The 72,089-nt window shown below is 41.1% G+C and overlaps 3 protein-coding genes across 7 annotated transcripts; 2 read left to right on the top strand and 1 right to left on the bottom strand.

Moving 5' to 3' along the window:
• Window positions 1-40,174: 40,174 nt before the first annotated feature.
• On the top strand, window positions 40,175-42,834 carry LOC104211008 (nucleoside diphosphate kinase 1-like). The gene is made up of 4 exons (XM_009759996.2): window positions 40,175-40,437; window positions 40,793-40,841; window positions 41,810-42,041; window positions 42,465-42,834. Exons 1-4 carry the CDS (start codon window positions 40,387-40,389, stop codon window positions 42,577-42,579), a joined length of 447 nt encoding a protein of 148 aa, XP_009758298.1. The 5' UTR covers window positions 40,175-40,386; the 3' UTR covers window positions 42,580-42,834.
• A 957-nt stretch (window positions 42,835-43,791) lies between these two features.
• On the bottom strand, window positions 43,792-53,215 carry LOC104211009 (uncharacterized). Of its 5 annotated transcripts, none has more exons than XM_009759998.2 (9): window positions 52,810-53,215; window positions 50,973-51,079; window positions 49,767-49,835; window positions 49,519-49,634; window positions 49,374-49,428; window positions 45,203-45,323; window positions 45,040-45,087; window positions 44,821-44,915; window positions 43,792-44,136 (listed from the first exon to the last, which is right to left on the bottom strand). In XM_009759998.2, exons 1-9 carry the CDS (start codon window positions 52,901-52,903, stop codon window positions 44,035-44,037), a joined length of 807 nt encoding a protein of 268 aa, XP_009758300.1. In that variant the 5' UTR covers window positions 52,904-53,215; the 3' UTR covers window positions 43,792-44,034. The 5 variants fall into 5 exon arrangements, with proteins under 5 accessions (XP_009758300.1, XP_070009253.1, XP_070009255.1 ...); XM_070153152.1 differs by having other exon boundaries at window positions 43,792-44,153; window positions 52,810-53,200; XM_070153154.1 differs by lacking the exon at window positions 52,810-53,215 and adding an exon at window positions 52,655-52,773 and having other exon boundaries at window positions 43,792-44,153.
• Window positions 53,216-56,994: 3,779 nt separating this feature from the next.
• LOC138875126 (uncharacterized) lies at window positions 56,995-57,619 on the top strand. The gene is made up of 2 exons (XM_070153948.1): window positions 56,995-57,344; window positions 57,397-57,619. The coding sequence occupies exons 1-2, from the start codon at window positions 56,995-56,997 to the stop codon at window positions 57,617-57,619; spliced, it is 573 nt and encodes a 190-aa protein (XP_070010049.1).
• The last annotated feature ends 14,470 nt before the right edge of the window (window positions 57,620-72,089 follow it).

The raw sequence follows: 72,089 nt of genomic DNA, 5'->3' as shown, positions 1-72,089 counted from the left end.
TCCTGCTCTATGCACCGAGCATTCGTTACCAACCACAACTCAAGTCATTCCCCAATTCTCGTACACCCATAAAGCATAACATAGCCTTTATTGAAATTTCCTTTACTCGAGCCACAACTGATTGACAAATACGCCTCGAACTGGAACCATTAGAGCACATAACCGTGCAATCAAATATTCAATAGCGGACTCCCCCACTTGGCTAGAAGCCATAGATCAACACACGCTCAATAACTCATAACGATTATACTCTATTGATGCCATGATACTATAATGAGATTAAACTCAAATCTTTTATAAGCTTGTGAAAACACAGATCATCTAGAATTTTAACTCTTCTGCAAATGCCGCATTCCACTCTCGCAACAGTTACACCCACTCACTAAGCGACCCAATTTAAGTTGCAACACATATCCTTCACTCGCAAATCTAACAGACACATAAGGATCGTACAACCTCAGAACACTTCACAGGAGATAACCCACCTTCTTTTCCTTAAACTAACATTTATGTATACCTTTCACTGTCATAACCATTATGCAGCCACTTAGTCTTCTTAAGTCTGAACTCATACCGCAACATGAAATTTACTTCACTCCCAACTAGGACACCTGAAAAGACTCTTTGCACACCCATAACTCGGGGCTTACCTCAAATCAAGATGGATACATATCGTAGTACTAACATACTCATCACATAGTTATCCAGCCATCACTTCCACTAATAGGGACACTACCGAACATATAAGTTCAAAAATAATTACTCACACAATCAGCACCTCGGTGCTCAAGCTATAGGCAAAAATCCAGCCTCAAGTCCTCCAGACTGGCCCAATATCAACACACAGAGATCACATCTCGCCCCTCGATCAGGGAATCAAAAGCCATCGATGTACATCTGATACTGAGCGCTCATGCGCGCATACGAACGCGTGGAAGGAATTTCAAGAGTTATTTTTCCAGCTGAATCAAGGACGCACGATAAGAATTCAAGAATGTGAAGTTTTCCTAAAGGTTATACAGCCTCTCGAGGATAAATACAGACGTCTCTGTACCGATCCGCGAGACTCTACTAAACCTGCTCATGACTCGTGAGACCTATGTAACCTAGGCTCTGATACCAACTTGTCACGACCCAAATCTCGACCCTGGTCGTAATGGTGACTCTCGTGAAGACAAGACCAGCCAGTCTAACCTAACTCGTCCTTTAAAACAGTAAATTAATACAAATATAGTATAAACATGGTTTAATAGTACCCAATAGCGGAAAGTATGAATAAGAAATGCGGGAATCCAGCCCGACACAGCCCTAACCGGGGTGTTACAAGTCACGATCATCTACTAGGGTATAAATACAACTGAAAGCCTGGAGTGTACAAATATAGACTAATTAAATAAGGAGAGAGAAAAGCAGTGTTGCGAACACCGACGACTACCTTGCTAAACTCCGATGACTCTACCTCCGATCAGCCAAAACATACTTGAATCTACATACAAGGTGCAGGGAGTAATGTAAGTACTCCGACTCAGTGAGTAATAATAATAAATAAAGACTGAAGGCAAAAAATCACGCAAAAACACAAGACATTCCATACTGAAGCAGTAAAATCACTTTAAATAGTAAAGCAATGAGAAATCAAGTGAAAATCTCTTTTTCCAACAAGTAAAGCAAGCAGTTTACAAGTGAGTAACAAAAATGATAGAAATGTAAACAGCCCCTCGGGCAAAACATGTACAACAAACTGCCCTTCGGGCATAATATCAACAGAACCATCCCCTCGGGCATAATATCAACAGAACCAGCCCCTCGGGCTCAATATCAGAACAGTGCCAGCCCCTCGGGCTCAATATCAGAACAGTAACAGCACCTCAGGCTCAATATCAGAACAGTAACAGTCCTTCGGGCTCAATATCAGATTAGTAACAGCCCCTCAGGCTCACTCTCAGAATAGTATCAGCCCATAGGGCTACCTCACAATCACTCATATCAGCCCCTGGGGCAGAGTATCAATCACTCAGAACAATGGGTACTCGCGCTCACTGTGGGTGTGCAGACTCCTAAGGGGCCTCTTACGGCCCAAAAGCTATATCAAGCCACCTCGTGGCATCATCACTCGGCACTCAGCCTCACATCACTCTGCACTTGGCCTCACATCACTCAAGCCACCTCGTGGCATATAAAGTGTCTCAGGCCCTCGGCCTCATATCACTCAGCATATCCTCACATATGGCCCTCGGCCTCACTCAGTCCAAAAATCATCACAAGCCCCTTGGGCATTAGTAAAACAGTAGTTCTCAGCCCAAAACATGATGTAGAAATATCATTTAAGTTTCAAATCTGAGTAAAAGTGGCTGAGTTTGTAAAACAGTAAATATCAATAGGACTGAGTTCAAATAATAAGTCAAGTAGTGAGGAAACAGTGATAAAAATCCTCGAAGGGTTCAAATAGTTGGCACGAAGCCCAAATATGGCAATCAACCCAAATCATGATGATAACAAATGAATTTCAGTCAAATACGTGGTAAAATCATCAATCGGGACGGACCAAGTCATAATCCCCAGTAGTAAAAGACCCCACGCTCATCGTCCAGCGCGTGTCTCACCTCAATATAGCACTACGATGTGCAAATCTGGGGTTTCAAACCCTCGGGACATTATTTACAATCATTACTCACCTCGAACTGGCTAATTCTCTAGCTCGCGACGCCTTTGCCCCTCGAATTGGCCTCCACACGCGTTGAATCTATCCAAAATCAGAACGAATATGTCACAATATGCCAAGGGAACAAATCCCAAGCGAAAGCATTCGAAAAATATCAAAAAAACCCGAAATTAGCAAAACCCGAGCCCCGGTCCCACGTCTCGGAATCGGGTAAAATTTATATTTTCAGAATCCGCATACCCTCACGAGTCTAACCATACCAAAATTATCCAATTCCGATACCATTTGGTCCTTCAAATCATCATTTTATATTTTTGAAAGGTTTCACAATTTTCTTCCCAAATTTCATCCCAAATCACGAATTAAATGATTAATTCAGTGATAGATTCATGTATTCTAGCCAAATCTGAGTTAAAATCACTTACCCTGATGAATTTCTTGAAAACCCTTCGAAAAATCGCCAAAATCCGAGCTCTCTAGGTCAAAATATTAAATAAAATCCAAAACCTCATATTTATAGAGTACCCCTTAGATTTCAGCCTCCGCGGAACAAGCCAGTGCGGTCCGCGCGAAAACAACTGCGGCCGTATAGGCCTTCCTCTGCAGTGACAGGCTTTAGTATTTTGGCCATAACTTTTTCTACAGACACGAAGGGCTACAACTTTCGTTTTTGAATCACCTTAAAATTCCTTGTAGATCAAAAGATATGAGCTTCCGAAATTGGACCAGCGGAAAGGTTCTTCACCACGGCCGCGCCCCCTTTTGTGCGGTCCGCGCGACACCTACCGCGGTCGCGCCCATTTTTGTGCGGTCCGCACAGCACTCACCGCGGGCGCACTCATTTTTGTGCGGGCCGCGTGGGTGAGTTTCTGGGCCTGCAACCCTTCTGAACCTGCTACGGCTATGATTTTCGCACTAAAACATCCCGGAACCTACCCGGAACCCCTGGAACTTCAAACTAATTGTACCAACACATCCCACAACATCGTTCAAACTTGATCAAAACTTCAGAATGCTCACAACAACATCAAATCACCAATTTAACATAGGATTCAAGCCTAAGAACTCCAAGAACTCTTAAATTTTGCTTTCGCTCAAAAAGTCTATCAAATCTCGTCCGAATGACCTAAAATTTTGCGCACACATCCCAAATGATACAACGAAGCTACTGCAACTCTCAGAATTTCATTTCGACCTTTATATCAAAATCTCACCTATCAACCGAAAATCACCGAAATCTCAATTTCGCCAATCCAAGCCTAAACCTTCCACGGACTTCCAAAATGCATTCCGATCATACTCCTAAGTCCCAAATCACCTAGCGGAGCTAACCAAATCATAAAAATTCCCATCCGAGTTCAAATACACATAAGTCAAATTTTGGTCAAACCTTTCAAATCTTAAGCTTTCAACTGAGACAGTTCTTCCAAATTCATTCTGATTAACCTGAAACCCAACACCAACAATTTACATAAGTCCTAATCTTCTATCTTTTATATACTAGTGGAAATTCTAGAGCTTCCTCAAAATGGTTCCCGAGAAACAAATAAAATGTGAATAGGGTCCCTTCCCTTGAGTCACGTGAGAATACCTTGTAAAAAGAAAAAAGAGTCCCCAAGTGCGCACATGTACTGTGGGCATAATCAGAAATCAGTGCATTCCCCCAATTGTGTAAGTGTCGTGGTGAGTAATTGTATTTATGAAATTGGCTGACCTGTAGAAATTGATTAATTTGGGATTGAATTAAGGGTGAGGTGTCAAGATTTTATTGGTAAAATAAAGAAAAGGATATGGGAAGGACAAAATGGAAGGAGGGATATGTGGGAAAATAGGAGAGAAATAAGACAAAAATGAGTGGGGACCACTTAAATTCATTTGTTTCCTTTGTATTTTTGCTTTGGCATTTCTCGTTCCTCTTCTTTCATTTTGTCGTTGTTTTTTGTTTGTTTCTTTCTTTTGAAAAATAATATAAAGTAACAAAATCAATTAATTGAATATATAGTCACATACTACTTAAGATAATCCAAATAATTTTAAATAGAAATAAAAAAAAGTTACTCAAGAAAGATATTATTTACTAAAATCTACTCCTTAAATATTATACTAAACCAAATGAGATGTATTTTATAAAGCTTTTCTTTTTATCTTTTGCAAAACAAAAATATTACTCTCTTTTTTTTTTGTGATTTTTCACCTTACAGGAAGTAAGATAAACTATATATAACTAGATGAAATATTAATTAGCTAATAAAAGAAAAATATTTTTTTTTGTAATTTTTGTTTTTGTGACAAAATAAAGTAAAAGAGTCAAAACTAGTTGAAATAGCTATACTAGACATAAACTAAATATTTAACACTAAAATGCGTAAAATCTTGGGGAGGGTCAAAAATTACATGTCTGCAACGGCTGCGCATATCCTGCTCGGTCTCCCAAGTCGCCTCCTCGACCGGCTGGCCCCGCCACTGAACCTTTACTGATGCATTGTTCTTTGACCTCAACTTTCTAACCTGCCTGTCCAATATTCCACTGGCTCCTCAACATAGGATAGATCCTTGTCCAACTGGACTGAACTGAAATCCAACACGTGCGATGGATCACCGTGATACCTCTGGAGAATCGAAACATGAAATACTGGATGAACTCCGGCCAACCTGGGAGGTAAGGCAAGCTCATAAGCAACCTCCCCAACATGCCTCAATATCTCAAAAGGGCCAATAAATCTCGGACTCAACTTTCCTTTCTACTCGAATCTCATAACGCCCTTCATAGGCAAAACCCGAAGCAGAACCCGCTCTCCAACCATATAGGAAACATCACGAACATTCCGGTCCGCATAACTCTTCTATCTGGACTGGGTTGTACGGAATCTATCCTGAATCATCTTAACCTTCTCCAAAGCATCCTGAACTAAGTCTGTGCCCAATAATCTAGCCTCACCCGGCTCAAACCAACCCACCGGGGATCTACACCGTCTACCATATAAAGTCTCACGGTGCCATCTGAATGCTGGACTGATAGCTATTATTGTAAGCAAACTCCGCCAATGGCAAGAACTGATCCCAAGACCCTCCAAAATCGATCACACATGCACAGAGCATATCCTCAAGAATCTGAATAGTGCGCTCGAACTGTCCGTTCGTCTGAGGGTGAAATGTTGTACTCAACTCTACCCGAGTACCCAACGCATGCTGAACGGCCCTCCAGAACCGTGGTGTGAACTGAGTACCTCTATTTGAAATGATGGACACTAGAATACCATGCAGATGAACAATCTCCCGGATATAGATCTCTGCCAACCGCTTCGAGGAATACATAGTACACATAGGAATAAAGTAAGCGGACCTGGTCAGCCGATCCACAATCACCCAAATAGCATCGAACTTTCTTAAAGTCTGTGGGAGCCCAACTACAAAGTCCATGGTGATCTGGCCCCACTTCCACTCCGGAATCTCTATCTGCTTAAGCAACCCGCCCGGTCTCTGGTGCTCATATTTCACATGTTGTCAGTTGAGGCACCGAGCTACAAATCCAACTATATCCTTCTTCATCCGCCTCCACCAGTAGTGCTGTCTCAATCCTGGTACATCCTCGCGGCACCTGGATGGATGGAATACCGCGAACTATGGGCCTCCTCTAGAATCAACTCTCGAAGCCCATCAACATTGGGTACACAAATCCGACCATGCATCCTCAATACCCCATCATTACCAATAGTCACATATCTGGCATCACCATGCTGAACCTTGTCCTTGAGGACAACAAATGAGGGTCATCATACTGCCGCTCCCTGATACGATCAAATAAGGAAGACCGAGAAACCACGCAAGCTAGAACCCGACTGGGCTCGGAAAGATCCAATCTCACAAACTGGCTAGCTAAGGCCTGAATATCCAATGTCATAGGCCTCTCTGATGCTGGTAAATAAGCCAAACTCCCCAAACTCTCTGCCCGACAACTCAAAGCATCGACCACCACATTGGCTTTGCCTGGGTGATACAAAATAGTGATGTCATAGTCCTTTAGCAACTCTAACCACCTCCTCTGGCACAAATTTAGTTCCTTTTGCTTGAACAGGTGCTGCAAGCTCTGATGGTCAGTATAAATCTCACAGGGAACCCCATATAAATAATGGCGCCAAATCTTCAGGGCATGAACAATGGCAGCTAACTCAAGGTCATGAACATGGTAATTCTTCTCATGTATCTTCAACTGTCTAGACGCGTAGGCAATCACCCTACCGTCCTGCATCAACACTGCTCCAAGGCCAACCCGCGAGGCATCACAATAGACCCTATAAGACCCCGAGCCTGTAGGCAATATCAAAACTGGGGTTGTAGTCAAAGTTGTCTTGAGCTTCTGAAAGCTCGCCTCACACTCCTCTGTCTACTAGAATGGAACACCCTTCTGGGTTAACCTGGTCATAGGGGCTGCAATCGATGAAAACCCCTCCACAAAACGATGGTAGTAACCTACCAAGCCAAGGAAACTACAGATCTCGGTAGCTGAGGATGGTCTGGGCTAACTCTGCACGACCTCTATCTTCTTCGGATCTACCTGAATACCCTCATTCGATACCACGTGGCCTAGGAATGCCACTGAATCCAACTAAAACTCACATTTCGAGAACTTAGCATATAACTTCTTCTCTCTCAAAGTCTGAAGCACAGTCCTTAGGTGCTGCTCATGATCTTCCTGATTCCAGGAGTACACCAGAATATCATCAATAATGCCAATGACGAACAAGTCAAGATACGGCCGGAACACACTGTGTATCAAATGCATAAAGTCTTGGGGCATTGGTCAGCCCAAATGACATAACAAGGAACTCATAATGACCATACCGAGTCCTGAAAGTAGTCTTTGGGATATCTGGCTCTCGAATCTTTAACTGATGGTAACCTGAGCGCAAATCAATCTTAGAAAACACCCGTGCGCCCTAAAGCTGGTCAAACAGATCATCAATACGAGGCAAAGGATAATGGTTCTTCACTGTAGCCTTGTTCAACTGGCGATAATCAATATACATACGCATAGAACCATCCTTTTTCATCACAAACAAGATAGGAGCACCCCAAGGTGATACACTAGGCCGAATAAAACCCTCATCAAGCAATTCTTGTAACTAATCCTTCAACTCAAGAGGAGCCATACGATACGGAGGAATAGAAATGGGCTAAGTGCCCGGCAACAGATCAATGCCAAAATTAATATCTCTATTAGGCAACATGCCCAGAAGATCAGCTGGAAACACATCGAGAAAATCCCGTACTACTGGAACTGAATCAACCGAAGGGGTATCAATACTGGCATCTCTCACATAAGCTAAATACACGTCACATCCCTTCTCAACCATACGCTGAGCTTTAATAAAAGAAATAACTCTACTGGGAGTGTGATCTAAAGTACCCCTCCACTCAACACGCGGTACACCTGGCATAGCCAACGTCACGGTTTTGGCATGACAATCAAGAATAGCATAATGGGGTGACAACCAGTCCATGCCCAAGATAATATCAAAATCTACCATGCTGAGCAACAATAAATCGGCTCTGTTTTCAAAACCACTAAGAGCAACCAAACATGAACGATAAACGCGGTCCACAATAAGAGAATCTCCCACGGGAGTAGAAACATAAATAGGGGAACTCAAAGAATCCCGAGATACACCCAAATGCGGAGCAAAATAAGAAGACACATAAGAATAAGTGGAGTCTGGATCGAATAGAACCGATGCATCTCTGTGACAAACCAGTATAATACCTGTGATGACAGAATCAGAGGCAACAACCCTGGTACGGGCAGGAAGGGCATAGTATCTGGTCTGCCCCCCCTCTAGGGCAACCTCTACCTCCCCGACCTCTACCTGTGGGGCACGCTGTGGCTGAGAAGCTTGTAGAGGTGCACCCCTCCCAAGTCTGGGGCAATCCCTTACCATATGACGGGTGTCACCACACTCAAAATAAGCTTTGGGAGGATGTGATGGCTGTGACTGGCTCGGGCCAGGTCTACTAGACTGACCTCTGAAACCACCCCGCGCAGGAGGCGCGCTAGATACCGAAAGTGCATAATAAGGCTCCCGAGATCTAGGAGGAGCTAGAATACCAATGGCTGCTAGAAGAGCTAAATGAACATGGCGACTCATATAACCCCTACCATGACGACCTGTTGCTGGGGCATGAGCACCAGAGAAATGGCATGACTCCGAAACCTCTTGGACTCCCTCTCCTCTCTCTCTCTCTGGCATGTATACCCTCAATCCTCCTAGCAATGCTCACCACCTGCTGATAAGAAATATCCATCTCCAACTCACGAGCCATGTTAGACCTGATTCTGGGAATAAGGCCCTAAATAAACTGGTGAACCCTCTCCCGAACATTATAAACCAAGGCTGGTGCATGCCTATCCAAACTAGTGTAACAGACAACATACTCTGAGATAGTCATAGCACCCTAGCACAAATGCTAAAACTTTGCGCTCCATGCATCCCTGAGGCTCCGAGGAACATACTTTCTAAGGAACAGATCTGAAAACTGAGTCCAAGTCAGTGAAGTAGCCTCATTCGGACTGTCTAACTCATAGGTGCGCCACCACTCATAGGTGACTCCTCGAAGCTAGAAAGTAGTGAAGGAAACCCCGCTCGATCCTGATATACCCATGGTACGGAGAATGCGATAACTCTCATCTAAAAATCCTAGAGCATCCTCTGATGCTAGACTGCTGAATACAGGAGGCTTGTACCTCTTGAACTTCTCAAGCCTCAACTGCTCCTCCTCGAAAGCCGCTACACTATCCTCGGGCTGAGCTGGCACTATAGGCGGTACAAGAATAATCTCAAGGACCTGCTCAATAGGCACTCACTACTCAAGAGTGCGGGCGGCAGGAGTCTGTGCTCCTCCCCTGGCCTGAGATGTAGCTGTAGCAAGGGGAAACAACCCTACCTGAGCCACTCTGGTGTACATGCTCATGAACTATGCCAGAGTCTCCTGAAGAGCTGGAGTAGTAGTAGCAGTAGGCGTATCAGGTGCCTGGACTCCGGTTGGAACTGCTGGTGGTACCTCGGCGGTAGCTCGCGCAGGTGCTCTGGCTGCACCACGTGCACGTCCTCGGCCTCTACCCTATCCCCAGCCTCTGATAGCTGTAGTAGGGGCACATGTGCCTGATCATCTCGGGTAGCACGTGTCCTCACCATTAGTGAGAGAATAAAAGACAGAAGTTTAGAATTGTGATGTCAAAATATCGCACAAAAAGGAAATCAAATAAAGTGGAATTTTCCTAACAGTTACATAGCCTCTCGTAGATAAGTACAGAAGTCTCCGTACCGATCAGCGAGACTCTAATAAACTGGCTTGTGATCCATGACTCCTATGAACCTAGAGCTCTGATACCAACTTTTCACGACACCGATTCGCCCTCTGTGAACTATCGTGACGGCACCTAGTCCTCTACGACTAGGTAAGCCTAAATTGCGGAAGATCAACCAAGTGCAGAATAAAAACAATTTAAAACAGAATAAAGAACGATAAAACAGTATTTAAAAGTGCCGCTCGGCATACACAATAGTTAACTCTCAAACTAATACATACTTCCAAGACCCGAAACCCCATGAATCACAAGCTAAGGATCACAACACAGTCTAACTCCAAAATATCTAACAAGGAAAAGAAATACAGAAGGGCAAATATTTAAAATCTAGAATAGAAAGGGACTCTTCGGTCTGCGGACGCGGCAGATATACCTAGAAGTCGCTGGAGCAGTCGCCTCGCCTCAAGGGTGATAGGACTGAGTCGCAGTACCTGGATCTGCACATGAAAAACATGCGCAGAACGGGCATGAGTCCACCATAGTGGTACTTAGTAAGTGACAAGCCTAACCTCGGTCGGGTAGTAACGAGGAAGGTAAGGGCCCTACTGAGGTTAAATTAAATATAAAGATCAACAATATAGAATAGAACAATATAAATAAGTACATCAGTAAAATAACACAAAATGTGCAGGACAGCAACAACTATACAGAAGCAAGGTAAACACGGAAAGGAATATAGTTCAGCATCAATAATAACAATCGGGGATCTCCCAGGATACCTTCATGTAGTCCCGTATGTACATATCCAATGGATCTCCTGGGATCCCGTCCCGTAGTCCAACTCATAGTGCGCGGGGATCTACCGAAATCCCGTTCCGTAGTCCCAAATGTAAATACCCAGTACTGGGGGAATCTACCGGGTGCATTCCTGTAGTTCCATATAACTGTGCAGGGGGATCTACCAAAATCCCACATCCCTAGTCCTAAAATAAACAGACAAGGGGGAGTTACCGGAATCCCACATCCGTAGTCCCAAAATAAATATATAGCAACAATAGGAAAATATACAGAAATTCATATTAAGGCAACAAGTGATCCTAGCCTAGCATGCTGCACAGAATTCAGGTAAGGCAGGTTGAGCAAATAAAATAATTAAGTCACTTAGACATGTATTCCTAAGCTAACAATAGGCTTAATAGTGCAAGTAATAAAAATAGGAAAGGAAACATACTAGTGATTACTTAATGAAAACCAGATTTCCACAATTAGCACAAGTACACACTCGTCACCTCACGTACAAGACATTTCAATTACCAAATATACCAAATTCTAAGGGAAAGTTCCCCCACACAAGGTTAGACAAGCCAATTACCTCGAACCGGCTCAAAATCGATCTGAAACCACACTCTTGCCACGAGTACTCGACTCCAAATGGCCCAAATCTATTTAATTCAATTTCATAACGTAAATAACACTTCAAGTAACTGATTCTACAAAGAAATTCTAAGCTAATACGCGAAATTAGGTAAAATGACCAAAACGCCCCTCGAGCTCACGTCTCGAAATCAGGTAAAATTTATATTTTCAGAATCCTCACACTCTCTCGAGTTCATGCATACCAAAATTATCCAAATCTAAAGTCAAATTCCCAAGCAAAAGTCGAATTCTAAGTCTAAGAACTTTCTTCCAACTTTTCCCCAATTTTCATCTCCAATCCAAAATTAAATGACGAATACATGTTTGGATTTATGGGTTACAAGAAAAAAGGAGTTAAGAATCGTTACCCAATCGATATCTCTGAAAATCCCTCAAAATCTCGCTCAAATCCGAGCTCCCAAGCTTAAGTTTTGATAAAAATGGCTAAACCCTCGATTTTGAAATTTTATATCCTGCCCAGGTATTTCCTTCTTCGCGAACGCGATGCAATAAAGTTCCACTGGCCAGTCTACCTCTTCACGAACGTGATGCCTAAGCTGCAAACGCGATGATCATTTCTCTTCTCCTACGCGAACGCGAGACTGCCTTTGCGAACGCGTAGGCACAAAGTCCCATAGCCTCGCGAATGCGAAGCGTTAATTCCTCACCACCCCCAGCTCCTCTTCTCAAATGCGAGACCCCACTCGCGAACGCGAAGAAGGAAACCAGAACTGACTGCTGCAACATTTTTCTCCAATTCTCTAAGTCCGAAAATGATCCGTTGAGCATCCGAAATACACCCGAGGCCCCCAGGACCTCAACCAAACCTGCCAAACAATCCTAAAATATCATTCAAACTTGTTCCAATCTTCGAAACGCTCAAAACAACATCAAAACACCTATTTTTCATCGGAATCAAGCCTAAAAATTCTAAAACTCTAAAAATATGCTTTTGATTGAAAAGTCTATCAAACCTCGTCCGAATGACCTGAAATTTTGCACACATGTCACATTAAACACTACAAAGCTACTCCAACTTCCGGAATTCCATTCTGATCCTCGGATCAAAATCTTACTATCGAACCGGAAACTTCAAAAATTCAACTTTGGCATTTCAAGCCTAAATTAGCTACGGACCTCCAAAATACAATCCGAACATGCCCCTAAGCCCAAAATCACCCAATGGAGCTAACGTAACCATCGGAATTCCATTTCAAGGCCGTCTTCACACTGTTCTGACTATGGTCAAATTTCCAAACGAAAGCTCTTATTTAGGGACTAAGTGTCCCAAAACTCTCCGAAACTTAAAATCGAACATCCCGACAAATCAAAATAGCAAAAATAAACTTGGGGAAAGCAATTAATAGGGGATCGGGGCGTAAATTCTTAAGACGACTGACGGGTCGTCACAACTAGAAAAGGGAATCACTGGATTCATGAGGTGTTATACTTTATGGGTATATTGGAAATCTTGGAATGATTCGGGTTTGTATTTGTTGAGGATGTAGGGTGAAAATATAATGGATTCACTTAGTTGCTTAATATGGGGGTTACTTCTTTTCGGTGTTTTTGTGCTTATGGGGCCCAAGTCGCTCAGCTCGTTTGGGCGGTGCATTGGAGATTAGAGTATAGTGGATAACTCTCGAGATGGTTCTAATGGGCTCAAGACTCATATGTGGTATATGAGAATTACTTAGATTTGTATATGGCTAAGATCTGGGATTTGCATTGGAGGTGTCGATACTTGTGGTATTTCTGTATCATTATTGATTATATATTTCAATATTGGAGAGGTTAAAGAAACAACTGCAGATTCATAGAAGGCCTCTTCAGAGTGGGTATTTCAATTGTGATACTATTGAATGCTTAAGAGGGAGTATTGTGGCTTATGGGCCTTAGGATGACGTGGTTTCATATTAGAATCTCTTGGGGTGAGCTTGGGGTTAAGGACAATAGTGGACTGATAGGGAGAAATATTAGATTGAAGGCACGTCGAGGGGAACACAAAGAAATATGATAGCTTATGAGTGGGTTGGATCAGCATAGTAATAGAAGCGACATATTCCTCTGGTGTGATAAGACTCTACATGTGTTTTGTGGCTATACTCTTGGTCTTGGCGACCTGCATGACTTGATTTAGTTAGAGGGATTCAGTTATGATGGCTTGGTTATGTGCAAATGGGTTTCAAAGAGTTCTTGATGGTTTCAACCACGACTTGGAGCGGATGTTTTCTATAGGTGTGAGAGATTTTTGTTACGTATGGTGATTTTCTCTTTGATAGGATCAAATGGAAGGTTTCTGGCTGACATAATGTGTATCCTTCTTGTGATTCAGAGTTGATAATGGGGTTCTCATGTGGTGCAACTTGTGGGATTGAAGTTTGTATGTATGAGTTTGCGGTTTTGTTCGAAGGGAAGGTCATAAGTTCTAGACAGTATGGATGTTTCAAATATTTAGAAGTATGTTGGAACTAGCTAGTATCACATAAGAAGGGTGCGCATTTCAGAAGGCACTATGTTTGACTTGCTGATGTGATTCTTCGAGTTAACAAAGAACCAACCGACCAGGATCAATATCTTGAAACGAAAATGTGGTTTATGGGCTGATTTCAAGAAACATGGCATCTCATGTTTTAGGAATCCGAATCTGATGATTCAAAAACGAGGTGAAAGATGATGATCTGAACTATAAGAAAGGCTATTTATTCATTCAAAACAAGTAAATATTGAGGCTATATCGGTTCAACGAAAGTTCTGATTCTAGGATATTAAACGAATAAATTTAGATCAAGAAACGTATTCTTGAATGATCAAGAACTAAAAAGTTCCTAAAGTCGCCACTTGGAATCAATTAACATGATAAAGAAACACCACACACAATTGAAAACAAGATAAAGACTATCACCACCTTGCTTGAAACCAAAAACAAGGATAAAGAAGATAAAATAGAGGAAAACACTCTATTCTAAAATTAGGGTAAGCCGCAAAAACGTGAATTCTTTATTATACAAGGCAAGAGAACCCTTTATATAGGCTTCAGTCTCTCCTTTGATGACTACAATTCCCATTCTGATAAGAAAATAAAATAACTAAAGACAAGAAAAGTAAAATCCTTATTCTACAAGGAAAAGAAACTAGAATACCACTAAAAGGAAAATCCTTATTCTAAAAGGAATAAAATAAATCCTATTTTAAGAAGGAAATAATCTTGGCTTCTTGGAATTCTTGAAAATAAGTCCATATGTTTGTACTTGAGCTCTAAACATGATCTTGGCCAAAATTAATAAAATTTAACACAGATTCTTCTTTTACATCATTCTCCCATGTTTGGTCAACTGCTGATGTTCAAATTTTGCTATGTGGCATGGAAGGATTAAGGAAGTATTTCTCATGAGATGATTGTGCATGAAGTATGTGTCAGTTATTTGGATGGTGGAGTTGGGATTGAACATATAGATTCTTGTATTCTAGGGATTTGAAGACTAAAAGGGTTCTCAGAGGTAGATTGTTCCTTGGTTGTGGACGGGGAAGGTATGTTGGGAGTTTGACGGCCGTGTGAATGTGTTATGCATAGATTATTGTAGATTTTTTGAAGGATATATACCTATTTCGGGAGGATCAAAATTTATTTGGAGGCCACTAGTAGGCCTAATGAGAATGTGTATTCTACATCGCGTCAGATTTGTTTACTCAGCACAGCTATTGTTGAGAGGTGTATCATCGGTTAGAGTTGATCTTATTCGTATTCTGATATATTTCATGTGTTACTCTCCTATGCTATGATGGATTGTGAGACTCTTGACTATTTACACACATGATGTGGTTCTGTTTGGGCCTTGTGGCAAAATTCGAGCGAGATGGCTCTTGGGGTGTTGAATGGTTGATTGCGCCTCGGTTATGGTCTTCCTTCTTGCGATATATTCTTCTATTTTCTTCTCTATGGTTATGGTCATTTACTTCACTTGTTTGTTGTCAATATTGTCACACCTCCTTTTTGCGCGCCCGGCCCCGAAGGGTTAAATGTGCGGGTGAGGTTTTTCCAATTTAAGTGACAATATTCGAAATGGGATTATTTATTTAATTCAGAGTCGCCACTTGGGAAAGGTTTGGCTTTTGGTGTCCCAAGTCACCGGTTTATCTTGAATCCCGAATCGAGGAAAATATTCGACTTTTCCAAATGAAGTCTGCGAACCAGAAATTCTAAGTAAGGAATTCTGTTGACCCGAGGGAAGGTGTTAGGCACCCTCGAATCCCGTGGTTCTAGCACGGTCGCTTAAATTGTTATAATGGCTAAATATCTGATTTAAATATATGTTATGACTTACGTGCTTTTATTAAGTTTAAACCGCTTTTATTATTATCATTTATTTTTATAGAATTGCAACGTCGTGAAAATGCATCTCGAACCACGTCACAATCAATGCACCCGTAGTTGTTAACACATTTCGACTCCGTTGAGATTTGAATTTGGGTCACATAAATGCGCACCCGAATTTAAGAATGTAATTTAATTAAGTCGCGCCTAAAGAGTCTAACGCGTTATTATTTTGTAGAAGGCCATGAAATTCACTAAACGGCCTATCCTGAATTCTAAATAATTATTATGGTTATTTATTGAGGGCCCCGCAATTTTGCATTTTTATTTGGCGAGGCTCATCTCTATTTTAGAAAAAAAGATATCCTAAAGTGGCTACATTTCTAATACATTTGTCTCTAGGAAGATAAAGAAAAAAAAATACTAAACTTACTTGTTTAAGCAACTAACATACTAAATCCCTACTATATATGATGAATCCAAATTTTTGCTTGATCGCCTAATTGGTTGTTTATGAGGTAAGAACTATCTCATGCCTCGCCTTTAAGGAGTGAATAAGTTTTGTTAATTTGCTAAGGGGATTGCAAGCAAACTAATAACGTACACTAAATTTGCATTAAGAAACGACCTTCCAGTTCGGATTGCAGAACTAGCCCATTTGGTCTTGATAAATGAGATTAGTTGTCTATTAGGAAGACCACTGTTGATTGAACTCAGAAAAGCAGTCGCGTTATTTCGAAACGATGAATCTATATTGAAGCTCATATCGAAATTATGTAGAAAACAAGTAGTCCAGTAGAAGGGTCAGCATACATTATTACCTTGTTAATGTAACGTTGCAAGAGAATTAGTTTGGGGCACATCTTATCTTGGAGTCAAATAGAAACGAATGTAGCAAATTCGATGGTTTAGAGATATAGGCAAAAATACATACATGTGCTTGCTATGATTCTATGTGTATGGTATCATAACTGAAACAAAGCTAACGATTGCATGCTTTAAAACACATCTGATTTATCAAGCCAATGCTATCTACTTGTTCATCTCAACTTAGAATACATGTTAATTTATACAGAATGTTTGCAGTTTGCAGTTAAACAAATACAGGCCCAACTAACATTCAACCTATTTTTAACACCAATATTATAACATAAACAGATGTTCATTTCTTTATTTCTGCTTCAACTTCAAACTTTCAACAATACATGGTTTCAGAGGTTGTATACCTGGAAATATTTGACAATTGAAGAAGAGGGCAATCAGCAGAGTAACAATGACAACAAGTGCAGCAGCAGTAACAGCAGGTAACAAAATCCCAATGCAAGATGCAGTTATAGCCAATGGGAAGAGGTAACAAAATGACAGCAACAAGCAGGGGAGTGGGCTCAGAACTCAAACGGTCTAACTCCAAAAGAAAACAAACCAATAAGAACCAAACAGCAGAAACCTGACTGATACTTGAGAGGAAATCAACACTTGTTTGAAACAGGTCAAACAAACTGGGAATCGAACAATTAGCAGGAAGAAAAGACAGTTTATGCTTTATGTATAGCCACACTCTATCTCCTTTCTTTCCAAAATCCAAAAATCAATGTTCAGTTTTGAACTTATGCTTGAATTATCAAAAGAAACCTTTTCCAGTTCCCTCTATCTCCTTTCCTAACGTCAGGTGGTATTCTTTTCCTCTCCTCCTATATTGTCTGTCTGTGTCTATTCCCTCTGTATGTATCTCTATCAGCTCTCTCTTTTTCTCTTATATCCTCCCAATGTGTGTATTTTTCTCTGTATGTGTGTGTGTTCTCTAACCTCTAATCCTCTGGGTCCTCTTTTCTATCCGATGTCCTTCCTCTTTTATAAGCCTTAACCTTACCCCTTTTAACAGCCTGCTCAGAATATATCAAACACCCCTCCCATGTGCCTTCACATTTTCAGATTCCAATTAGTTATTTAAGTATTAACCCCATCAACATTCCCTGGCAGATTTAACCTTTAAAAGGTTTAATACTTCTTTAAACTAAAGCAAAGTATGGGCAGTAGAATATATCTGACAGCATATGCTGTCAAACCATTTTTAAATCCAAAGCCCTTTTATGCAGGAAACAGGCTGTGCACAATGCACATGCTGTGCACAAGTGCACATGCCATCAACTCAGATTTCAATTAACAATCTACCCTCAGATTCAAATATAGCAACTATAAGTGAACCTACTTGATCCTTACTTTGATTCAAACAAAGTTGCAGCAAGTAACAGGTACAATCGTTAACATTTGAACTACTAAAATTAATTGACGACATTTGTCGACTCGACTATACTAGTTATAACTCATACAGTCGTAACCAAAAATCAGACATTTAACAGTATCGACAAGGTTCGCATTACATTGACTGAGCAGAATTGTGCTTCGAGGAATCAGTTAATCAGTACAAATTTGGAATTCAACTAATTGCTCAACAAATACATACATACACACTATCAGGACAAGTAGAAAAGACACTTAATCAAACAACAAGGGTTCAGGCCAAGTGGACAGGACACAGTTAATAGAAACTCAAAACAAAACAGACTTCAACAACCACGAACAGCTTTTAAAACAAATCACACGGACTAAAACAAGTAAAGGAAAGAAAGCGAACTCACCTTAAAACTCGAAAAATCAAAAGTTTTGAACTCGGATTTGGACAGACCTTTCTTAAGGCTGAACGGACTTTAATCGAAGTGTTTCTCAGATGAGAAACACCTCGATTAAGGTCCATTAGGCCTTAATTTCTTTGGCTCGAACAAAACACGGACCAGTGACGAAGAATCACAAAGTTCCAAAACTCAGATCTGGGATTCATGCTTCCCTGATCAGATTCGGACCAAACCAAGTATGGTTTGGTCACGAGGGGGGTCTGGGGAGTGTCTGGTGTGAAGCTGGGGTTAAACGGTGTAGATCGAGTTTTGACTCGAATCTTCAAATGAAGATTCGAGGACCTAGAGGATGATTCGAACTAAACGGTCAACAGGTCTATGTTCAGGGTGGTGAGGGGGTTCTATGGTGTTCAGGGCGAGGTCACCGGCGTTCATGCCGCCGGTTTTCATGGTGGAGGATACAGGGGCGGCTCTAGGGTTTGATGGGGATGAGGTTGAAGACGGGAGCTGGGGTATCAGATGGGGGGCAGGGTAAGGTTATAGGCTTATATATGGAATAAGTGGGTTGATCTCAGCCGTCGGATCAACTGAAATCAATGGCTTGGATCTAAAGGCCTAGGGGAAACAGTGTCGTTTCAACTAAATGGGGTTTGGGTTGGTCCGGGTGGAAACGGGTCGGGTTCTGTTCGTGGGTATGGGAAATGTGATCTTGGCCGTTGATCAATCTGAGATCAACGGCCTGGATCAAACTGGATTAAAACGGCGTCGTTTGGACACCCTGGGTATCAGGTTGGACTGGACCGGGCAGGCCTGGTTTGGGCATTGTTTGTTTGGGCCAATTTTAATAAATTGGCCCAATCCGGAAGAAGAAGAGAGATTTCTTTTTTCTTTTATTATTTTTATTTCTTTTTCTTATTTATTTTAAAAACAAAACTAAGCAAAAAAATCAAATTAAAATTAAATACACACTCAATACAATTATTTGCACACACACTAAAATATTTCAAAACAGGTAAAATCAAACAAAAATAAAATCACGGACGAAGATGCCTATTTATGATTTTCTGTTTAACGACCGGATTACGGTTCGAATTATGCATGACACACACATTTTTTGTATTTTGTTTTAATAAAGTAAAAATGGGTAAAAATCGTAAATAACCAACAAAGTGCCAGGTAAAAATCCCAAACTTGTACAGCAGGGCCAATTATTATTATTTTTTATTTCTCTCGGAGCGATTGTCGTGCGAAACAAAAATCACGTGCTCACAGCTGCCCCTCTTTGTTCGGAAACACGAAGAGTTTTCGTGCAAATATAAAGTGAGCGTGTGTGAGCGATTTTTGCCTATGGACCACTCCGTATGAAGCATGTTTTTGAAAGATCTGACCGAATCTTGCTTCAAAGATTTCCTACATATCCTGGGCTAAACAGGAATCAGGTCAATGTAGTTCGAGAAGTTTTGGTAGCTGGGACTACCATGGGATTGCAATGCTTGCTGCTACTGCTGTTGCTGTTGTCACTGCTGCGTCACTGACCGCCTTATTACAACCAAACGAAAATTGGAAACTGAACTAACTACTTATATGCATGTCAACTGCTAGTTACAAGATTCCTATCTATGATTCTTTTACGACTTGATCTTGGGTCTTAGCTGATTCTGCTTGTAGACTCCGATCTGAATCTTGATGCTTGCAAGTTGCGGCGACTTGTTTAATCTCTGGGATACTGAGTGAGACGCGATTGGCAGGGTTCAGGACCTTAAACAAATGTTGGAGTCAATCTGCCTTCCGTTTACTCCGATATCTCGAGACATCTTCTCTCTTTTTGTTCTTTTTCTTCATTGATTCCGAACTGGGACTCATCTCGTGGGTCATTTCGATCCATGTGGGTCGAGGTTAGACCTGCGGGAGAAAACAAACGAACGAAATTTTCTGCCCCAGTTTCACTAGGAAAATTTCGTTAATTATTTGCCAGGAAGTTCATAAAATTGATGAAAGAGGATATGCATGCTCAGTTCAGGGTTGGAGCCCTAATACCGACTAGCTGGGGAAAGGTTCAGTTTAGGGTTTAAAACCCTAACGCCGAACAAAGGAAGAATTCAGTTTAGGGTTTAAAACCCTAATGCTGACTGGAAGGAAAAGTTCAGTTTAGGGTTTAAAACCCTAATGCTGACTAAAAGGAAAATTCAGTTTAGGGTTTAAAACCCTAATGCTGATTGCATGGAAAAACTCAGTTTAGGGTTTAAAACCCTAATGCTGGCTGAAAGGAAAAAGTTCAGTTTAGGGTTTAAAACCCTAATGCTGACTAAAAGGAAAATTCAGTTTAGGGTTTAAAACCCTAATGCTGATTGAAAGGAAAAAGTTCAGTTTAGGGTTTAAAACCCTAATGCTGACTAAAAGGAAAATTCAGTTTAGGGTTTAAAACCCTAATGCTGATTACATGGAAAAGCTCAGTTTAGGGTTTAAAACCCTAATGCTGGCTGAAAGGAAAAAGTTCAGTTTAGGGTTTAAAACCCTAATGCTGACTGGCTGGGGACAAAATTCGAGAACAACCACTGACTTCTTTTTTTTTGAATTTTCTTACTTTAGTATAAGAAATAAAAAGGGAGTTTCGTGGAAACTTACCTTTCGATTGAATTCCTTATTGCCAAAATGTTTCGTGCACCCATGTAACTTCTTCTTTGGGCGACACCTGCTTCTTGCACGGTTGTCTTGGATTAAACCTGTTTGAACTTTTCAGACAAAGAACAATTGTTAGTTCGGAAATGACGGTCGGTTTGGTGACCTTGATCGTTCCCAATTGCTTTCGTGCGTCTTTATTTCTGTTGTGAAATTCCGCCATTGATTCGATTCGAATGGCGAAATCCTTTAGACTGCTCAGGCTTGTATTTCCAGATTCTGCGATGATTTGCCTCGTAAGGCCTCCTTTTCTTTTCTCTCTTTTGTCCCGTTTTGATTGAAGGTTCTCAACGGGGATTTTATTGGAGGTATTCTTGTGGGAATTTGTACAAAAGGAAGCTTTGTGGGGGGGGGATATTTACAAAGTGGATTCTTTGTGTGGAGTTTGTACAATGGGGCATGCTGGGTATTTTTTTTTTTCATATTGGGGAGACTCCGTGGGAGATTGTACAAAAGGAAAAACTCTGTGGGGATTTGTACAGGGGGAGACTCTGTGGGGATTTGTCCGAAGGCGGACTTGCTGGGGAAGATTTCAAGATTTCTCTCTTTCCTCTTTACTCTAAGACACCGTCAAACGTCATGATTCATCAGGCTTGGGCAATCGTACCAACGAGATGAGGCGCTTTCCTTCATGAGACGGGATTCCGTGCAAACAAACCTGCCACCTGCCCTTTCCGGTGTGTCCTGAACTTGGGATTAAAACACAAAAGGGATTCGAAGGAAACAAAGAAAGGAGAAAACAAATCAGAAAACAGAGTGTCCTTTTCAGGACGAGAAAGACTTATCTGAGGAAGATAACGCTGGCTTTAAAGGACATGACATGCTCTTTGGACTGGACGTCTGACCTTCCAAGAACTTGCGTTTTCCTGAACCCGAACGGATCTGTGATTCCAAACCGGTGGCATTTTGCCGAAACCTTCTTGGGGTGGAGTCATTCTTTTTCGGCCAACAGCGCCCTTTGCGGGTTTTCGCTGGCTGACCTCTCTCATTTCTCTTCCTGTCATCGCTTGATAGCACTCTTTGCGAGTTTTTACTAAACATGCTCTCTCATTTTGGTTTCTCTACTCTCGTCGCCTCGTGGTGCCCGAAGGTTTTCACCGCCGAGACTCTCTCATTTTATCCCTCTCAATTCAGAGTGTGCTGGTCTCCATTTGTGACGCTTATTGGTTCCCCACCATATTTGGTAATTGATTTGAAGACTTGGTAAAAAGAGGTAGATGATACTAACTTCTCAACTGCTCGACGTGCCCCGGTTTCAATTTCAGGGTGGATGGGATTTTATTGTTGGTGTGACTGAACCTCAGGGAGAGGCTGCCTACGTATCCTTTCGGAATCAAGTCAAACGTAGTTCAGGCCTCAATCAATGTTTTGTTTTGTTTTTTTTTTTTTTGTAGAGAGGATTGGGTAGTGTTTGGGAGTAGTGGGGGATAAAACCTTCGCCATTTCAAAATGTGTCAGGACTACTTGGAGTATTATCTAGACGTAGTATCTCTTGACTGCATCTGCATTTACTGCTGTGTCGGGGTCATTTCCTTCGATATCACCTAAATACAATGCTCCTCTCGGCAATATCTTCCTTACGATGTATGGGCCTTTCCAATTTGGGGCAAACTTTCCTTTTGCTTCTTCATGATGCGGCAGAATACGCCTTAGTACCAGCTGACCTACTTCGAAATTCCGGGGTCGGACTTTCTTGTTGTAAGCACGGGCCATCCTTCGTTGGTATAACTGTCCGTGACAAACCGCGGCCATTCGCTTTTCATCAATCAACGTTAATTGCTCCAGTCGAGCCTTAACCCACTCGCTGTCTTCGATTTCTGCTTCGACAATGATTCGAAGCGAAGGAATTTCTACCTCTGCCGGTATTACAGCCTCGGTCCCATAAACCAAAAGATAAGGAGTCGCTCCCACCGATGTGCGTACCGTAGTGCGGTACCCCAATAATGCAAATGGTAACTGCTCATGCCACTGTCGGGAACTTTGGATGGTCTTCCTCAAAATCTTCTTGATGTTTTTGTTTGCCGCTTCCACAGCACCATTGGCCTTTGGCCGATAAGGCGTGGAATTCCTATGCGTTATCTTGAATTGCTCGCATACATCTCCCATCAAGTGACTGTTCAAGTTTGCTGCGTTATCTGTAATGATAGTCGCAGGAATACCGAAACGACAGATAAGATTTGAGTGTACAAAATCCACCACAGCTTTCTTAGTGACCGACTTGAGAGTGACAGCCTCTACCCATTTTGTGAAGTAGTCTATGGCAACCAGTATAAACCTGTGTCCGTTCGAGGCCTTTGGTTCAATTGGTCCAATGACGTCCATGCCCCAGGCGACAAATGGCCACAGTGCGGACATGGGATGCAGTTCCGTGGGAGGTGCATGAATCAAATCACCGTGCACCTGACACTGATGACACTTCCGAACGAAGCTAAAGCAATCCTTTTCCATGGTCATCCAGTAATAACCTGCTCGAAGGATTTTCTTCGCTAAGACATACCCGTTCATGTGAGGTCCGCACACACCTGCGTGTACTTCGTGCATGATCTTTCTCGCTTCCTCGATATCGACACATCTTAGGAGATTGAGGTCCGGGGTCCTCTTATATAACAATTCACCGCTCAAAAAGAAACCACTTGCATGTCGCCTAATGGTCCTCTTTTGATCTCCAGTAGCGTGCTCGGGGTATTCTTGCGTCTTCAGGAACCTCTTGATGTCATGGTACCAAGGCTGCGTATTTGATCCCGCCTCGATTACACTGCAGTAACCGTGTCTTTCCTTGATTTGGATTTCCAAAGGATCGACGTGGGCGTTGCCCGGGTAGGGTAGCATTGAAGCCAAAGTAGCAAGTGCATCTGCCAGTTCATTGTGACACCTCGGAATGTACCTGAATTCTATTGATGTAAAGCGCTTGCTGAGGTCCTCCACATGTTGTCGGTATGGGATAAGTTTGACATCCCGAGTTTCCCATTCGCCTTGAGCTTGCCGGATGATCAGGTCAGAATCTCCCATAATCAGTAAGTCTTCGACATCCTGATCGATTGCCATATGCATGCCCATAATGCAGGCTTCATATTCAGCTGTATTATTTGTGCAGAAGAAACGAAGTCTAGCTGTGGCGGGATAATGCTGACCGGCAGGTGAGATCAAAATTGCCCCAATCCCTATACCCTTGGCGTTCACGGCTCCGTCAAAGAACATCTTCCAAACATGAGCTTCCTCCGAGATCACTTCTACGGTGTTTACCTCTTCATCTGGAAAGTAGGTATCCAATGGCTGGTATTCCTCATCGACCGGATTTTCGGCCAAATGATCTGCTAATGCCTGGGCTTTCATTGTCGTGCGAGTGACGTAAACTATGTCGAATTCCGTAAGCAAGATTTTCCATTTAGCCAGTCTCCCAGTAGGCATTGGTTTCTGAAATATATACTTCAAAGGATCCAACCTACTTATGAGGAACGTAGTGTGGGCTTGGAGATAATGTCTCAGCTTTTGAGAAACCCATGTGAGAGCGCAGCATGTCCTTTCCAGCAGAGTGTATTTGGCCTCGTAGCCGGTGAATTTCTTGCTCAAGTAGTAGATTGCTTGCTCCTTCTTTCCGCTTACGTCGTGTTGCCCGAGGACGCAACCGAAAGAGTTCTCCAAGACTGTCAGATACAAGAAAAGTGGCCTTCCTGGTTCTGGAGGGACCAAGACCGGGGGATTCAAAAGGTATTCTTTGACTTTATCAAAGGCTTCTTGACACTCAACTGTCCATTTGATCGCCGCGTCTTTCCTTAACAGCTTGAATATGGGCTCGCACGTGCTTGTCAGCTGGGCAATGAACCGACTGATGTAATTCAACCTGCCCAACAGATTCATCACGTCTTTCTTCGTTCTCGGGGGAGGTAGATCTCTGATGGATTTTATCTTAGTTGGATCTAGCTCGATTCCTCTCCTGCTTACGATGAAGCCCAAAAGTTTGCCCGACGGCACTCCGAAAGCGTATTTGGCTGGGTTTAGCTTCAAGTCATACTTTCTTAGCCTCTCGAAGAATTTCTTCAAGTCTTGGATGTGATTATCCTGCGTCTTGGACTTGACTATCACATCGTCCACGTATACCTCTATTTCCTGATGCATCATGTCATGGAAAATGGCAGTCATGGCCCTCATGTAAGTATCCCCAGCATTCTTCAGACCAAATGGCATGACCCGGTAACAGTAGGTGCCCCAAGGCGTGGTGAAGGCAGTTTTCTCGGCGTCCTCTTCATCCATCAATACCTGATGATACCCAGCGTAACAATCTACAAAAGACTGTATCTCGTGTTTGGCACAATTATCAACGAGGATGTGGATGTTGGGCAGCGGGAAATTATCTTTAGGACTTGCTCTGTTCAGATCTCGGTAATCTACACATACCCGAGTTTTCCCGTCCTTTTTTGGTACTGGAACCACATTCGCCAACCATGTTGTATATTGGACTACCCGGATCACTCCCGTTTTCAACTGTTTGGTGATCTCCTCCTTAATCTTGTCACTGACCTCAGTTTTGAACTTTCGTTGCTTTTGTTGAACTGGAGGACAATCAGGATGAATCGGCAATTTGTGAACCACTAGATCAACACCTAGTCCCGGCATGTCATCATATGACCAAGCAAACACGTCTTTGAATTCAAAAAGAAGTTGAATTATCGCCTCTCGCGTTTTCTTGTCCGTGTGAATGCTTATCTTGGTCTCCCGGATTTCTTCCGGGGTTCCTAAATTTACCGGTTCAGTGTCATTCAGATTTGGCTTAGGTTTATTCTCGAAATATTCCAACTCTCGGTTTATCTCCCTAAAAGCCTCTTCCGCATCATATTCTGGTTCTGGGTTCATTAATTCGCAGTTAAATAACTCATTGTGATCTGGGCGTGAAGTCCGCAAGCATGTCATATTTAAAGCCGCATTATTAGGACTGAAAAGAAAGATAAAAGGAAAAATAATAAAAATCAGAACAACAGAAAGAATGGGAAAGCAATGATGATGATTTTTTTTATTTTCTTTGGAAAGTTGGAAGACAACAATGTTTACAACTAGGGATTCAAAACAACAACAAAAAAAGAAAACGTTCAAGTTATGTCCTGGAGATAACTTGCGACACAGGAAAGGTGGCAGGACAGGTCTACCCGGACTTCCGTCTAGTCGGGAATGGTGTGGCCTCCCAGTTTTGGAGTTTGGCGTTTGGTCCCATGTACATCATCTCAGCAGTGCTTGCGCCTTCACCTGGTTGAACCATGTGGACCTCGTAGAGCATCTCTCTCATCGCCCCACATATCTCCTCGATTTCCTCAGCTGTGAAGATCTCGTCATCTTCTTCCTCAGCGTACCTTGGCCTGATGAGAGTTGCATATAAATCCGGCAGTGGTTGAGGTAACTTCCAACCCTCATTTTTCCTTTTCTTTGCCCACTCTTCGTCTGCTGGAGTAGGTTTGAAACCTAGTCCAAAAGGTTTCTTGATGATTGGCAAAGTAATGGGTTCTGTTATTCCCTGAAGGGTTCGCCCAAGCCCCTTCCCTGGCCTAAATCCATGCCGGATCATCTCTTTGGCCACCATAAACGAGGCGTTAGACAGGAAAGGCTGGGGGCAGGGTATTCCCTCTTCGTGCTGCTCTGCCAGTACAACCTCGAAAGCTTGATAGACCGTATTTTCGCTTCCTTCTCTTGGTTCAAGGTACGGGATGGATGGGTCCCGATAAATGGCATGCTCATCTTCCCCATGGACCACGATCTCTCGGTCTTCGTACTCGAACTTCAACATCTGGTGAAGAGTGGAAGCAACGGCTCCTGCCACATGGATCCAAGGTCTGCCAAGGAGAAAATTGTAGGATGTGTCCATGTCGATTACCTGAAAGGTTACTCGAAATTCGACTGGTCCTATGACCAACAACAGGTCTATTTCTCCCATGGTATCTCTCTTGATGCCGTCAAAAGCTCTTACGCAGACATTGTTGGGTCGGATTCTTCCTTTCCCAATTTCCATTCTTTGTAGCGTGGAGAGCGGGCAAATGTCAACACCTGATCCCCCATCCAACATTACCCGCTTGACATAGTAGTCCTCGCATTTAACTGTTAAATGCAAGGCCTTGTTGTGTGCTGCTCCTTCCGGGGTTAAATCCTTCTTGCTGAAAGAGATTTGGTTGACGGCGAAGAATCTTTCTGTCATCCGCTCTAGTTGCTCCACTGAGGTTTCAACTGGTACATATGCTTCATTCAGGGTTTTCAGCAGGATCTTTTGATGCTCGGTCGACCTCATCAATAATGACAGCATGGATACTTGCTCAGGGTACTTGCGCAGCTGATCTATCACTTCGTAATCCGGCATTTTCATTTGTTGGAAGAACACTTCCGCTTCTTCAACACTCACGGGCTTCTTTGGAGGGAAGCGCCTTTGTGTGGCGTTGTTCAGTTCTTGGGTATTTGAATACCTTCCAATGAAAGTATTTTCTGGAAGTTCTCCCATGACCTCTTTACCTTTGTACATTACCAAAGTCTTTTGATAATTCCACGGCACTGTGGACGGGTTGGTCATTGGCTTTTGTGGCACGCGTCCGATAACCACTGGCTCATTCAGCCGAGGTGGTTGAATCGTCCCCCGGACCACATAGGCCCCTTTCGGCACGTACATAGGTTTTGTCTTTTTGATTCCGAAGTTCTGTGTCTTCTCAGCTTGACCTCGTGGTATGTAAAGAACTCCACCCTTTGCTGGTACCACTTTCTTCTCCACCTTCTTCTCAGGCACTTTCTTTATAGCATTGATCTCTTCACCCTTTTCTGGTTTCTGGTCTATTTCAGGCCTCTTCCCTGTGTCGACAATGGCAATTATGGCTTTCAAAGCAGGGTCGAACTCTTTGTCTTCACAAATCATGCCGATCAGCGGCCCATTATTGTGAGCGGGCAATGGATTGTTAGTCACATTTGGGATCTCTTCGTCCCTTAGCACTATTTTCCCCTGCTCTATCAAATTTTCGACCACTCTTTTCAATGACCAGCAGTCGTTTGTATCATGTCCCTCAGCCCCTGAATGATAGGCGCATCTGACTCCGGCTTTGTAAGAAGGCGATGTTGGGTTTTGCCTCGTTTGGGGGATTGGTTGCAAGAAACCCAACTGGACTAGCTTAGGGAACAAAGTAGAGTATTGTTCACCGATGGGCGTGAAAGTCCGCCGTCGAGGTGGCTCCTGGGGGCGGAAGTTATTCTGCGGGGGTTGTGGGTTATAGTGGTTGCGGTAAGGAGGCTGATTTCTAGGAGGTGGAGCTGGGCCTCGGTTGGCTTGTTGTGGTGGATGGTTATAAGGTTGGGCATTCATGACCATATAAGGTTGATGAGCATATGCCAAATTTGAGTGAGGGTAGTAGTGTTGTGGGGCTCTTTCCGGAAAATGGGGCCTGGGATGACGATACTCCCTTGCTTCAGAGGCTGCCATAGTCGTTTCTTCCTTCTTCTTCCGCCTCGTCATTCCTCCGTACCCGCTTTGGACGGCCTGGGAGGTCGCCCTTATGGCTTCTTGACTCAGAATTCTACCCGTTTTCAAGCCATTTTCCACCATCTCTCCAATCTTGATCGCTTCCGCGAATGGCTTACCCATAGCTGACATCATGTTTTGGAAATAGTCAGACTCTTGAGCCTGGAGAAAGGTAGTGACCATTTCCACTTCATCCATGGGAGGCTTCACTCTCGACGCCTGTTCACGCCACTTAATAGCATACTCTCTAAAGCTTTCAGAAGGTTTCTTCTTCAAATTCGACAGAGAGTTTCGGTCTGGCGCAATTTCGATGTTATACTGGAATTGTTTTACAAAATCTCTGGCGAGATCATCCCATATATGCCATCGGGACATTTCCTGGTCCATATACCATTCCGAGGCTATCCCTACTAGACTTTCCCCAAAATATGCCATTAGCAGTTCTTCTTTTCCGCCGGCTCCCCGCAATTGGTTGCAGTATTTCTTAAGATGTGCAATGGGGTCACCGTGCCCATCGTATTTCTCGAACTTTGGGGTCTTGAAACCCGTTGGCAGGTGCACGTGAGGGAACATGCACAGGTCGGCGTAAGAGACGCTCTTTTGTCCGCTCAATCCTTGCATATTCTTCAAACTTTGTTCAAGGCTTCTCATTCTCTTGGCAATCTCATTTTGTTCTGCAATTCTGGGGTTCTGATCCTGCCCGGGTGCAAGCTCGCACTGAGGCGGTAGAGGATTAGTGCTGGTAGCGAACCTAGTTGGTTCCATTGAGAACGATGGTGCTTGGAATGTAAAAGAGGATGAGTCAAAGCTTGGCTTGTATGTGGTAGGTTGTGCCGTAACCGGGCAAGGCGATGCAGTAAAGATGTTCATGCTTGCATCAGTGGCCGACATTCGGGGATGAGGCTCAGAAGGCGATCCAGCGGAGAAGGCTGAGGTGGCTGGGTACCCGAATGGGGTAGCAGGATAATTTATGGGGACATTAGAAGTCCCACTTGACCTGGAGAATAATTCAGGGAATCCGGGGACGACACTTGGCGGCTCTTTCCCATTATTCCAGTCGTCCAGCATTTCCAACATGCGGAGCCGTAGGATTCTATTTTCCTCCGCAGTTGCGGATTCAGGTGTGAGGACGGCTGAGATTGAGCTCTCCTCAGAAACAGGGATCGTTTGCAATGGAATTTCTGAAGACATTTCCACACTTCCTTTTGACCTGGTGAAGTAAGTGTGAGTACTGCTTCTGGCCCTAACAACAGGTAGTTGAACACTTCTCCTTGACCTCGTGAAATATGAGTGCGAGGCCAGACTTTCACCAAACCAACCGTTCTTTCAAAAAACCCTGGAATACTCAATGACAAACGCACGGTTAATTTTGTAGAAAATGACAGATAGTTAATCTCACGTTGGGCATGATGCACCTATACAGTTAAGTGGATTACTATATGTTTGCTACGAGAGCATGCGTCATTCCGGCATTTTTTATTAGTTTTCTTTTTTCTTTCTTTTCTTTTTCTTTTTCTCTTTTGTTTTTCTTTTATGTTTTTTTTATTTTGCAGTAAAAGAAATGTGACCGGATCCGATGAGGATTGCCTACGTATCACGATGCCTACGTGAATCAGATCATTACGTAGTTCGAAAAATACAGATGATCGTAAAAGAAACAAACTCTTTATTGTTGAAATGTTCTATTACAAACTACATTTTGCAAAAGAAAAAGCGAACTTTGAAAATAAACCTAGATTCAAAATAGACTAAAAATCACCCTGATGGGAAAAACGAGCAGAAGATGCTAAGATACAGATTTGACCTATGAACGCATTATGGTTTTGAAAATTGGTGTCCGCGGGGCATCGTTCGGCCTCACCGCGGTCCTAGGCGTGAGATCCCTCTCAAGTTGCTCCAGCTCATGCATAGTCTGCTTGACATAACCCATTACTGCCGAGAGGACGGTAACGCTGGACATGTTCTCACATCGTAGGCATCGTCTGGTGATGGCATGGGCAATGGCCTTGATCCTATCTCTGGTTTGTTTCTTCTCTACGAGCAGGCGTTTTATCTGATCGCTGCATATCTTGAAGACTTGAGCATCTAATATGCATAAGGTTATTAATTGTGAGCATCATGGCTCGAGGTATTCTATATGGACCGGTGCTTAAATTTGGTCACACATCAAAGTGGAGTTATGTTGGGATATAATCTTTGTACTTATTTTGTGTGTTTTGTTTCTCCTTGTGTGATGGTTTCGTAGCATTTTGCTTCATGGTGGTATCTGCTGAGCTTGCGAGATGGTTCCCTCATTTGATTCCCTTTCCATTATTGGGGTGCATCCGAGTTGTTGCTTATTTGGTGCACGAATTGCATGGTATGTGGCTTGAGGTGGTTCCGTTGTAGCATGTCGGTCATGCAGCTTGTGCTGGATGAGGTGAGGTTATTGGACTGGGAATGAGTGCTATTGGATTTGATTAAGGTATGTCTGGAAGAACAACGTCACTAGTCGACTTAGAATTCGGCAATGGTTCTTATCGGGTGAGAAAGCTCCATGACTTGGTGATCTAATAAGTGGTTATGAGTTTCTATGTGTTTCCTTCACCATTGGTAGTGTACGAAGGTTTAGAAAAAGGTTTTATCTGATATGAGGTTTGTTACCAGTACCGGGTTTGTTATCGGGTAGCTATTATGGTCAGAAGTTATTGCTATAAGTATCTGAGTTATGTAGTATATCATGTGATTATATCTTAGGTTATGGTTATAGATTGCTACATCTTGTTTAGACTTATATATTATGTATAAATACGAGATTCAGGTCTTATGATGAATTCCCAAAGTTGGGGATTGGGTTCTAAGGTTTATGGACTAAGATTGAAGAAAGGTTCTTCAGTTAAGTTGGGTTGTCGGCTTATATGGATTGGGGGTGACAAGGTATCACCCATGGGTATGTGTATGGTGAGGTTATACAGTGATTTGATGGCTTTAGGATGACTCTTGGCACATTCGAGGACGAATGTATGTTTAAGTGGGGGAGAATGTAGCGACCCGACCAATCGTTTTGAGCATTTGGATTTAGTTTAGTTGTTTGAGGTCATGAGTAGCTTCATATGGTATATTATGACTTGTGTGTATCATCGATTTTGGTTTTCGAGTGGTTCAGGATTAATATGGAAGAATGATTCTCAACTAGAAAACTTTAAGTTTGAAGAGTTGACCAAGTTTGACTTTTATGTATTTGACCTCGGATCGGAGTTATGATGGATCCTTTAGGTATGGATGGTGATTTTTAACTTGGACGTGTGCCCGAATTTGCATTTGGATGTTTCTAGAAGGCTTTTTGGCTCTAACTGACGAAAGTTGGTAATTTGAAGGTTTAGAAGTTCATAGGTTTGATCAGGAGTTGACTTTGATGTTTTCGGTTTCGGATTATGGTTCCGGGAGTTAGAATAGGGTTTTATGTCATTTGAAAATTGTGTGCAAAATTTGAGGTGATTTCGAGCTGTTTAGACGTGTTCGACGTAAGATTTGAATTTGGAAATTTTAAATAGTTCATTAAGCTTGATTTGAGGTGCAATTCATAGTTTTGATATTGTTATGTGGGATTTGAGGACTCGAACGGGTCCATATTATGTTTTGGGACTTATTGATATATTCGGAGGGGGTTCTGAGGGGCTCGGTTGAGTTTCGGATAGGTTTGGGTTGTGTTGCGCTCATATTTGATGTTTTGACGTTGTTTCTTCAAGCATAAATGGTACCACATTAATAAAATTAACTTTATATTCTATTTCCCTTCTTTTATTTAAGTTCCTCCCAGATACATGGCTTACATACCCGGCTCAACATTCTTGGAAAACAATCACATCGAGGGTTCGGAGGAGAATTGGCCATTCAATCTTGTGAACTAATCGAGATAGAAATTGGAAAAAGAGATACAAACGGAGAGGAATAACCAATCAATGAAAGAACATGAAACCATTATGTTTCAATAGAGGTACGAGAAATGGTTGGGGGCAATGAAGTAGGTGAAGTGGATGGATTTTGCGAGCTGTTCCAACCACTGCTGGATGTGATTCCAAGAACCGAACAATAATGAATACCACACAGAAGAGTCAAGACCAGGCTCCCCCCGCCATTCTTGTAATTGTTACCTGTAATCCGTGCAGGTGTGTCCGCACCCCCTGAGTGGACGAGAAAGAAAGGATTTCTCGAAGTAACCCCCTATGCTCCAGACCCAGGAGTCAACTTTCCCGTATGAGTATTCGGTACATGTATCAGTCCGTTGAAGAGTGAAAGGGTCACCACTACTGAGGACCCTCCTCTAACCTTAGATAGGTCGTCTGAGGGTTCACCGCGATTCATTGTTGTGCTTACACACAAGGCTACCCTTGAAACATTACATCCGTATTGTAATTACATAACCATATCAAAAAAATCGTCGAATTTGGATATCGTATGCGGGAGTTATGCCCATTTTAGTATTAGAGAAGATAGATGGTGCTGGTGCTTCGCAGATGCGAAGTGGGGTCCGCATCTGCAACCCCGCTGGTGCGAAAAATTGTCTGCAAATGCGGAAATGATAGCTGTCAGATCGCCGATGCGTCTTTTTGGGTGCAGACGCGGGATCCTTTTGTATTAAAAAATTAGATTGCATTCATTTGCTATTTTGAGAATATTTTGAGTTCTAGAGATTCGTTTGATATGATTTTCACTAGTTTATTTGTGAATTAATCCGTGTTTTGATTTGATAATTGAGGTTTTTATCAAAAAAATTCTAAAGTGAATAATTGAGTTTTGAACATCGATTCGAAGTTAGAATTAGATGAAATTAGTATGGTTGAACTCGTATTCGAATGAGTTAATGGAATTTTTGAGTTTTGTTTGGTCTTAGGATACGGTCCTAGGTTAACATTGTGGTTGACTTTGAATATTTTATTAAAGATTCGACCGTTATCATTTGGGTTTGATTTCTATGGCATTATTTGATGATTTTGAGTTGCTTTTGGCTAGTTCCGAGTTGTTCGAAGGTCGATTCGTGTGGGATGACGCTTCTAGAGTATCAGTTTGGCTTGTTTGAGGTAAGTGTATTACCTAAAATTGGTTGAGGAACTAGTTTCCTGAGTTATTTGTGATAGCTACGTGTTATAGGTGGTGCACATGTGCAGGGTTGAGCCCATGTGCATGCATCAGGGTATTTATCCATGCCCGTAGTAGTGTTTAGGTTATGATATGCCTTGAATTGGTTAATAAGCTTTGTGTTGTGATGTTTCTTACATTTGCACCCTGTTGTGAGCTATTTGAGCCATGTTTGATGTTACATAGAGGTTAATCTCCTCATTGAACCTGATAATTGCTACTTTTGCGATGTAATTGCCTGATTGACCTACCAGTCCAGGAGTATGAAATGTGATGTTCATTGATCATGTATATGTATTCTTGTATATATGCTTTCTATGTGATATGTTTTGGACTGGTAGCATGTGACCACGTCGGGCGGATTATGATATTGAGAGCGTGACCATGTCAGGCGTATTGTGATATTGAGCATGTAACCACGTCGAACATATTGTGATATTGAGCATCTGACCACGTCGAGCAGATTGTGATATTAAGTCTGTGACCACACCAGTCGGATTGTGATATATAGCTTGTGACCATACTGGGCGGATTGTGATATATAGTTTGTGACCATACTAGGCGGATTGTGATATTGAGCATGTAAACACACGAGGTGGATGGTGATATTGATTTTGTGACCACGCTGGACGGATTGTGATATTGAGCATGTGGCCACGCTGGGTGGATTGTGATATTCAGTCTATGACCACGCCAAACAGATCCTAATATTGAGCTTGTCACCATGCTGAGCGGATTGTAATATTTAGCATATAACCACGTCAGCCAGCTTATGGTAGCACGTGAGTTGTCCATGCTGCGTGTGGATATGGATCCATACTCCAGGGTCACCCTCTCATGTGTCTTCTTAATGATATTCACGCGGATCTGAGAAACTAATAGGTTTCTGGTTGATGTGGGCCTTGGGAAGGATGGTCAGTGATTTGATTCCGTTATTGAGATTTTGATATGGGCCTTAGAGTCATATTGCGATTTCTATTTAGATCTGGTTGCGGATCGCAGCATTTTATCTTTACTTGCAATTTCCTTGGCTGTTTTACCTTATTTATTTGCATATTTTCCTTATATGCTATATTATTGACTGACCTGAGTATGTTAAGAAAACTATGTGCACCAAGGTGGTTTTATCTGTGATTTTGTAATTTGATCATACTATTGTTTTGTACTTGTTGGAATTACGAACTGCATAGGTGATTAGCGAAATCTTGTATAATTCTTGCTTCTATTACCTTTCTGAGGTTAGTATGATACTTTCTAGATATATGAGGTCAGTTGTACTCATACTACACTTTTGCACCTTGCGCGCAGATCTTGGAGCGGAGATGTTGTGGATGATGGGAGTTGGCATTAAAGATGTACCTGCTTTTCGGATATAGCTACCACTTGTCCTTGACAGGTTTAGAATGATAATACATTTACGTATATTCCAAATAGATATTATATTTATATCATACCAGTTTTGTAAATCTAAGTCTTAGTGGCTCATGATTTGTACTACCAATCCTTGATTATTGTATAGAGATTCAGTTATTTCACTTATTGATTCATATTATTCTCATTTGAATTGTGTTGACTGTTAGTTAGCTTATCTAATAGGTTGGGTTAGGTGTCATCACGACTAGGTGAGTTTTGGGTGGTGACAAGTTGGTATCAGAGCCCTAAGTTCATAGGTTCTACGAGTCATGAGCAAGTGTCTAGTAGAGTCATACAGATCGGTATGATGAAGTCCATACCTATCTTCGTGAGGTAACAGGGCATTTAGGAAAAACTTCCTATCATGTAGTATTGATTTATCTTGAAATGCATATCTTTGATTTTGTACAGAAATGGTAAATATAGATCATATAGAATGAAATTAAGTACGAACCTGAGTAAAAGTGATAAATAATTTCTATTATGGTATAGCTAGGTAAATTTTCCTTATTTTGCATTATTCCATGGGCCCTACAACTATAACAGTGGTATATATTATAGCTATAAGACTTCGCATATATGGAGGGAAGTACATAAATACCTCATTTTGGAGTTAGCATTGAAGTCATACCAGCATTACATAAAAATTTATAAATTTACCTACTTTGGAACTCGCTTTTGACATATACGTCTGATGTTTCCAAGATTCGCGTCTGAAGATATAAATTTTGTGTAGTATAAACTTCAAAGTACAAACTTCAAATAAATTACGTCTAAAGTTCTTCCATCACAGTGCACACTTCAAACAAACGATTCTATTCTTTCATCACAATGCAACTTCGGATAAATTTGTTTGAATTTTGCACTATCGCATGAAAACTTCAGACAATTTGATTAAAGTTTGCAATAGATAAAGAATACAGAATTAGCCATGCAATCACCACATATTCCAAAATCACCACTATCCCTCTATCCTTTGGGACTAGAAAACACTGAAGAACCATTATTCATCCACCATTTGGCATTAGAAAACATTAGCGAAAAGCTAGCTCAGTCTGAGTTATATTGGTTCTTTGGTCATAAATCTCTCTGGGTTTTGGTTTCGTTTAAGACTCCATTGGAAGAAGAAGAAGAAAGTAGTTTGTCAGCAAAGCAATAAACATAACAACATGGAAGAGGAAAAGAAGAAGGGAGAAGGATGAGGAAGTTGCATATGAATTTCCCTCAAATTAGGTATAGGATAAAGTTTTTTACAAAGTGGGCCCAAATAAATAGCAGAGTACAATTAAGATATGAGGTAAAAATTTGAGTAATTTTTATAAAGCACTATAGTTTAAAGCCTAGTAACTACAGTTTGTCTAATTACATGGGTGTATACAAAGGATACAACCTGTATTGACTGTATTCATTCGCTCAACGAATACAACTAAGGCAAAATACAGAAATACAAAAAAATAAAATGCTCTTGTTGAGAGTCGAACTCAATACCTCCGTTAACTAAGCGGTAGCTCTAGCCAACTGAGCTACAGAAAAATAAAATGCTCTTGTTTCAGTTCAATATAATTAATCTCTTGTTTTATAGATTTGCTATAAAATTCAAATATAGCTACAGAATGGTAAATTTGCTGAAAGTATAGCTACGAATGATAAATTCAGTATATATATTTGATGTGTCGCGTAATATTCCCTATAAACACAAATCCCAGGTATTATGGAGTAAAATAGGACCCCAGACCCCACCTGTTAGGAATATACGGGGTATGTTATTGCTGTTATGGAGTAGAATAGGAGTAATAAAGATGATTAGCTTTCTTAAATTATTATTTGTCCGGATACCAATACTTTAGTGATAATCTTGTATCGCTAAATTACAAAAGAACGAACTATTGGTTAACATATACAAATTTTGGAAAAAAAGATTAGTCGAACCTTTGTCACATGGGTGATTTATGTCACTCGAATTCTGTCCGAGGTTTACCACCGTGCGGTAGTCAAGACCAACCTTAACTTCAGCCTTTCCAATACATAGAATTATTTTAGGATGTTTAAGACTTAGAATAATTTTAGGCAGCAAGAAAAAAGTAAAGGCACACACGAATTTACAGTAATCTCTTCCCAACTCGTATTAATATATGAATACAAGAACATAACAAAGCCAATCCTATGGCCAAGAATAAAGAACACCCTAGTTCCCTGCCCCAAAACAAATTTTTCACCCTTAGGAATTACACTTAGATGTTTTTTGGCTAACACTTTGCCACAAGACTAAGTTTCAGCCCATTTAGGACAACCTTATGCACATATTTATAATGCAGGCTGCCCAATTACACTTGGCAGCATTTTAGACAATCAGATAACAAGCCACAACTGATGAGCAAATATAGGGAACACGCTAAAAATGTGTATCACTAAGTCACACAATCAACCATGATAAAAAAACGTGCATCAACTTAGCCCCATGATCGGTCATGCTTGGATGTAGCAGTTGTAACCACTCAACTGCCTTGTCATGTGCACTGCATGTGCTCATTTTGGCTTGCTGCTGCACGCCCAAGGCTGGCATTGTGCTCAGCCTTGCCCTTTGATACTTCTACGCCCCAATGTCATAACCACAACTTGTCGCCCATTGACTTAGTCGCACACACCCATTGCCACAGCTGCCCGCTTATGTCAAGTCGCCCTCAACTTGAGCAAATATGCCCACGTTAATGTCATTGCTTGTCTTTCTTTGCCTTGCCTTGCCTTTCCATGTCTTGGCCCCTACTTTGACATGGTTTTGCCTTGCTATTATTATGACAACCCGCACGTCCATGTGAAATGTGCCTTGACTCCGTCAAAGTGCGTTTGTCAACTACGCATAGTCTGTCATGCCGAGTTGCCCATCATGATATTGCCTCATTTTTCAAGTTGTGTGCCAAGGCCATCATGAAAATATTTGTCACAACCCACATCTGCCGGAGAACTTTATGAAGGGGCTGACAAACCACCCCTACCTGAAGAATTCGTCGTCCTCGATGAAGTAGTTTCCACACTTTTTAGCACCACCATAGGCCCTAAATATGCCGTCTCCTACTCATGTTCTTCCTCTTTCGGCTCATCTTCACCTTTTTCATCAGCAAATAAAGTTGTAAGCCATATAAGTTCCGGACAATCCCTCGCCATGTATGATCCTTTACAAATAAAACAACCATCAAACTTGCTATTTTGTCCCTTGTTTGTCAAAGGTCCAGCATATTGCTTTTCCTTCCCATTGCCACTGCCCTCAACAACATTACCCTTGTCATTCCCGTTTTTCCTTCACTCTTTTGCCTTGTCTTTGTTCCCATTTTTGGACTTTTAAGTAGTAAAGAAATCAGAACTATCTTTTCCTAGCAGGAAATCACCCAACGCATCTGCAGCAACAATGACACTAGGAAGGTCTTTCACATTCTGCCTTCAGAGTTTCATCTAAGCCCACAACTGCAAATCGTATAGGAAATTGTGCAGCTTGTCTTCCTCATACATGTTGCTTATATCCAGCATCAAAAAACTGAAATCTTTGACATAATCCTGACCGTTCCAATTTGTTTCAACTTCTTCAAACGATCTCTAGCAATCCAGCCCGCATTGCTAGAAAAACATTGATCCTTCAACTCTTTTTTCAACCCTTCCCAAGAGTAAATCTTCAACCTACCAGCACTTACATCATCTGCCACGCGTGTTCGCCACCAAAGCTTAGCATCTTCTACCAAGTACATAGTCATAATGGTGACCTTGTCTCTATTTCGCACATGGGCAGCCTGAAAGTACTGCTCCATATCCCACAGGAAATTTTTGAGATTCTTGGAATTTCTTGCACTATTAAACTCTTTAGGCTCAGGAATTTTGACCTTAGTATGATCAGCCCCACGCTGGACATCATTATTGCCAGCAACACAACATAGCAACCCATTTTACGCTTTTAGATCTGTGCACTCTTGGCTCAACATGTTCATCTCTGCCTCAAGATAGGCAAGACGAGTAACAATAGTCAGAAATTGTTCACCATTAACTGTTCTGACGAGTGCCTCCAATGCAACAACTTTTTCCCTCGGTTCTGCATTGCCACCAGCCATCTTTCACACAATTCAACCATTGAACGTCGTGTCTTTGCCCCGATCCATCCACGCTCTAATACCAATCATCACAGGGGTAATTTATGTCACTCGAATTATGCCCGAGGTTCACCACCGTGGCAGTCAAGCCCAACCTTGATTTCAGCCTTTCCAACACTTAGAATTATTTTAGGACGTTTGGGACTTAGAATAAATTTTAGGCAACAAGAAAAGTAAAGAGATATACAAATTTACAGGAATCTCTTCCCAACTCGTATTAATATGTGAATACAAGAACACAATAAAGTCAACCCTATGGCCAAGAACAAAGAACACCCTAATTCCTTGCCCCAAAACGAATTTTCCACCCTTAGGAATTACACTTTGACGTTTTTGGATAACACTTTGCCACAAGACTAAGTTTTTGCCCATTTGGGACAACCTTATGCACATATTTATAGTGCATGCTACCCAATTACACCTGGTAGCATTTTAGACAATCAGTTGACAAGACCCAACTGATGAGCAAATATAGGGAACATGCTAAAAACGTGTATCACTAAGCCACACAATCAGTCATGATAAAAAACGTGCATCAACTAAGCCCCATGATCAATCATGCTTGGAGGTGGTAGTAATAATCGCTCAACTGCCCTATCATGTGTGTTGCATGTGCTCGTTTTGGCCAGTTGTTGCACACCCAAGGCTGGCATTGCACCCAGCCTTGCCCTTTGACACTGCTCCGCCCCAATGTCATGACCACAGCTTGCCGCCCATTGACTTAGCCGCACACGCCCATTGCCACGGCTGCCCGCCTATGTCAAGTCGCCCTCAACTTGATCAAATCTGTCCACGTTAATGTCATTGCTCATCTTGCCTTGCCTTGCCTTGTCATGTCTTGGCCCCTGCTTTGACATGGTTTTGCCTTGCCATTCTTATGCCAACCCGCACATCCATGTGAAATGTGTCTTGCCTCCGTCAAGGTGCATTTGTTAATCCCGCAGAGTCCGTCAGGTCGAGCTGCCCGTCATGATGTTCCCATTTTTTCCAGGTTATATGCCAAGGTCATAACACATCTGTCACATTATTAGTTGTACTTGTTGTTCAGTACCATTTTAGCTTGTCGCGGAAATTTCTAACGGCTCTTTCTCAAAAAAGAGAATATTCCACATAGGCAAGTAGGGTTTTAATTGCCGTACAAATTCCATTCCTCCTACTATTCGCTGCTGTCTGCCGAAATCCAGTACAGTACTAAGTGTAGTGTCAATTTCACAACACAACATCAAAGAAACCGAAAATGGAGCAAACATTCATTATGATCAAGCCTGATGGTGTCCAACGTGGCCTGGTTCGTCTTCATTATTACTACTTTCTTTATTTTGTTTTCAAATAAGTATCTTATGTATTCATAACTTAGCGTTTCGATTTCAAGCAATTGATTTGAGCACTAAACTACTACTTTCTCTGTTTTAATTTTTGTGATATAGTCAACTCGAGACGGAATTTGAGAAGAAATAAAAAGAATATATGTGATCCTAAACAAGTCCAGACTGAGTTATTCTTTTTTAAACAATGGAGGTTATAGATTACAAATTTCGTATAGTGGGTATCTATTTTATTCGTCCAGAATCCTAAAAGATGGAAAAGAATAAGAAAGAATGAAAGTTTGATTCTTTGACTTATTTTTTATTTTTTTATCTCAGATGGGTGAGATTATTGGAAGATTTGAGAAGAAGGGTTTCTATTTGAAAGGTAAAATATTTGCCCTCTTTCAGGAAAGGTCTTTTACTTTTCCCATTTATGGGTAGGACAATTTGTTGTATGTTACCCTTCCATTTGGTCAGGAGAAATGTGTATGTTATTATAAAGGAAAGCTTGTAATGCAGAAAACTTTTAGTCTCAGAAAATATTGTCTCCAAAGACCTTAAATCTTTTAAAATCCATGTGAATTTAGCAAAAAATAGGGCGCAATGGAAATATATATATAGTGATACCAACTAGCTGTGAATATGTTTTAGTCAAGTTAGTACGTTTAGATCTTATGTTTCTACGAGTCTTTCAGTTCTATCACGAATTTGTATGCCAGTAGAAAATGTAGCGGACTTCTATCTTTTTTTAATTTCTATTTTGATTTTACACAATATTTGCCTAAGATGAGCTTGAATGGAGCGACATAGTCAATGAGGACTTGTCGCTCTTGCTGTACTAAAATGAATTTAGTCGACCATGATAATTTAATGTCATTGTTATTATTCATTTGCAATGTGGTGACTCTATGGTAGTCCATTTACACCAACCTAATAAATACATGACATATTTCTTCCCAAACATGATTATCAGTAAATCGTAGTTAACTAATACACATTTTCAGTTTATTTTATCAGTTAGGGATGGTAAATTAGTCTGGTTTGGTATAAACAACACCCGGTATGAATAAGTTTTTACCTTTTCATGGCCATATGTAGATCAGCAGTTTATATCTATGCAGATTTAGTAAATATTTTTTCCATGTTCAAAGAGATTGGAATTGACGTCTTTTTTTGGTATTTCCCTTGTAGTAGTTTGTTTACAGTTTATATAATTACTTTGTAAAGATGATTGTGACCTCTTCTTAATACACTATTTTTATCAGAATTTTTTTTAATAGACTTAGATGTTCTGATTTTATTTTATTTTTTAACTGAATCTGTATGGCCATATTCTACTCCTTTTGCATATAGGGTTGAAGTTTATGACCGTGGATCGTGCTTTTGCTGAAAAGCACTACGCAGACTTGTCTGCAAAGCCTTTCTTCAATGGGCTTGTCGATTACATTGTGTCTGGCCCCGTTGTGGTAATGATCTGGGAGGGTAAGGGAGTAGTTTCAACTGGCAGGAAGCTCATTGGAGCAACAAACCCCTTGGAATCTGCTCCTGGAACCATTCGTGGTGATTACACCATTGACATTGGAAGGTATTTATTCAGTCGCCAGTCTAGCATTTGTGCATATTCTTGATTATCCTTCATTGAATTCAGCAATAAAAAGCTGGAACTGCCCGAGAGCAATAGTGAAATCACTTTAATGTTAACTGATTGTGCACTATCAATCTCTGGTTCCTTTTTTGGCTTTTGTTATCCAATATCCATGCCTAGTTTGGATTTTATTTTATCTCTTTGACTCTATCAATTAGTTACCATGATACCTGACGTTCGGTGTTCTGCATCAAAATCAGCTGTGATGTCCAAATAATCAGCTGATGATTTTACGTTTTGAAGAAAGTTATCATATCTACTATATGTTTTTACATTGGTTGAGATGACCAAGAAATTGGTATACATGCCATTTCAACTCAACTTGTTTAGCTGGGAATAAAAGGCGAACCGCTTTGGTTGCAGGAATGTTATTCATGGAAGTGATTCAGTTGATAGTGGACAGAAGGAAAAAGATCTTTGGTTCCCTGAAGGTATTAATTGGTGGCGTCCCAGCCAACACTCTTGGATCTATGAGTAAAAAGTTTTATGACTACAACTATAACTCTATTGATGTCTTGCGAGTGTCAGTTGTAGCGTATGGATTTTGATGACTGTAATAGAGTGTGGTAAGTTTTGGTGTTTCAGATTTTGTACTTTAATTCCCCATGTCAAGGAGACTAATTATGTCTAATTCTTCAAGTTTATCATCTATAACTTCACAGTTGTCTCTTGGAGTGTATTGCTGCAGATTGTTATGAATGTCGAAGAGCCTAATGTGGCTGTGTTTATTTAATTATGCGAAGTAATCTTTACTTGTTCTTTTATAACATAAGACAATAAATTTTGGGCTCCTGGGGAAAACTCGAAGATTAAAGATCTGTATTGTTGGTTGAAAATTTTGAGAGAAAGTGGATGGGAAGTTTAACACCTATCTGAGGAGGGAGTAAAGATTACAATGATGAATGTGTTTGTTTCATTTGATTGCTATTGTTGCAAACAGATTGGAGGAAAAATGATGGTCGGTTTCTTGTGGGAGGGGGAAAAGGAGAAGAAATTTCATTTTGGCTGAATGGACGATCAACAATTTTCGGAAAGGGGGAAAGAGGAGAACAATGATCTGACAAGGGTTTTATTTACTATGTGGTAGCAAACAATGGTTAGTTCTTTATAAGGGGGCAAATTCAAATAGAGTGAGTTTATGTTGGGGGGGGGGGATACAAAGGTAAGAGAAATTCACTAAGTAGTTGGAAATGAGGATAGGCTATTACTTTTATTGGATGTTTGTAGTTGGAGGACTTACTGTAGGCAGGATTCCTGGGGCATTCAGCTGGTTTATGAACCTTAAATATTCCAGTATTGTGGTCTGACCCAATGTGTCTTCCAGAAATGAAGCATTCGAACCAACATGTCAAGCTGTCACATGTATGGGAACATTGACACATCACACCTAAGGGTGTGGCTAGGTAATTTCTTCCCATTAGCCTAAGCTTTCGTGACAAAATTAATGGGTAGATGTGCTGATGAGGTTAACAAGTAATCAATGAACAGTTGAGGTGCAGACAAACTAGTTCGGACATTATTGTTATCAGAACAAAAAAGAAAAACAATGACACTTGTTTCACATCAGCCAATAGAGGCGAAACTTCAAAATTGATTTAAAGCTAGACACGGGTATTAAGATTGCAGCTCGGTCCATCTAAAGTACAGGTGAACAAAGTATAATTACTCTAACATTACCAAATACATGCACTGGAGAAACCTGTTATATTTCCTTTCTTTACCTCTAAGAAATCACCACAATGTGAACAGAGGAAGAGACCCACAACCTAGCATCAAAATGCAACATCCAATTCTAACAGAACTGGGAGTAACACCATAGAACACCACGACGCAAGAACAAAACCAAAGCATGTCACAGAACTTGCATGAAAATCATTTCCATTTTTCGAGATGTCATGAATACAAAAACTATAAAATGTCATGACTACAAAAACTATCGACTAAGAAGTCGGTATGAGGGCAAATCCTCCAACCGTGTTATGTCTTCTTGCAAAAGCTCCCTTTCAATTTGTCGACGAGTGGACTTCATAACTGTCTGGAAATAAAGCATATCTAAACATCAGGAATGCAGTACAATTAGTACACATGAAGAAATAATTTATGAAAAGGTCAGTTCTCAAGAAAACATTAGTCTGTACTCGTGCAATTGTCCAGCGCATATAAAGAATTTCTCAAGAAAAGTAACTGAACTTAGTGACTGAAATATAATTAGATACTGAGAATGTATTTGAGCACATATAAAACAGCAAATAACTTTCTTCACACAAAACTTCAAACTACTAAGCAGAAAGCAAAACTGACAGCTATATTATGCAGGAAAGAATACTGTAAGTGATAGCTCAACTAAAGATTTTTTTTTCTTTTGATAACTGAAATCCCTGAGAGCCAGTGGTGCACGGTCCGAAAGCCGGTGGATAATGGGTCACCCCTCTACCCTTCTTCACTTAAATATGATACTTCTGTCAGGGTTTGAACCCGTATCATGAACCCTAACCCACAGATCACCCGTTCTACTCTTACCATTAAATCAAAGCCTGGGGGCTGTTGAGCTTAAACTTTTAAGAAGCATATAAACTCCCAAAGTATGGGAACTTTTATGAAAGCATATGGTACAGGATATGACATGAGAAGAATTGAATTATGAAGAAATGAACTTACATATCCCCAACTAAATTTCACTAATTACGCATACAATTCATTAAAAATTAAAGGCACATACATTGAAGTCCATATATGATGCGTGCATGGCAAGCCACTGATTATCCATCAGCTTAAACGTGATACAATATAGCAGATCAAATGCTGATTCATTTTCTGTACAAAGGCAAAAGACATGCTTAGAAGGCAAATGCAAAACTGCAGAAGCATTAAATGGACGACACTTAAGGGTTGACCAATGGAAATGAGGTAGATCTTCAGATAACGGCCAAGCATTTACCTGCAAGAAACTTCAAAAAAGTTGCTCCGACCAGAGTTCTTGGTTTTACTGTAAAGTTGATGCATAATTAGCTAAATGAATCAACACAAGATCTCCTAGATCTTAGATTTGTCTTAGAGTTTCTACATTTTGCTGTAAAAAAGATAATAGAAGGAATACATACTAGCTTCTAGATCAAGCATCTGGATAAGCATAAAAGTGATGTTAACACCAGCAACAGCAAATGGGTATTCCCATAATGCCCTATCACCTTCCTGCTTTTGAAGAAGATCCTGGAATGATTTCTGCAAATAACATTAGGGAGAAGAAGAGGATGAATAGTGGATCTACAACATTACTGCTAGAATTTGGATCAAGCACAGAAGAGTTGTTCGTAATTATTTGTAAACTTGATCATATGGTTCTGCAAATTTATTTCCCTTTTTTTAAATAAAATGAAGCAAGGAAATTGCTCGATTCATCAATCTAAACATTACATGCTCCAGACACAACTCTTGGCTAGAATGACTTGTTATATGCAAGCTCAAACATTTAGGCTTTGAATTATGTCAGTAGACTACCGGACAGCTACACTTGTGCTTGTATAAACTTGTTCCAAAACAAAAAAGCCTCATTTTTGTCTTATGGTAAAAGTGCTGAACAACCATACATTTAGCGTGAAATGTGGAATCTCCTCCATATCCAATGTCACCCAAATGCGAACTATTTCAACACATGAAAGGGTGAAAATTCATTGCCTAGCCAAAATAGTAGGCTTCTTTTGTATCATATCAGTATGTACCACAATAAAAATCAACTAAGTCAATAAAAATCCACTAACAAAAGAGTAACTTTGATGTTTAACTAAAAAAGCTTACATTATGAGTCAAAAGTATATGATTTATTCAACTAATAAAGTTATTATTCTGAATAAATTATTAAGTTAGAATAAGATATACAAGTGTTTAAAATGTGAAAGAGTAAAATGATTAGTTGAAAAGATATCACATTGAGATTAAGACAGTAATAGTAGTAGTATTACTTATATAGGAAGAAAAACCTAGTATCAGTTCATGCTCTTATTAGTTAAAAAATTTTGTCATAAGAAAATTATCCCAAAAAGGAAGGGAATGAGAACAAGTATATCGCGATGGCCAAAAGGAAAAATGTAGGTAAAGTATTTTGGTCAGAGTAAGAAATAGATGGAAAAGTCATGAATTACATTCTTTAATGAGCCAAGTAATATTAGATCATAAGCTTTTCAGCAAATAGTAAGAGAAACATATAATGAAAAAATACTCATAGGACCATGACCAATATTCTAATGTCAAAAATCTTCTGCCTCTCTAATCTTTGAGCAAAGTCAAGGCAACTTTTTGAGGTAGAGAAAAAAAATAACGACACAAAAGAGAATTTCCAGTATCAGGTAAAACAAGGTGGATAATGTTTTTTGTTTTAGGTTTAGCTGGGAGGGAGATTACAGACAAAATTTCTTGTATTTCATTCATGTGCTAAATAAAAGAAATGCTTTCTGATTTAGTATACAAACATAAATGTCAGTGATCAACAGGCAATCATTCCAAGAGAACACATCTGCAAAATTGGTGGTAATTATTTTGAAAACTTTATCAAACATCTTATGCCAGGGATTTAATGCAAATCCAGGCACACTCCTAAAACATCAGATGAATATGTAATACTTTGATGTGGCTAGATTCATGCATTGTCATCGTCAATTCGTGCGTAGAAAGTTCTGCCAAAAATTGGCTATCCTCCAAAAAATATGGAAAAGACATAAGTAACCCCTTGTACTATGGCCGAATTTCTAATTACACACCTATTCTTTGCGAGGGCCCTATTACCCCCTGAACTAATTAATATCCTTTAGAGCTGATGTGGCAGAAGATAGTGTATGTCACCCTCTTTGAGAGAGTGAGAAAGGAGAAAATGTTAAAAATTTATTTTTATAACATTTCTTTTTACTAAATATACAATTTTCCTATTTTTTTTCTTTTTCTTTTTTCTTTTCTTTTTCTTCCTTTGCTTTTTCTATTCTTTCCTCCACCTTCGTCGCTTATAAGACTTGGCTGGACAATAGTTCCGGGTTTCCGGCAGCCTCCATATTCTCCGACAAGATGGAGTAATAGATTTCATTCTTTTTCTCTCCAGATTTCCTTCTCTCTATCTCATGCCACAATTGCACCGGATTACTGCCATTTCTAATCTCTATCTCTACTCATCATTTTTAAACTTCTAATAACAATTGCTTGTCACTGGCAAAAATTGAAAAATCTAAGTCTCAAAATCAATTTCCGATTTAACACAGAAGAAGCCCACGAAAGTTTCCTTCATCAGTTCACCACCCACGCAATAGACCCGTGATGTCGTCGTTTACCGGCTCATCCTTCGCCTCCCGATCTACGGTGATTACTAATACCCCTTTTGACAAAGACTGAGAGTAAACTGTCAGCGTCGCCGGAAAATGCTTCCCATCCCTTTGATTTTCTCACACGGAAAAAGTTTCTTATGTTGAAACTGAATTTTAAGATATGCACTGAGCTATTTTAGTTTTCATTTTCATATTCGCCTCTGTATATAGATTATTTCTTGGGTTTGGTTAAATTAAACTGCTTAATCTCGTAGCTATTTGTATCCCGTGCATGTGCTGGAAAGATGAAGTAAGGAAGAACAGAAGATGGTTTTAATGGTGAAAAGTTGGGGAAAGAAGATCGGATGAAAATAAACTATTTTAGTTGGAAATAGACAGTAGGCGTGTGCATTTCACTACTGAGCACAGATGTGGTAGTGTCATTTCAAGGTGTTATTAATTCCATTTTAAAAGGTTAGGGGATAATAGGACCCCCTCAAAAAATCGGTGTGTAATTGAAATTTCAACCATAGCCTAGTTGGGTACTTATGCCTTTTCTTGAGCTGATATAGCGAGATTGAGTGGAGGTGCACGCAAGTTGGCATGAACACCACGGTTACCAAAAAAAATAAAAAAAGAAGTTGCTAACCATATTGGTTCTCTAGAATTGGTATTGTGACAGTTCCAATATTGTTGTCCTTAAGCCGAGGGTCTTCGGAACCAGCCTCTCTACCTCCACAAGACAGGGGTAAGGTCTACATACACACTACCCTCCTCAGACCCCACATGTGGGATTACACTCGATATGTTGTTGTTGTATATGGTGGGATTGACCGATTGAGGAATGCATAATCAAATGCAGCCGTATCTTCTACCTCTCTTTGCTTACCATATAGCATTTTTTTAACGATAAGTAATTTACCATAGAGCATATTAATTGATGAAATCTCAGCTTTTATGAAAATGGCAAATCCATGTAGCTTCTCCTGGATCTAATTTTTTCCTAGGCTGAAATATATAACATGTGCCACTAGATCTGATAACACTAAAATCTGCCAACCTTAGAAGTATACTATTATCTTTTCAGGCCTTTCTTTATGTTAAATTTCCAGGGCCTCAAATATCTGAGTTAATTTAATGAGATATAATTGTGCCAAATGTTAAAAGTTGGGGATGGCACATAAACTGCTTCATAGACTTTTTTGATGATGTAAACTGCTTCACATAGACTTCTTACAATTCTGTTGATTTTGTAGCTTAAATGGGTCCAAAATGCTTAACAAACTAGATCTGCACATGTCAATTAGCAGCTTCGTACTCTACAGTCTATCCAACAAATTTGTTTGATTTTACAAGTCAGTTGAAATCGTGCTGTGAATGGTAAAACTTTTCTCTTTATTCGTGGTCAACCGAGATCTACACCAATCTACCAACTTATCCCCAAAAAAAGGAAAAAAGCCATTTACCTGATTTACCCCATCTTCATTCTTAAGTTGCCCAAATTACCTTTAAATAAAATTACTAAGAGAAACACTTACCCAATTGTTTCAAAAAAAATTTAGAAGCTAAGCACAAAGAAAACTAAAGGGTGTCTGCTATTCTTTTCTGTTTGACAGTAGCAGGGAATGGCAGAGATTAACTGAACCATCCTTTAAGATGCCCATAACCAATACCCTCCCAACTACTATTATGTTTTCTAGGTTAAGCAATCAAATAGAATCATACTTTGACAATAGCATGAAAGAAAGAGGTGCATAAGAAACTGTGAGAACATACAGATGTGACACAACAATATGAATAAAAACTACAATATCAGGAGACAAAGTCATAAGACCAGTTTAAGAAGAAAAATAGCTGTTAGGTTACCAAATGATCACCAAATCATAGCACATGTTGATACTAAAGATTAGCTTTTCATTATAAGCATAGAAGGTTTACATGTCACTATGTCATTCCTCCATAAAGAGAAGTCAAAAAGAGGACGCACCGGGAAATTTCTCACGAAATATAACAAGTTCTCCAGTGATATGAATCCGGCACCCCTATCAAAACCAATCAGATATGTTAGTGGTGAACCAAGACCAGAAGGACCGGGAGGTTGGGGTGTGGGGGTGGGGATGATGATGATGTACCTAAAGTCAGTAGATGGATCTTTCCCTTGCCAACCCATTTCCTTCCACTGCTCAGATACTAAACCATGGAGTTCTTCCTCAGGAAAGGCCGCTTTCCACAATGCTCTTAAAGCTTCCTTTTGGGTAGGGAGAGACGAAGATGAACAGTAAGAAATGTAAATTTTAACCTTAATGTAATGTTTAAAAGCCTTAAAGATGTTATCTCACAAGTTCATCAGGAAACAGCTAAGATTTCAAATAGAGGATACCTGATGTTCTGGAATTGAACTATCATATGCAACATCTATACGGTTTTGTAGCCTTAGCAAGCATTCCTCCTGACATTAACAAAGTGGAAGAGAACACCAATAAGCGCCAATGTGCCAAAGATATTTCATACTTCCTCACAGTGCTGTGAAGCTTATCAATCTGAATAACATAATCTCTAAGAATAAAACTGGATAATTGACGAAGTGGGAAATTGAAAATAGAAAGTTATATTGGCAATCAAATCATAGCTATAAGATATGCATGCCTGACAATTGGCACAATATAAAAGATAGTTAAAGCATATGTGAACCTCAACATGAGCTCAATTGGCAGACTGAATAAGAAATTAGATATAAGATATTCATGCCTGAGACTTGGCACAATTTAAAAGATAGTTAAAGCATATGCGAACCTCAACATGAGCTCAATTGGCAGACTGAATAAGAAATTAGATACTCCCTCCGTTTCAATTTAGATGAGGTACTTTGACTCGACACGGAGTTTAAGAAAAAGAAGATTTTTGAAATTTGTGGTCTTAAAAGCTTAAGGGGTAAAAGTTTTGTGGGACCATGACATTTGTTAAAAGCTTCTCATTAAGGATAAAATGGGTAAAATGAAGAGTTTAAAGTTGAAATGTGTCATTCTTTTTGGAACAGACTAATAAGTAAAGTGTGTCGTCTAAATTCAAACAGAGGGAGAATAAGATATTAATGCCTGAGACTTGGCACAATTTAAAAGATAGTTAAAGCATATGCGAACCTACAATCTCAATTGGCAGACCGAATAAGAAATTAGATATAAGATATTCATGCCTGAGACTTGGCACAATTTAAGAGATAGTTAAAGCACATGCAAACCTCAACATAAGCTCAATTCGCAGACTGGATAAGAAACAAAATAAAATTCACTACCACTCATAACTATCAGCATAAGGAACCAAATAAAATTCACTCCCACTCGCAACACTCAGCATATTCCCTTTTCGTTGGAACGGTAAAGTGTATAATCTTGGAGATAACAATCAGAACTAGAAAACAAATTTGTGTTGCAAATTGGCAGTACCTCTAAGAAATCCTATCCAGAATACAAACTTTCAATAAGAGAGGATCAAAAGAACATAATACTGCATTGCGTTTTATGACACTCTTAAAATTTACCTAACAGGAAGCTTAAACTTCATATTAACCCCTACACTAGACTAATACCTGGACTGGTGTCAAATCAAATGATGGACGAGTATCAATATCTCTTGTCTGGGCACAAACACATGAAAGGCCTCTGCCAAGCCATGCTGCTGATCCTGCCACAACCTCTGTAGTGACAGAAGGAAAAAATAATCTAAGGAAAATGGGAGCTCTAGAGTTTTCAATAACGATGTGCTTCTAGTATTATGAAACAAAAGAAGATTAGATGCAAGAAGAGAAGTATCCTTTTTTTGTGACAAGGAAAAGAAGTGTATCTTTCTTGACACATAGAGAAGACAACACTAAATCATATAAGCAAAGTTTCATAACTAACGATGAAGTGTCAAGAATGCAACAATTCAGCAACTATGACGAGGTTCAATTTTGTAATCAGGATATTAACATAATTAAATCACAATACACGCATAGGTACCAACATGATGTTACAATACAAACACAATGGGCTACACTACTCAGCTAGATAGTAGAAATCTTACCTCCCAAAATTGGTCATTGAGTAGTGAGGACATGAGCATACTTTTTTTCTTTTTCATTGTTTAACCAAGGAAATGTATTGGTAATGAGAGATAAGCACCAAGAGAGTGCTGTTACAAATGTACAAAAACAGCAGGAAACCTTGATCATAACTATGCCATTCAAGTGTCTTAACATTTATGAAATAGCCTTCTTTAAGCACAACAAGAAAAAAGAAATCACCTCCCAACATGGAGCACAAGACAAGAACCACATTCACACAATTATTTCACAAAAAATAATTTCACCATTTGAAAGCTAAAACCAGATGCAATTGTGTGATGTAAATTCCTCAAGGAAAGAGGGGGAGAAAAGCTCTGTCACAGCTGTTTAAATTAACTGATCACAATCCTGCTTTCTGGTAAAGTGCAACCCCTCAGATCAACAGCTATTACTTCTAACAGTCTGGTTAGCTAATCACGGTATTTAATAGTTATGCATATGCAGCCAGTACCACTCCCAAAAGTTAACCTCAATGACCTAGTACATTCACAAGCACTCCTTTCTAGTGTTCTTGTCCATTCTAGAATTATCAGGTATAGTTGGAGTCAATAGAAGCTACATTCCGCACATTTCCCTATTGAAAAGGTCAACAGCAGGCATTCATTTTAACCTACAAACAAAACTACTATGATGTAGTTAGATCATGCATAACAATTGCCATATATTATTAGTGAAAGCTCCTTATCTGAAAAAAGTGTTGGTGAAAGTATTTTTTCTTAGAGAACCAAATAGCAGGGGCGGATGTAGTGTTAATGCTATTGGTCAAACCCTGTATATACGTTATAAGATTCACTAAATAATTACAAATAATAGATTTCAAACCCAGTAAATCAAATGGCCCGTGATAGAATTGCGAACACGAATCCATAAAGTTCAAATCATGGATCCTGCCAAGTAGACAGCTCTATAGCTACTGCCATTCTTTTCCAGTAGCAGCTTAACTAATAGTAATCCATGGAATCAAAAGTCATTCCTCAAATTTTACCAAAAAATAACTCAATTACATAAACAAATGAATCCATTTCCCAAATCATATAGTACTAATATGTTCTGATGCGCACGTGTATAGTATTTAGTGCACACAGATTCATGCATCTATCTCAACACAAAACTAGGGCACGAAAAAACAAAATTGCGGAAAAAGTCAGAAACGGACGCAAACTCACCACAAACGTCAATATTAGCACGCATGAGTAAACCTAATTTCAATCCACAGATAGAAACTCAGATAATGAAAGCAGTACGGTAATAGAGCTGGAGAGAGAAAAAAGGAACATGTGTTTGCGTTGTAAAAGTAAAAAACAGGAATATATATATATACCAGAAGAAGTAGAATGGCAAGTAGTACTATTTCCTCTTTCAAATCCTTGTGATATCCTCCTAACTGCTACGAACGATTCTCCTCTATCGTCCATTTTACCAATTTCAATGCTAACACTAAATCCAAAGGATCACTGTATCGAAGTCAATGCCGACAGTTGAAAGCTTCCTTTTCTGGAATTGAACGGGAAAAATTGGATAGCGGATTCGGTTTCTTGAATAGAAATGGAAGATTCCTTCATCGAAGCCGCAAGATCTGCTATAAGAATGAAAGAAAAATATCTGGACCCAATGGAAAGTTTTCTTTTTTAATATATGTTAAGTATTTACGGCCAGCTAAGAGCTAGCAGAGTTGTGTGTGCGCGTGTATATTTTTGAGAGATTCTTGATACGAAATTCTCGTTCCTAGATTTTTCGGCTTAGCAATCAGGGAAAATGACTGAGGTTGGGGTAGGGGTAGCGAAGGGGGTGGGGGTTGAGGGTGATATAAGCAGTTTGTTGAGTTGGGTGGCCTTCTTGTCCGTTATTGGAGGGAAAAAAATTTAATTAAAAAGTTTTAACTATTACATGACTGTGTAAAATAATTTTCGAATTGTCGAATCATTAACTTCATGGAATTAGAAATTGAAAAAAAAGATAGGTTATATGCTAAAACAAGTCAAAAGATAGTGATAATATTAAAAATATTCAAACTGTTTGTGAATATTGTATACCGTCAAAATCGAGTTTGCCTAATTTTGTATGACTAACCGAAATCGGAATGGTAGATCAAGGCTCGGCCTCGGTTATATCGGACCATGGTACGAAGACGGATTGATAAGCTCGTAGATCGATGGTCGATCACGATCGAGACCAGCCGTGATCGAGACCGAAGCAAGAAAGAGATCAAGCGTGATTGAAGGAAGCCTACCAGATCGAATAACAGAAAGCCGAGATATCTGGGATCGGGCAAGGATCGTGGCGGAAATCTCGGCACGTATCAAGTCAGGACCGGTTATTTAGCTTATCATGGGATTTGCTTCTCTAATTAGAATATACCATAAATAGGATTCTTCTACTATATAAAGAGGGTCCTAATCATTTTGTAAGGACAAACATCCACGCATATCAAAGCAATACAATACTCTTTTTCTCTCATACTATCTTGTTCATTAGTTTATTTTATAACTTTACTCTCACTCACTCAGTTCGAGGTTGGCTTAGCTCGAAGGCTGAATTGCATTTCAATACTGGTTTGCTTTATTTTGTTCTTTATTTCTACTATTAATAGTCATATTTATTGTTTACCTCGATAAATGTGAGTAATAATTAAAAGTGATTTGTGGTTTTAAAGATATGTGATTTATTCCAATACTAGTGAATATACAAGTAATATTAGGTTTAAGTAAGAAGAATTGATGAACCAAACCAGTGTTGTTAGAGCAATTGGGACCTCGAGCTCGATTATCTCGGGGGCCTCGAGGTAAGTTAAGAGCAAATAAAGTATGAACAATAAAGTAAAGACAATAAAGTTGAAGAACAATTGTGCAGCACAGTAAACGAGAAAAGCAGAGTAGAATGTTCTATTGCAATGAATAATGCCTTTGCAAATGATTGGGCCCCCTTTATATAAGAGGGGAAAATCCCAATATGGAACATTCCCCATTAGGGTAAAGAATTCTATTGGTACAACTGTATAATAACCTAGTACGGACTCGTACTATTTCGTACAAATCTTATCTCTTAATTTATGCCCTGACCCACATGTCCTTGAGAAGTACCCGCTCTTTCTTGAGCGTCATCGAAATTATACTTTCCTTGTGGGTCTCCGATTTGCTTCTCGAGATGCACACATACCGTCCAAGGTATGATCAAGTCTTCGATTCTTACTCTGAGCTTCCGAACTCGAGCTCGGGGTATGACCAAGTCTTCGAAATCGAGCTCTCCAATTTAGATCGTATACAGATAGTCCCCGCGTTTCTTAGAATAAAATGATATGAAACGATTTGAATTCCCGAAGTCCTTTATGATGGCATCACTCTTATGACGTAAGCGTTGAAATGACCTAAGCGTCCCTTCGGTTCTCTTCCCCAAAAGTAATAAATTCACGTTAGAGCCGGTCGGCCATCAATATTAATGAACTGTCACCGCCTTCCTCTATATATACTTGTTTTCTCTTCTCTTTAAGGATGTTCCCACCTTGTAACACCTATTTTCCTTTATACGTTTCCTTTTCACCACCAGTTCCTCCCCCGTATTGGCTCAAAACCTTGCTGGCTTATTCATTTCTTCTTTCTTTTCTAAAGAACCGATGGCAAAAACTTCCAAGGTCGTTCCTCAGGAAGAAGGAAACTCTACTTCCACTTCCCGTCTGACCGGTGGTAAGCCGACGACGCTTCACGAGATCGTACCGAGCAAATTTTCTTTAAAAAAGGACTTTATAGTCGAGAACCCTCCTGACGCGCTGGCTGTCGAGAGCATGCATCGAGATACATAAGGTCAATTGAGGAAAAACACCTCGATGCTGTAAGGAGAGAGTGTAAATGGGAAGAGAAGGTCGTTCTGAAGATACCTTCTCGTGGGGAGGACATCACAACTTACGTAGAGGGGTTTCTAAGTGTATATACATACCCCTTTACATTGGGTCCCCTCGACCCACTCGTGCTTGAATTCTGCCAAATATATCAAGTAACCCTGGGCCAAATTCATCCGTCCTTTTGGGGGATCGTAATAATGATGAGGTTCTTCATCGAAAAGGCCGGGCTCGAGTTCACCCTCAGCCACCTCATCCGATTATATCGACCTCAACATTTTCGAGGTTTAATCAAACTCTAACGCCTCTCAACCAAGTCCTTCTTCGCCAGTAACGATGAAGGTAAGAATCGAGGTTGGATGAGCCGATTCATCTGAGTGAGGACCATCGATGTTATTCCTAAGGAGTTCCTGTCATTCCCCGAGGAATGGAACTTCAAACGTGAGTGGAATTCTTCGTTTTAGTTCTTTTCCATAAATTTTGCTAAACTTCGCATAATTACTCATTTCCCCTCTTCGCAGTGATTCTGTGGATGCCTAATGCGATCCTCGACCTCGAGGACTGGGTTCGCAAATCTGCTACTTCAACATACGACAAACGCAAATGGCGGGACTTGTCGAAGGGCAAGTGGGAAGTGAAACACCACGGTACGCGTCATAATGTTTCTTTCCTCATTAAGAATGTCTTTCTTCACGTGACCTGATTCCTCTATCGCAGGTATTGGTGAGTTCTTCAAGATAAGGCCAACCCCTTCCAGGGAGGAAGCAGGATCTTCGGCTCCAAAGCCAAAGGAGGATAACAAGAGAAAAAGGTCCTCGAAGAACGAGGACACTCAAAGCCAAGAAGATCCCGCTCGGAGGCATAAGAAAAGCGTCATCATCAACGTGGATGTTGACTCGGCCCACCAATTCATGGATGATGATGGTGACGAGATGGAGGATTCGACGCTAGTGACTCGAACTAGGAAATCTTCCGAGGCTATCAAACCTGCTGAGATCGGGTCCCCTAGCCTCGAGGAAGGAATGTTAAAAGAAAAGGGGGATGAAGGCCCTGCATCACATGACGTGGTAACTGTTTCTCAGACTTCTAGAAATACTCCAAAAAGAGCAAGCTTCGAAGTTCATTTGTCTGAATAGAGCACCTCGGGTGATCTCCCTGAGGCCATGACAACAGGTCAACCCTCATCGTTTCTAGCTTTCTCCGAGGATACCATTAGGGATGCTCAGAACTTGAAAACGTCCGAGCTAGGCAGAGTCCCGAGTGAAAATGACCCCTTCCAGGGTTACTTTGTTGGGGTTGATGAGGCCAGCCTAGCGGATGCAAGCTAAATCTTCGAAGAGGCTCAACGTCTTTGCTCAATTGTAATTTTTTAGTGGCACTGCAATTTCTCCAATGCCATACTTTTCTTCTTTTGTCTAATTGATCATTCTTTTTATTTGTGTAGGCCTTCGACAAACTGAAGACCGAATTGCGTCATTGTGAAGTCGAATTGCGTAGGGCTTCGAATGAGGAGAAACCTTTAGGCTTCTCCTTGACAAAAAGGAGGAAGAACTAAAGCATCTTCGATCGGAGTTGACCAAAGCTCATGAACACGAGATTGAGTTAGAAAAGCAGGTAACCTCTGTTCTGAAAAAATACGGGCTACCTCTCCCATCTTCGGAGGCTAATACTTCAATGTCTCAGCTGCAACAAAAGCTTGATATGATTGGGCAACTCCGGGGCGAGGTAGATCAAGTTCGAGCCAAGTGCAATGAATGGAAAGCAAAGATAGACACCCTCGTTGTGGCTAAAAATGATGCACTAGCGAAGGTATTGGCCCTCGAGGTTCAACTTCGGAATGCCCAAGGGAGCAACTTGGTTCAAGCTGGCAGCATAGCCGAGCTCGAGGCTGATCTTGCGAAGGCCAAGGCCAGAGTTGTGGAAGTCCGGGCCGAAGCCAATGAAATACAAGCCAAGGTCGACAAGACGGTGGCCATCTATTTGAAGGATGTTGTTGATGCTCAGATGGAGTTAAGGGGGGGGGGGTTCTGACCGAGAGAAAAAAAGCAATGACTATGCCCTATACCGATCCCGGAGGGAGACCCTCGAAGAGGTTCATGCTAAGGGCTTCGACCTCTCCGAGGAGATAAAGCAAGCTAAGGCAGATGAGGCTGATGCCAAATTTGTCCTTTCCTCCGATGATGATGACGATGTCGAAGATGATGAAGGGGAGGAAATTGCCGAAGAGGCTACCCCCAGGGAAGAGGATGGTCCCGGGGAAGTGACAAGTCCGGGAGGGAATGCCCTCTGGTGTAGGTAGAATTTTTTCTATCTTTTTATAATTTTTTGCTTTGTAGGACTCCTATGTAATATCTTTTTGTATATATAAAATGGAAATAAGTTTCCTTGATCGTTTGCCTTCAATTCTTCTTCAAAGTCTGCTCGATTTTTCTTTCAAAGTTTGCTTTATTTTTTATGCTATAACCTCTGAGCGTTGAATCAAATTCGGGGTAGAGTAGACCCTCAAGTTTTGTGTTTTGATCAACAATCTATAATAGGTTACCACTTAAGGTTCGATCTTCGAGCTAAGTTTTAGCTCGAGACTTTTGAATCCGAGCTGGGTAAGGTCTCGAGCAAGGTGTGCTTCAGCCTTTAAACTCTTTAAATATTGGCCTTTAGGCTCTTTAGGTTGGACCTTAAACTCTTTTAGGTTGGCCCTTAGGCTCTTTTAGGTTGGCTCTTAGGCTCTTTAGGTAGGGCCAATTCGGCCTCTAAAATGGCTATAAATTTTTCCCTCTTTTCGGCTAAAAGACTTAGTGAAAATTTGGTATGCCTTAGCATGTGTTTTTTGTACCCGTTTGGGTTTTTCGAAGGTTAGATTGATTGGGACCTCATTTGTAATTTGATATGCAATGTTAATCAAATACCTCTTGAGGTTTATTCAAAGGCTGATGTTATCGAAGCCTTCGCATTATTCAAGGGTTGATTATATCGAAGCCCCTTATAATTTGATTTTGCCGAGGGTAGCCTGATTTAACCGGTTTTTTCAAAGTATATGAAGGCATTTTAGTTTTATGGCGGAGGTCGAACGTCTCCGAGCCGCATTATTTCGGCCGTAGCCTTTTATATGACCGTAGTCTTTTATATGGCCGTAGCCTTTAGTCCCCGAGTGTGATGGCCTTGGCCTTAATATCGAGGGGATGCCTCTTTGAGGTCTTGTGAGCTCGAGTGTGCCTCTTTGAGGTCTTATAAGTTTGAGTGTGCCTCTTTGAGGTCTTATAAGTTCGAGTGTTCGATGACTCGATGCTTCGATTATTGATGACAGTCCCCGAGTATTCGGGTGTTACATCTCGCGTTTTCCCTACGTTAAAATTTCATCTTCAGTTAATTGACGTAGACTCAGGGATGAGGTTATCTGGAGGTTAGCATATTTATGCAATTTATAACAAGCAATAATCAAGTACCATGAAGGAAAGGGTACACGAATTAAAGAAAATGAGTTTTGTTGAAGGTTGTCAATTTGGAATAAAATACGGGTCGAGCGATAATACTCGATAATTATGAACTAGTACCATGCAAGGTACCATATGACCACGGTAGTATATATATAAAGTATATATGAAGTATTTTAAAAATAAATAGAATTTTAAGTAATTTGTGATAATTTTTAAATTATGCGGGTAATTGGTTAATTATCGGGTAACGGGACATTACCCGGTTAACTAATAAGTGGATAAAAAAATTAATAAAATAACCCACCCCTACTCCCCATGTGGCAGTGTGCCATCATTCAACATATGACTCTTGGTCATATGTATGTAACGTGTAAGTCCCTCCATAACTCATTAAAATGAGTCACTTTAGGGAAAGAATTGATCAAACTTTAAGGCTTGATTCCTTTTGGACAAAAGAAGGAAAAGCCCACTTTGATACTTAATTTTAATTCAAAATGACACTTTGTCATTAAGAAGGCAAACGTTCAAGAACAGAATCAGAAGCCTAGTCCAAAAATTTCAGAAAAATCAAGCCAATTTCGTTCCACAAGTTCGAAAGCGCAAAAGCTTAAATTCGATTTTTGGATTCTAAGTTCAATCTACCAAGGTTTCCAAACGAGATAATTATACGGAGTTGTTCTTAATCCAGGTATGTTAAGGCTATCCCTTCTTTCTATTGCATGATCCATACGATACAAACGAAACGTGCAAATGCACAAATTCCATGAATGACTCTATTCATAGAAGTATTAGAGATATCTATGTTCTTGAATTTTCGTGTGTCATAATATTTTATCATCTGTTCATGGGTCTCAAGAAAAAAAATATGAAAGTTGAAAAGAGTTTACTTTATGATATTACTTAAAGACAAAATGGTCTTATGAAGCTCTAAAAGATTTTATTACGTATTTTTCATACATTTCATACATGTGCATTGACCCATGACCAGATGGCGTTATATACGCATATATATGTAAATATATGTATATGGGATATGGGAAAAGGTTACGGCGTTATATATGCACCGCCACCTGATCAGCTGGTATATGATGATGATGTTGCCCACAATAGCTGAAATATGATTCTAACGGCGTTATATACGCGTATCTATATATATATATATATATATATATATATATATATATATATTGGGATACGGGAAAGGTTATGGCATTATATACACAACACCACCTGATCAGCTGGTATACGATGGTGATTTTGCCCACAGTGGCCGATATGATATGATGGGATGCCCTCAGAGGCTGATGATATTATGAAACACGTACCTATGCATGACATGACATTCATACGCATATGCATGACGCTAAAAGTAATTTATGATTTACAAAGTTATTCAGACTTACAGGTTGAGTCATGTACTTTATATGTCTTCCATGTCTCTTATGTATTTATTTATGTGCCTTACATACTCGGTACATTATTCGTACTGACGTCCCTTTTGCCTGGGGACGCTGTGTTTCATGCCCGCCGGTCTCGATAGACAGGTCGAGAGCCCTCCAAGTAGGCTATCAGCTCAGTGGAAGATGTTGGTGCGCTCCATTTGCTTCGGAGTTGCTCGTTTGGTTAGTATGATTTAGACGTGTATTGTTTGGTATGGCGGGACTCTGTCCCGACCTTTATGACATTTATGTATTCTTAGATGCTTGTAGACATATGTCGTGTACATAAAAGATTGTACGGCCTTGTCGGCCTATGTTTTGAGTTTATAAAGGATCATGTTGGCCTATTAGGCACGTATGTCATGTGTATATGATGATATAATAAGAAAGATACGTTACGTTGGTACTCGGTTGAGTAAGGTACTGGGTGCCCGTCGCGGCCCATCGGTTTGGGTCGTGACAAAAGTGGAAAATTCGGGGTTTTGGCCCTTGAGCCGTTAAATGTAAAAATAGTAGACTTATTTGAGTCACAAAGTGTTTTGATATAACAAGGACGCTTCTTCAAATAATTGATACATGCGTTCATGTTTTGCCGTTGGGGGCTCGACTATTCTACATGGACATGGTTCTTTTAACCGTTTGGCCCATTACAACACTCCCCTATCGAGGCCCTCCTTGGCATGAATTTCTTTCTTCGAGAATGTGTAATCTGAGGGTGAGGCCCCCCGGTGTTCGAGGTTGATTAAAAAGAAGCCTTGAATACTTGTTGAATATTCCTTAGGTAGCATATAAGTGTTGTCTTGTTAAAAATCTTGCCGGCAAAACCTATTTGGGATAAAACCCGATCTAAGGGAAAACGAGTGGAATGTATGCTTTAAAACCCAAGGTCTTCGAGCTGAATGGTGCCTCGATGTTTCCAATCGAACATCTACAAGGAGTTAGTTTTAAATACAAATGGAAAAAGGGTAAACAGTCATACCTCAGCAATAATAGCGTTTGAGCAAGATACATTCCAATTGTTTGGTAGTTGCTCGCCTTCCATTGTTCTAAGTTTGTAGGATCCTTTCCCTACGACCCCGAGGACGCGGTACGGTCCTTCCTAATTGGGGCCTAGATTTCCTTCGTTTGGGTCTCGAGTGTTGAGAGTGACCTTCCTTAGGACTAAGTCTCCGACTCCGAAATATCGAAGATTCATCCTTTTGTTATAATACCTTTCGATCCTTTGTTTTTGCGCGGCCATTCGAATTAATGCGGCCTCACATTTTTCATCTAGCAGTTCGAGAGAAGTGTTCATAGTTTCACAATTTGAGTCCTCGGTGGCATGCTTAAATCTGATGCTAGGTTCCCCGACTTTGACTGGGATCAATGCTTCGCACCTGTATACCAAAGAAAATGGAGTCTCCCCCATGCTCGATTTTGATGTCGTTCGATATGCCCATAGCACTTCGGGCAACACTTATCTCCATTTCCCCTTTGCATCACCTAACCTTTTCTTTAAGTTTCGAATGATGGTTTTGTTTGTGGACTCGGCCTGACCATTTGCACTTAGGTGGTAAGGCGCCGATAGTATCCTTTTGATTTTATAGTCCTCAAGGAATTTGTTACTTTGCTGCCGATGAATTGTTTCCCATTGTCACATGCTATTTCGGCAGGTATCCCGAATAAACATATGATGTGGTCCCGTATGAAGTCGATGACTTCTTTTTCTCATATCTTCTCGAAGGCCTGCGCTTCTACCTATTTTGAGAAGTAATCAGTCATAAACAAAATAAATTTAGCTTTACCTAGTGCCGTTGGTAGGGGGCCGATGATGTCCATCCCCGATTTCATGAAAGGCCACAGGGATAAGACCGAATGGAGTTATTCATCGGGTTGATGGATCATCGGTGCAAATGTTTGGCATTTATCACACCTTCGAACGGACTCCTTGGTATCATTTTCCATGCTATCCCAATAATACCCCGCTCTGATTACCTTGTGAACCAATGAGTCTACACTGGAATGGTTCCCACAAGTGCCCTCGTGGATTTCTCGTAATTCATAATCAGTGTCCCCGGGTCCCAAGCACACTGCCAGTGGTCCATCGAAGGTTCTTCTATACAACGTTCCATTTTCATCGAGTGAGAATTGAGCTGCTTTGGGTCGATGTGCTCTTGAATCTTTTGGGTCCACAGGGAGCTTCCCGTGCTTCAAATAGTCGATGTACTTATTCCTCCAATCCCACGTTAAACTTGTTGAATTAATTTCTGCATGGCCTTCTTCGACCATCGACCTCGATAGTTGGACGACATTCCCCGAGACGATATCATATTCTTCCACTGATGACCCCAAGTTTGCAAGTGCATCAGCCTCACTATTCTATTCTCGAGATACATGGTCCAGTGTCCATTCCTTAAAGAGGTGCAATGTCACTTGAAGTTTGTCTAAGTACCTCTGCATTCGATCGTCTCGAACATCGAAGCTCCCGTTTACTTGATTTACTACCAAAAGGGAGTCAAACTTTGCCTCGATGACCTCTGATCCAAGGCCCTTGGCTAGTTCAAGACCTGCAATCATGGCCTCATACTCGGCCTCATTTTTAGTCAATTTAGAAGTTCTGATAGATTGCCTAATGACACCGCCCGTAGGCATTCTTAATACGATGCCGATCCCGGATCCTTTCACATTCGAGGCACCGTCTGTGAAGAGGGTCAATACCCCCGATGACTTACCCGTTTTCAGCAAGAGTTCCTTTTGTACTTCGGGTACAAGGGCAGGCGCAAAATCGGCCACGAAGTCAGCCAAAATTTGAGACTTGATAGCCATTCGAAGCTGATATTTGATATCATACCCTCCAAGTTTGATGGACTATTTGGCCAATCTGCCCGATAATTTAGGCTTATGCAAGACATTTCGAAGTGGGTATGTAGTCAATACACATATAGGATGGCATTGAAAATATGGTTTTAACTTCCTAGATGCGCTTATTAATGCAAGAGCTAACTTTTCAAAATGTGGGCACCTAGTTTCAGCATATCCTAGGGTCCGACTCACATAATAAACATGAAACTGCATACCTTGCTCTTCTCGAACCGACACACCACTTACTGCCACCTCGGACATGGCTAAATACAAGTAGAGTGTTTCATCCTCCTTCGGAGTATGGAGCAGGGGTGGGCTCAAGAGATACTATTTTAATTCTTCTGAGGCTTGTTAGCACTCCGGAGACCATGCGAAGTTGTTCTTCTTCTTGAGTAGGGAAAGGAAATGATGGCTCTGATTTGATGACCTCGAGATAAATCGGCCTAGGGAAGCTATCCGTCTGGTCAGTTGGTGTATGACTTTCACATTGTTCACTATGGTGATTTCATCGATGGCTTTAATTTTATTAGGGTTGATCTTGATACCCCTATTTGACACCATGAAGCCCAAGAACTTTCCCAAGAGTTTCATGTTGTACTTTCTTAGGATCTTGAATGTCACCTGCAAATGGGTCAAGTAGTCCTCTACGCACAGGGACTTAACTAGCATGTCATCAATATAAACTTGCATGGATTTGCCTATTTGATGTTCGAACATCTTATTAACTAGGCATTGATATGTATCTCTTTCATTTTTCAGCCCGAAGGGCATTACATTATAACAATACGTACCATACTTCGTGATGAACGAAGTCTTTTCCTGGTCCTCTGGGTTCATTTGAATTTGGTTGTACCTAGAGTAGGCATCGAGAAAGGTAAGGATCTCGTGGCCGGCAGTAGCATCGATCAAATGATCAATGTTGGGCAATGGGAAAGAATCTTTAGGGCATTCTTTGTTTAAATATTTGTAGTCTACACATATTCTAAGTTTATTTCCCTTTTTAGGGACTACCACTACGTTAGCTAGCTATCCGGGATATTTTACTTCCCTAATGGATCCTATCTTGAGAAGTTTGGTTACCTCTTCTTTGATGAATACATGCTTTACCTCGGACGGAGGCCTCCTCTTGTGCTTCACCGATTTAATCTCGGATCGACGCTTAGTCGATGGATAGTTATCTCCGGTGGGATACCTGTCATATCTAAGTGGGACCGGGCGAAGCAATCAATGTTATCGATAAGAAATTGAATGAGTTTTTTCCTGAGTTCGGGGGTTAGCCTTGTACCCAGGTATACCTTTCATTCTGGAAGATGCTCGATCAATATGGCCTGCTCGAGTTCTTTATTGTGGACATCGTCGCATCTGATTCCTCGGGGGAAACGAAGGCTCGGGGAATGAGGAAATCTTTTTCTTCATCCTCGACCACCTGTTCATCGAACACCTGTCCCTCGGACTCAATCGAGGGTATGGGCTGTGATTGCTATTTGGCCACTTGTTCGCCCTCTGACTTCTCCGATGTGGATGGTGTCGATACCGGTGCCAAGTTGTGTACTGCAAACATCTCCTTAGCTGCATGCTACTCTCCATATAATGTTTTCACGCCATCCTTTGTTGGGAACTTCATCATTTGATGAAGGGTTGATGGTACCGCCCTCATGCTATGGATCCACGTCCTTCCAAGCAAAGCGATATACCTCATGTCACCTTCGATGACATGAAATTTGGTGTCTTGTATGGTTCCGACCACGTTGACTAGGATGGTGATTTCTCCCTTCGTTGTTTCACTTGCCATATTGAAGCCATTCAAGACTCGAGATGCTAGTATGATTTGACCGAGCAACCCGAGCTGCTCCACGACCCTTGACCTGATTATATTTGCCGAACTACCTGGATCCACGAGAACACGTTTAACTTGAACATTATTTAAAAGGATAGAGATTACCAGTGCATCGTTGTGAGGTTGAGATAAGGCCTCGATGTCTTCCTTGCTGAATGTGAGGGTGTCCTTGGGTATGTAGTCCCGAGTTCGTTTCTCCCTTGTGATGGATACTTTGATACGTTTGAATATAGGTCCCTGTGGGACGTCGACTCCACCGATGATCATGTGAATGACATGTTGAAGTTCTTCGTGTTCCGTCTTCTTGTTTGCATCTCTTTCTCGGAAATGGTTCTTGGCCCGATCACTGAGAAATTCACGAAGATGCCCCTTGTTGAACAACCGGGCTACCTCCTCTCTAAGATACCTGCAATCTTCGGCCCTATGCCCATGAGTACCATGATACTTGCACATCAAGTTGGGGTTCCTCTGAGAAGGATTGGTTTATATAGGCTTGGGCTATCTAGTATCTCTAATTTTGCCAATGGCTGAGACGAAACCCGAGGAATCAACACTGAAGTTGTACTCTGATAATTGGGGTGCCTCCACCAGTCCCGAGTGTCTATCAAACCTGGTTTTGCTCACGAGTCCCCGGGAACTTTGGCCTCGATCTTCTCTTCGATCATTCTGAGGTATGTTACGCCTTGAAATGTTCCTTCGATTTCGACGTATGGTTGATACCTTTCCTTATTCGACCTTGACTCCCTGTCTGCGTTTCCTAACTCTTTTGCTAGTAACCTACTTGGATAAACTAAGTCCTAGAGGGCTCCCAATTGGTCATCCTCGACCCTAATTTTGATTGGTACCTGTTATGCACATCCGCCCAAGTCACGGTGGGATACTCGATCAAGTTTTGCTTCAGCTACTGTGAGCACGTGATTTTTCCCTATAGGAATTACTCCCATAAAATACAAGAAAAATAATTTTTTTCATTTTTTACAATTTTATGGGATTTTATGGGAATTGGTGCTAATTGTTTGCATTTCTGTGCGTGTTTATTTTTGTTAAAATCATGAAAATGCCAAAAATTCCATGCATTGCATTTATGTTTTATTTTACATTATTAAAGTTGATTGATTACTTTTTCGTTTTATTAAAAAATGAAAATCACAAAAACAATTGGCTCATTTTTACAATTATTGTCTTTAATTCTTAAATTGTTGATTTTTCTCTTTTAGTTTAAATAATCAGTGTAACTTTACAATTTAGATAATTTAAGAATTTAATTTGGAATTTTGTTAATTAAATAAAAAGAAAAAAAGGGCAAAAAATGAAAAGAAAAACAAAAACAAAAGAGAAGGCTGTTATTGATTGGGCAAATTAGCTGAGGCCCAAATTCCATACCCAGGTCTGCCCAGCCCAATTATTAACCCGGTCCAAACCCTCCCCATTAAAAAAAATGACCCCGACCCCGTTTTGGCCCCCATCTCAACCGTTGGATTAATGAGATCCAACGGACCGAAACTCGGGTCCCCTTGAGTATTTAAATGTTCGAACAGGTCACCCCCAGTCTAACCCCTTCAGTTCCTATCTCTATCCCCAATCTCCAAACCCTAGAGACCGCCGCCCCCAAACTCTCCATCGTCTCCGCCGGCGGCGATACCCCAAACCACCCCAAGCTGTTACCATACAGTCATCACCCACCCTCTTCCACAATCCATCACAAGTTCCCCTCAAATCCTCACCAAATCCTCTCAATCTCGAATCCGAAAACCCAAACGAAACAAACCCTAATCCTGTTTCCTTTCTCCTTTTCTGATTGTTTGGCTCATGGCCATTTGTTGTGACCTAGAACCTACGTCAATGGAGTGTTCTTGACGAGAACAATCAATTGGTGGTTGTGGTTCATTTCGAAACCGCCAGTTTAGACCAGTCCATCCTTATGACTGGATTTATGAGAATCGCCGGAGTTTGGCGTTTCTCCAAGTTTGTTTGGAATCCGCTAGGTAATTTTTTACTTCTTTATGGTTTTCTATTGTTCCTTCTTTCTTCTTCTTTTTCTTCTTATTAGAGCCAATGTGTTTTGTATCATGCATAAAGTATTGGCAATATTTTAGTTCTAGATAATCATGTTTTAGGTGCTGTTTGGATTTTGTCAATCAAACGTTTCAATTATTTGTCGTTTAGGATTTAGTTTACACTGATCAATTCGATTATTTGGAAAAAGCAGTGTTTGTCTAGTATGTTTGATTAGTCGCTTTTAGTTCTTTCTTCTTGTTAAAGAACCAACTAGTTTTAGGTATTAGTATTTAGCTTAATTTTGTGGTTTCTTTAGATTGTCAAGTTTGGGTTTATCTTGGGCCTTTTGTTATCCCCGGGTTGGGCAGAAGAAGCCCATTATGGCTTGGGTCTTGGGTCAGCTTTGAGGGGTAAATACAGGGGTGTCAAGGGTTGTTTTGGTCATTTTGAGGATGGGAATCTTTCCTAACTCTCTGGGAAGGTTCTAGGAAAGAGGAAAATGGGTGGTTTAACAAATAGGCTTAAAGATTGAGGATTGAAATGAACAAAAAGAGAATTGAAGAGAGGTGAGAGTGAATTAAGAAAATCAGGTTTTGCTGCCTTAGAACCTTTCCATAAAAGGCTCTTTTCATTCATTCCTAGGGCAGAGAGAAAAAGGACACAAAAGAGAAACGACTGGATATTCATTCATAGAAAGTTTCATGATGAAACACCTAAAAAACCTTGAATTTAGAAACCTGCTAAACTTTTAGTCTTTTCCCTGATTTCATTTCCCATTTAGGTTGAATGTAATAAAGAAAAATCCGATTCTCTTCGGAAAAAAAGAATCAGCTCTTCTATTTTCTGTTTTCACTTAAAGTTTGGAGCAGTTCTCTTTGGATTTCTGGGTTAAGAGCCGAAGTTTACTTTGAATCACTCATGTTGCTTCTGTTTTGGCTACTGCCTTCTCATTCTTAGAAGTTTTATTTCTATTTTTGTTGTTTTTGCTATAAACAGGTATGTAGCTGAACATTTTCTTGGCTATGAATCATATACATGAAGCCTTGAACCATTTGCTGCCTCACTCTCAAATGTCGTATGACTATGTGAACTAATTTCTAGACTTGATTACCTATTTTGCTTTATTTCTGTTTTTAGCTTCTTTAGTAAGTTGGAATCAGGCTTTAAATGTATGTATTGAATACCCCATTCTATGTGTCATTTAAGTATGTAATGACTTTGAAGTTTTAGCTTGATTATATGACCTTTTAAAAGATGGTATTTAGATATGGACTGCAGCATGATGTTCTGGTGAATTACATTGAGTATATGAGTTCCATTTTCTCAGGGTTCTGATGCAAAAGCTGCTGTTTAGATTAATAAATGTTTACTGTGAAAATGGTAACAACAATTAAATTTGTAAATGAGATTCTAAAAATACTTGATCTATTCTCGAGCTAGTTGTTAAAGCAGTTTATGCTAAGAATGTTAAGTTTAACGATGAAGCTCGAGTTAAAAATAGGCAGTAACCAAACCGAAGGGGGGCTATTGCCCGGGTGCATAGATGGTCGATGGGACCTCGGGGTCGACATTAGTATTGATCTAGAACTATCGGGGACAGTTGGGAATGGGATTACAGGCAGGGATATGATCGAGCAAGGATCTATGTTACCAATATTGAGCAAAGTAGTGAAGAACAAATAAGAGAATGATAAATGCTAAAGCGGCCTCGAGCCAGTGAGAGCGAACAACTTAGAAGAAAAGGGAGAGAGATATATTATTGAACTTGTGGAGAGAATGGAGAAACATCATCCCGTTACAAGGTAGGGCGAGTCCCCTTTATATAGGAGGGGAGACTCAGCTACAAGCAAGTGGAGATTAATTACAAAGTACGGCGATGGGATGACTTGACGTGATGCCTCAGCATAGGCTCCAGATAGGCCGAGCCTGTCAGATGTAGCCATGTGCCTAGGGGGCTTCCCCCTCTGCCCTGACTTCATTCTTCGTTTCCTTTGAGTCGGTCTTCGACGAGCAGTGAGGCCGAGAACTCGGTCGCGGCCTCCCGCCCTTGGGGTCCCGGGGCATGCTTCCGAAATGTCTTGATAGCGAGAAATCAAGTCTTCTAATTTTGCCGCGTACAGATTGTCTCCGCGTTTCCCATAACAAAATGATGGGAAATGATTTTGACACTTGACTCCTCGAGCTTCTTTCGGCTATGCCATATCGATGATGCGACCCCTGGCGTAAGCTTCGCGGTGATTGGACATCCACGGGCTCGTTCTTTTCGACCTCATTCATTGCACTCCCTGATTCTTGCTTCCCAAGGTGCAGGTACTATCATCAGTTCGATTTTCCATGGACGCATTAACTATGCCCGTCGGTCAGTCTTCTAAAGCCTAGATGACCGTGTCGTAATCCCCTATAAATGGGGGTTCCTTGGCTTTGTTTTTCCTATCCCAGTGACTTCGTTGGCTTGCTCGCCCATCTCTTCTTTACCGTCTTCTTTCACCTTTGAATATCATGCTAGGGGCTCATGACCTTAAGGCCATTTGGAGGAGGTCCCTTAGATTGTGTTGTGGCCTTATGCCGGGGCTTCCCTTCGTCGAACATAAACGTGTTGTCCTTCTGTTGCCGTGGTCGTCGGTATATTGGCCCTTGCTGCTACTGCTGGCCTAAGGTGATGAGGGATAGGGAGTCGGTTGATACGTGCTCGAGGGTGCGGTGCCCGAGGATGTTGATACCGGAGATGGACTCTTGAGGGCGGACCGGTCATCCGGATTTCATCACATGTACATCCTTCTGTTCCTCCGCTTTAGGTGTAGACTCCTGTAGGCTCTTGTAATTGTATGTAACGACCCCTCGAGGGCTGCTTGTACATAAATTTTTATGAATAAGAATATACTTTGTTGACTTCTGCTTTCCTTACTTTGCTTTGTTTCTATATGCTCTCAAGCCCTTCGAGGCTCTTTGAATGCCTTCCTTTACTCGTTGACTACTGATATCTGACTTGAGCGCGAGCGCTCACTCTGATCTTCTGCTGATCGACATGGCTCTCCTCCGAACCCATCGTCGTGCTTCAAACCAATCTTGGATTGATCTGATAGGTCCGGGCTATCGAGGCCCTCCGAGTTGTTTGGAGATCATGCATCTAATTCCGAGGCCTTCGGGAATGTTATCCTGGATGAAGGTCATCTTTGGGTACCCGGAGGTCCCTGTTGATCTTGATGTAGATAACCCTTTTAGAATTTATAGGATTGACTTCTGTTGAGGAGTTTACTTATATTTGGGCGCTTCCTCGGACCTTCGTGGAGCTTTCGCGATCGTAGCTTCCTGTGTTTATTCCTCTTTTCATAAAGAGGGGATCATGAGACCGGGTGCTTGCCTTGCGTCGAGTGTCAGCGTTTAAAACTTACCGAGGTCCAACTTCTTTGGGCCGGGGGTTCTTGATGTAGAGTGCTACCTCGAGCTTGGAGAAAATATGAACTGCCCCTCGAGTCTTGACTCCTCATTGAAGGGTGCTTTTTGGATCGGGTTTGATCTGTTTCGAGGCTGTTGGCTTCCCTGGGCTTGCCTCGGGCAGGTGAATCGTCGTTGCTTCTCGCATATATGTGGGGCGGCTTCAGCTCCTTTGCAAGACTTCGCTATTTTTAGATAGTTGTCTTTCTGCTTTGGCACGGGGTACTTCATCTCTTTAGGGGCAAAAGGTGTTGGTGCGCGCCCTTGCCTTGACCTATTAGTTTCACCATAGTCATAGAAACCACTTCGGGGCCGATCCGGCAGAGGACGGGAGGAGCTGCTCTTGATGCTCATGAACCGAGGGATTTTGCTCTGGAGATAGCGTCCTTGATAAGAGAGGAACACTTGGAGATGGCGAGGAGGTACTGCGGGTGGATCAAGGGGATAACACTGCAGGTGCTTTCCCCAAATGAGGGCATCGCGGACTCCACTGATGGAGTTTTGAGCGTATACCTATACCCTTTCACATTTGGCCCCCCTGATAGGGTTGTGCTTGATTTTTGCTCGAAGTATCAGGTTACCCTGGCACAAATTCATCCATCGTTTTGGCGAACAGCGTTGATGATGAGATTATTCGCGGAGAAAGCCGGGCTTGAATTCACGCTTGACCATCTTGTCAGGCTATATCGGCCCTTTCATCATCGATGCCTGCTAACTTTGAATGTGTCATTCGTCTATGCCCTTTATTGTTAATGACATGGAAGGCGGGGATCGAGAGTGGGCCAGTTGGTTTATCTAGGTCTGGACGGCCGATATTATCCCTGTGTAGTTTTTGCCATTTCATGAAGGGTGGAATCATGCACGTGAGTGAGGCATTTGGCACTTTTCAGATTCCGCATATAGCGAAAACCAACTGAGTAATAATGTTGTCTCCCTTATTGCAGCAACTTCGTGGACGTCGGGTGAAGTCCATGACCTATCTGGCTGGGTCTGGAGGCTGGTGACCCATTCGTCCTACGACGAGCGCAGGTGGCAAGCTGTGCTTCGTACCAGATGGGGAGCGCAATACCAAGGTATGTGTGTATGCTGCTTTTGCCTTCGTATACCCGAGGTAACACTTTCTCCTTTTAATTGCACTGGATTCACCGTTTGCAGATATCGGGCAGTTCCTTGGGATGAGGCAATGTTTTTCTAAAGAGGGGAAGGGTTCATTGGCCTCCGGGCCGAGAGATGACGATAATAAGAGGGATCTGCACCCACGGTGCGATGTAACCTTTAGCGGTGCTGGTCGGGCTCACATTTCTGAGGAAGGGGTATCGCCTTAGTCTGCTGCTTCCAGAGTGCCTGACTGTCGGCCGGCGGTTCCTTTGAGCGATCATGCCATGCCCTAGGTCGGTTCTTCTAGGGCCGCATGGGCAGGATCAATGGGAGTGTGCTTTGACTTCGAGGAAGTCCACCGGCTTCATTTTGTGGTGAGTTATGCATAGTTTCCCTGTATCCTGTGTCCTCCTCCCTCTATTGAACCTTTCTTGTGCAGGCCTATGATAGGCTTAGGTATGAGCTACTTCGTCAAGAGGCCAAGCTCCAGAAGATTCTGGATGATGGCGAATCCCTTAGGCTTCTTAGCAAGGAGAAGGAAGTTGAACTGCAGCATTGGCGATATGAGGCGTACCAGAGCTTAAACTATGAGAGCTATTTGATGAGCAGGTAACTTCCTGCAGTACGTGCTTCGTTCCTTTCTAACCTTAAGGCTAACTCCTTTTTGCCGTATCAGTTGCAGAAAAA

The sequence above is a fragment of the Nicotiana sylvestris genome, chromosome 8 (assembly GCF_000393655.2).
Source record: "Nicotiana sylvestris chromosome 8, ASM39365v2, whole genome shotgun sequence".
NCBI lineage: Eukaryota > Viridiplantae > Streptophyta > Magnoliopsida > Solanales > Solanaceae > Nicotiana > Nicotiana sylvestris.
This window is presented reverse-complemented; position numbering and strand designations above follow the sequence as displayed.

Coding starts and splice junctions, on each gene's coding strand:
- LOC104211008 (XM_009759996.2), top strand. CDS start 40,387: ATGGAGCAAACATTCATTATGATCAAGCCTGATGGTGTCCAACGTGGC. Junction 40,842..41,809: donor GAAGGGTTTCTATTTGAAAG/GTAAAATATTTG, acceptor TTTTGCATATAG/GGTTGAAGTTTATGACCGTG. Junction 42,042..42,464: donor TACACCATTGACATTGGAAG/GTATTTATTCAG, acceptor CTTTGGTTGCAG/GAATGTTATTCATGGAAGTG.
- LOC104211009 (XM_009759998.2), bottom strand. CDS start 52,903: ATGGACGATAGAGGAGAATCGTTCGTAGCAGTTAGGAGGATATCACAA. Junction 51,080..52,809: donor TTGCCATTCTACTTCTTCTG/GTATATATATAT, acceptor CTGTCACTACAG/AGGTTGTGGCAGGATCAGCA. Junction 49,635..49,766: donor GTTCAATTCCAGAACATCAG/GTATCCTCTATT, acceptor CCTACCCAAAAG/GAAGCTTTAAGAGCATTGTG.
- LOC138875126 (XM_070153948.1), top strand. CDS start 56,995: ATGTCTCAGCTGCAACAAAAGCTTGATATGATTGGGCAACTCCGGGGC. Junction 57,345..57,396: donor ATGGAGTTAAGGGGGGGGGG/GTTCTGACCGAG, acceptor CCGATCCCGGAG/GGAGACCCTCGAAGAGGTTC.